This window comes from Heterodontus francisci, unplaced genomic scaffold (assembly GCF_036365525.1).
Source record: "Heterodontus francisci isolate sHetFra1 unplaced genomic scaffold, sHetFra1.hap1 HAP1_SCAFFOLD_158, whole genome shotgun sequence".
Classification (NCBI taxonomy): Eukaryota; Metazoa; Chordata; class Chondrichthyes; order Heterodontiformes; family Heterodontidae; genus Heterodontus; species Heterodontus francisci.
The window spans coordinates 2,498,202-2,570,290 of NW_027140332.1; positions in this window are offsets into that span (position 1 = coordinate 2,498,202).

Genomic DNA, 72,089 nt, shown 5'->3' on the forward strand with positions numbered 1-72,089 from the left:
GTCAAGGGGAGTTCGTGTCTAACTAAATTGATTGATTATTTTCCAGGCGGTGACTAGGGGTTTAAATGAGGGTAAAACAGTAGTCTATATGGACTTCAGTAAGGCTTTTGATGGGGTCCCGCATGGGAGAATTGTTAAGAAGGTAAGAGCCCATGGGATCCAGGGCGATTTGGCAAATTGGATCCAAAATTGGCTTAGCGGTGGGAGGCAGAGGGTGATGGTCAAGGGTTGTTTTTGCGAGTGGAAGCCTGTGACAAGTGGTGTACTGCAGGGATCGGTGCTGGGACTCTTGCTGTTTGTAGTGTACATTAATGATTTAGACGTGAATATAGGAGGACTGATCAGTAAGTTCGCAGCTGACACGAAAATTGGTGGTGTTGTAAATAGTGAGGAGGAAAGCCTTAGATTACAGGACGATATAGATGGGCTGGTAAGATGGGCAGAGGAGTGGCAAATGGAATGTAATCCTGAGAAGTGTGAGGTGATACATTTGGGGGGGCGAACAATACAAGGAAATATACAATGGATGGTAGGACCCTAGGAAGTACTGAAGGTCAGAGGGACCTAGGTGTACTTGTCCATTGGTCACTGAAGGCAGCAGCACAGGTAGACAATGCGGTCAGGAAGACGTATGGGACACCTTCCTTTATTAGCCGAGGTGTAGAATATAAGAGTAGGTAGGTTATGATGGAGCAGTATAAAACTCCAGTTAGGCTACAACTGGAGTACTGTGTATAGTTGTGGTTGCCGCACTATAGAAAGGAGGTGATTGCAAAGGAGAGGGTGCAGAATAGATTCACCAGGATGTTGCCTGGGCTGGAGCATTTCAGCTGTGAAGAGCGACAGAAAAGGCTAGGGTTGTTTTCCTTGGAGCAGAAAAGGATGAGGGGTGTCATTTTTGAGGTATACAACAGAATGAGGGGCATTGATAGGTTAGACATGAAGAATCTTTTTTCCCTCAGTGGACGGGTCAATAACCAGGGGGAATAGATTTAAGGTAAGAGGCAGGAGGTTTAGAAGGGATTTGAGGAAAATAATTTTCACCCAGAGGGTGGTTCGAATCTGGAACACACTGCCTTAAGAGATGGTCCGGGCAGCTACCCTCACAACATTTCATAAGTATTTAGATGAGCACATGAAACGCCATGGCATACAAGGCTACAGGCCAAGTGCTGGGAATTGGGATTAGAATAGTTCGGTGCTTGATGGCCAGCACAGACACAATGGGCTGAAGGTCCTGTTTCTGTGCTGTATATCTCTATAATTCTATGACTCTATTGAGGAGTAACAGTTCAAATACAGCACAACATCAGAAGAGACATTGTGTACATCCGACCTGTGGCAGGTGAGAATGGCTTTCAGTTATGGATCAAATGTTAGAAGCTATTATTAAAGACGTTATAGCAGGGCACGTAGAAAAAAATCAAGGTGATCAGGCAGAGTCAACATGGTTTTGTGAAAGGGAAATCATGTTTAACCAATATACTGGAGTTCTTTGAAGAAGTAACATGTACTGTGGATAAAGGGGAACTGGTGGATTTACTGTACTTAGATTTAGAGAAGGCATTTGATAACGTACCACATCAAACGTCATTGTGGTAAATAAAATCCCATCGTGTAGGGGGTAACATAATTGGCATGGATAGAGGATAGGCCAGCTAACAGGAAACAGAGTAGGCATAAATGGGTTATTTTCTGGTTCGCAAGCTGCGGCAAGTGGTGTGCCACCATGATCAGTGCTGGGGCCTCAACTTTTTACAATTGATACAAAAAACTTTGATGAATAGACCGAAGGTATGCTTCCGAAATTTGCTAATGACTCCAAGATTGGTAAGAAGGTAAGTTCTGAAGAGGACATAAGGAGGCTACAAAGGGATTAGGAAAGGTTAAATGAGTGGGCAAAGAACTGGCAAATGGAGTATAATGTGGGAAAAGATCAAACTGTCCATTTTGGTTGGAAGACTTGACTGTTACCTCGAGACTTAACTATTCTAACTCACTCCTGGCTGCTCTCCCATAACCTACTCTCTGTAAACCTGTGGTCATCCAAAACTCTGCTGCCACCTTCTAATTTACACTAAATTCTGTTCACCCAACATCCCTGTGCTCACTGATCTACATTGTCTCTTAGTCCAGTAACACTTCAATTTTAATATTCTCACTCGTATGATCAAATCCCTCATGTCCTCACCCCTCTGATTATCCCAATCCCCTGTCCATTTCCAATATTCCTGAAGCTTGTTCATCTTAAAGTCTTTTTCTAATTCCCTTTTAAAAGTGAGTTTCTTTCCCTCTGTCTCACTCCCTGACCACACATTTCATCTCTCCAGCTCCACTGGTGCTGTGGAAGTTCGGATCCATAAAATGGTGTGAGCTGCACTGCCGGTCACATCCAGCACATTGTACAGGACACCCAGGCTGTCCGGGGTGATAACGTGGGTGTAACATGTGTGCGTCTGTAGTGTGAGTAAGGGTCTGAATATGGTGTCAATCAGCCATTCCAGCAGCTTTGATGGACGTCTTTGAAACTTGGTCTGTGCATGTCCACTGACCGCCTGTGTCAGTCACTCTCAGCTGAACATACATTCAGCAGCACGAGGAACCCCCTCTAGTGTTATTTAAAAAGACCAGGTATCCATCTTACAGTTTTCTGGAGGTTGTGTTGTGAGCTGCTGCAGACATTCAGGGAGGACAGAGAATTTGTTGACCCAACAGTAGGGGCGTGGAACGCCCTGCCTGCAACAGTAGTCGACTCGCCAAATTTAAGGGCATTTAAGTGGTCATTGGATAGACCTATGGATGAAACTGGAATAGTGTAGGTCAGATGGTTTCACAGGTCGGCGCAACATCGAGGGCTAAAGGGCCTGTACTGCGCTGCAATGTTCTATGTTCTATGTTCTATGTTCTATAACTCTGGACAAGGTATAGGGACTGTAGTTACAGTGTCTCTGGGTCTGTAACATGACCAACAAATGGAGCAGAGGCTGCAGAGAGGGGATGCTCTGAAAGAATGGATGAGGAAGGGGCTCTGCCCTACCAACCCCGGGTTTTCCAAGAGCACTTTTCCTACCTACACCTAACCCAGGAGCAGTGTGTGAGGTGACTCTGATTCAATTAGGAGGTGGTCACAGAGCTGTGTCACCTCCTGTAACACGACCTAGAGCCTCACACCAGGGTGAGGACGGAGCTGTCAGTGGATGTTAAGGTCACAGTTTAATTGAACTTCTTTGTATCTGGATCTTTCGAGACAAGAGCAGGAGACGTATCCAACATCGAGTCACAGAGACTGATAGCGTCATTTAGGACATAGAAGGAGGCCATTCATCCCATCATATCCATGCTGGCTCTCCATGGAGCAATCCTGTCAGTCCCACTCCCCCACTCAATCCCTGTAGCAAATTCATTTCCTTCAGGTCTCCACCAGCTTTCATTTGAAATCAATGATTGTCTCTGCTTCTAACGCACTTGTGGGCAGTGAGTTCCAGATCATTAACACCCGCTGCATAAAGAAAAACATTCATCCTCATATTCCTCCTGCATCACTTGTCCAGAACCTTCAATCCGTGTCCCTAGTCTTTCTTCCATCAGTTAATGGGAACACTTTGTCATTGTCTAAATTATCTAAACCTGTCATAATCGTGTAACCTAACCTTGGAACTAAAATCCTCCATCCCTGGAACCATCCTGTTAAATCTCCTCAGCACCAAGGACCTTCATAATCTTTCTGAAGTGTGGTGACCAGAATTGGACACAGTAGTCCAGCTGAGACCTAACCAGAGATTTTTAAACATTCATCATAACTTCTCTGCTTTTGAACTCGATACCTCTCTTTATGAAATATAAGATTATATGTATTTTACTATCCAATCTCTCAATATGTCCTGCCACCTTCAACGATGGATATTCATACACCCACAGGTCTCTCTGTTCCTGCACACTGTTTAGAACATTGTTATTAAGCCTATATTGCCTTCCTATCCTTTCTGACAAAATGCATCACCTCACACTTGTCTCACACTTTCATCTGCCACTCGTCTGCTCATTCCAATCAGTATCTATGTCCTGTTGCAGGTGGTTCTGAACATACTCACTGTTTATCACAGCTCCATGTTTGGTATCAGAGGCGGATTTTGAAATTCTACTCTGTATTCCAAGATCCAAGTCATTTATACACAGCAAAATTAAACAGTGGCCCGAGCACTGGCCCTGGGGGAATACCCACTGTCTAACACCTTTCAGTCTGAAAAACTCCCATTTACTATGACACACTGTTTTCTCTATGTAAACCATTTTTTTATCCAATTGGACACTGACCCTCCCATTCCATTTGACTCAATGTTGGTAATTAACCTTTTCTGTGGCACTTTATCAAACACATTGTTCAAACCAATCTAGACAACATCCATCACATTCCCTTCATCAACCTTCTCTGTTACATCATCAAAAGTGCAATTAGATTAGTCAAGCATGACTTTCCTTTTGTAAATCTATGCTGGCTATCCTGAAGTAACTCAAACCTCTCAAATGCTTGTGGTTTTATCCCTGATATTGTTCTAAAACCTTTCCCACCACTGATGTTGGACTATCTGGCCTGTAGTTGTGAGGAATGTGTGCTGTCCATTGATGTATCCTCTAGGTGAGAGAGGCCATCTATGTTGGGTGAAGTTAATACACCTTTTTCTCCCTCAGCAGGGAGAAACAGGATAAGGGGACCCCTGGCTTTGTGAGGATAGCTGCATTCCTGTTTTTTGAGATGTCTCTACGGTGTCCCCATGTCAACGGGGAGAGGTACAGGAACTGGAAGAACTCTCACTCCATTAATGTACAGTTGGTGTGCGAGCATGCCCAGTACATCATGTTGGTGAATGTCCACCATCCTGGCAGCAGCCACCATCCCTTCATTCTGAAGCAGTCAGCCCGTCCCGACACATCGGGCCCCCATGCAGAACCAGAATGTGGCTCCTCGGAGACAAATGTAACCCCCCCTCTCCAGACACAGCTCATGTTTCTACTCCCCCAAACCTCCTCCCACCACCACCCAACCTCACACAATTAACATGTGTATAATGTGAACAATGAAGTCACCAGGAACATGGTGGAACAGACCATCAGTGTGATGAAGTAATGCATCCACTGTCCGAATCGCCAGAGGGAGCCCTCCAGTCCACACTGGAGCAGGTGTCCAAGTTCATGGTGTTCTGCTGCACCCTTCATATCATCACCATCATGAGGACACAGGCATGGGAACCAGGAATCCGGAGGCTACGTCAGGAGGAGGAGGAGGAGGCAGGGAGGATATTTCCTGGATGCCTTGGACCCAGAAAGACCGTCTGAGAGACCCTGCTAATATTCTGTTTCCCATAGGACAACATCCCTTTCCCACCATGGATCCCCCATTCTCCATCATTACACCAATCTGAGACGCCCCATCACATTGTCCCCTTGCTCACCATCCTACAATAAAAAACACCAACAAAATTATTTACTTTGACATCTTTATCCAACAGCACATCCAATTATACAAACAAAACTGAACTATGCACCCCTGTGTATTCCCTTAGTGCCTGTCTTGTGGGTTCCCTCGACTTGACTAGTGCTCCTACACAGTGTTTCTCCAATGACTGCAGCATGGCTGATGGAGGGCTGCTGACTTTCCCTGGGGGAGACTCCAGGTGGCCTTGCAGGACGTCCTCGAGCAGCTCTGGGCTTTGAGGACTGGGCGTCGGACTGCACCACCTCGACATGGGCAGCAGTAGCCTGGGATGTCTGATGGGTAACAGCAAGTACACTGGTGGAGTGGCAGTGAAGGGAGAACAAATACTGTCATCCTGAGAGAGGACAGCAGGTTCATGCTCCATGGAGACACTGTCAGTCCCACGGGGCGACAGTTCATCAATCCGAGTAATCTACTGGATCACAGATTGCTGGACTGCTGTGAGATCCTGCAAACCCCTTTGAACACTGAGATCCACAGCCATGTTGACAGCAGTCTGATCCTGCATGGCAGCAAGCATGGATCTCATGACATAAAAGCAAAATACTGCAGATGCTGGAAATCTGAAACAAAAACAAGAAATGCTGGATTCACTCAGCAGGTCTGGCAGCATCTGTGGAAAGAGAAGCAGAGTTGACGTTTCGGGTCAGTGACCCTTCTTCGGAAAAGTAGGACCCTTCCGAAGAAGGGTCACTGACCCGAAATGTTAACTGTGCTGCTCTTTCCACAGATGCTGCCAGACCTGCTGAGTGATTCCAGCATTTCTTGTTTTTGTTATGGATCTCATGACTTCAGTCTGAGCTTCCACTGCAGCACTGAGACGTCATATAACTCTGGACTCTTGAGCATCTCCGAGTTTAATTACTCTACCATTGATGGCCGTACCTTCGGCTGCCGAGGCCCTAAGCTCTGGAAGAGAAGAGCAGAACGTCTTTAAGGTAGGAATTCCTGGAATAGAAGTGACAGTGAATTAAATACTAAAATAAAAACAAAATACTGCGGTTGCTGGAAATCTGAAATGAGAACAGAAAGTGCCAGAAATACTCAGCAAGTCTGGCAGCATCTGTGCAGAGAGAAACAGAGTTAATGTTTCAGATCTGTGTCCCTTCATCAGAACTGGAAAACGTTAGAAATGTAACAGTCTGTCATTTAAACTCTCCCCTCTCCGTCCCATCACAATCCTTCCTTCTTGTTCCTCTTCCCCTTCCCCTCTTTCACTTGCTCAAAGACTGTTACATTTCTAACATTTACCGGTTCAATTGACAATTTCCTGTGATATGCTAATTTCATTGTATTTCTGGCTTTACTTATTCAAAACTCTCTTAAAGTTCCCCTACCCCCGCCCCGCCCCGCAACTCTTAGCGATGAACACACACACGTTTGATCGAGTGTAAACTCTCTCTGTCTCCTAATCCATTTGGACAGTGAGAATAAAAACTGATCATATTATTTGAATGGTGATGGATTTCAGAAGTTGCAGAGGGATATGTGTATCCTGCTGCATGAATTGTATAAGGTTAGTCTGCAGGTTCAGCAAGTAATTAGGAAAACTAATAAAATATTATCATTTATTGCGAGCGGAATAGAACACAAATGTAGGGTGTTTATATTTCAGTTATACAGGTCATTGATGAGACCTCATCTGGAGTACTGTGTACAGTATTGGTCTCCTTATTTAAGGTAGCATGCAAATGCGTTGGAAGCAATTCAGAGAAGATTTCCTAGACTAATACCTGGAATGGGCGGGTTGTCTTATGTTGAAAGGCTGGAGGGCTAGTCTTATATCAGCTGGGGTTTAGAAAAGTAAGAGGCGACAAGATTGAAGCATATAAGACGATTAGGAAAGTAAGAGGCGACAAGATTGAAGCATATAAGACTCTGAGTGTGGGCCAGAGCAAGAGAGGGAGACAGAGAAAGAAACAGGGAGAGAGAGAGAGAGTTCAGCTCATCTGCTGCTCAAACTCTCATCCATGCCTTTGTTGACTTGAGACTTGACTATTCTAACACACTCCCAGCTGGTCTCCCACATTAAAACTTTCTGTAACCTTGTAATCATCCAAAACTCTGCTGCCATCTTCTAATTTACACCAAATTCTGTTCACCTAACATCCCCGTGCTCACTGACCTACATTCTCTCTTGGTCCAGTAACACCTCAATTTTAATATTCTCACTCGTGTGATCAAATCCCTCCATGTCCTCAACCCTCTGATTATCCCAATCCCCTGTTCATTTCCAATATTCCTGAAACTTGTTCATCTGAAAGTTTTTTTCTAATTCCCTTTTTAAAGTGAGTTTCATTCCCTCTGCCTCTCCCTGACCACACATTTCATCTCTCCAGCTCCACTGATGCTGTGGAAGTTTGGATCCATACAATGGTGTGAGCTGCACTGCCGGTCACATCCAGCACATTGTGCAGGACACCCAGGCTGGCCGGGGTGATAGCGTGGGTGTAACATGTGTGTGTCTGCAGCGTGAGGAGGGGTCTGAATAAGATGTCAATCATCCATTCCCGCAGCTTTGATGCACGTCTGTGAAACATGGTCTGTGCATGTCCACTGACCGCCTGTGTTAGTCGCTCTCAGCTGAACATGCATTCAGCGGCACGAAGAACCCCCTGGTGTTATTTAAAATGACCAGGCATCCAAATTACAGGTTTAGGGCTTTTGACGTACTTCTGCTATTGTAAAGTTAGTGGAGGTGCTGTGGATGGTTTTCTGGAGGTTGTGTTGTGAGCTGCTGCAGACATTCAGGGAGGACAGAGTATTTGGTGACACAACTCTGGACGAGGTATGGGACTGTAGTTACAGTGTCTCTGTGTCTGTAACATGACCAACAAATGGAGCGGAGGCTGCAGAGAGGGGAAGCTCTGGAAAGAGAGAGGGGGAGGGGGCTCTGCCCTACCCACCCCTGGTTTTCCAAGGGCAAAAAGAGCAGTGGTCCTAATACCGAGCCTTGGGGAACACCACTGTATACTCCTATCGAGTCTGAACAACAACCTTTCACCACTTCTCTCTGTTTACTGTTCCTTAGTCAATGTTATATCCACACTGTCACTGTCCCTTTCATCCATAAGGTTCAGTTTTCCTAACCTGTCCATTGAATGACACTTGATCAAACACCTTTTGAAAGTCCATATATATAACTTCAATCACACCACCCTCATCAACCCTCTCCATTGTTTTATCAAATAACTCCATCAAGTTTACCTCAGCACTACCTCTCTCCACTCCTCCACTGTTGTTAAATTATCAGACTGCTTATCCGACATCCAGTGCTAGATGAGCAGAAATTTCCTCCTGTTAAATATTGGGAAGACTGAAGCAATTGTTTTCACTCCCCACTCCAACTCTGTTCCCTTGCTATTGATTCCATCCCTCTTCCTGGTGACAGTCTGAGATACAGACAGTATGTTTACATCCTTGGTGTCACATTTCACCCAAAATGATCTTTAACCTCATTTTCAGGAATTCATTGCAGCCGCCTATTTCCACCTCAGTAACATCACCCGACTTCACCCCTGTCTCAGCCCATCTGCTGCTGAAACCTCATTCATGCATTCGTCACCTCTAGATGTGATTATTCCAACTCACTCCTTGCTGATCTCCCACATTCTACTCTCTGTAAACTTGAGGTCATCCAAAACTCTGCTGCCCATGTCTTAGCTCACATCAAGTCCCGTTCATCTATCACTGACTGACATTGGCTCCCAGTCAAGCAATGTCTTGATTTTAAAATTCTTTTCCTTGTTTTCAGATCCCTCCATGGCCTCGCCCCCCGCCCCATATCTCTGTAATCTCCTCCACCTCCACAACCCACCGAGATATATGTACTCCTCTAATTCTGGCCTCTAGTGCACCCGGATTTTAATCACTGCACCACTGGCGACTAGGTCTTCAGCTGCCTAGGCCCAAAGTTCTGGAATATCCTCACTGCACTGTTTTTTTTTTTCATTCGTTCATGGGATGTGGGTGTCACTGACAAGGCCAGCATTTTTTGCCCATCCCTAATTGCCCTTGATGACTGAGTGGTTTGCTGGACCTTTCAGAATTCAGTTTGGAGTCAACCACATTGTTGTGGGTCTGGAGTCACATGGAGGCCAGACCGTATAAGGATGGCAGATTTCCATTGCTGAAGAACATCAGTAAGCCAGGCTGTTTTTTTTATGACGATCAATGATAGCATCATGGCACCATTGCTGAGAATAGTTTTCAAATGCAGATTTGTATTAATTAATTGAATTTTAGCACATATTGAATTTTAAATTGCACCAGTTACCACGGTGGGATTTGAACCCATGTCCTCCGAGAATCAGCCTGAGCCTCAGTATTACAATTTTGGTAATATTACCACTCCGCTACGGTCACCACCTTTCCGTCTCGCTTTCCTCCTTTCAGGTACTCCTTAAAACCTATCTCTTTGTTCAAGCTGTTGGCCATCTGATCTAATATCTCATGTTGTGTCTCAGTGTCATACTTTGCTTCGTAATGATCCTGAGAAGCACTTTGGGATGTTTTATAACATTAAAAGCACTATATAAATATAAGTCGTTGTTGAGGTTTGCCAGACATGCTTTTTCATCACCATATCCCTACTGCTGTCTATTTATTATTCCATGTTTTTCAAAGCAATGAATATATTTGTCCTGGGTTATGAAATTTCCCCATCAGTGACGTTAAACTGTCTGGTCAGTAAATACAGTGTTTACTCAATCGCTCCTTTTTTTCAAGTAGGGTGTAACATTTACAACCCTCCAGACCTCTGTCACAACTCGCATATCCAAGGAGGATTGAAAAATTCTGTTCAGTGCCTCCGCTATTCCCACCTTTCCTTCCCTCAGCATCTTTCATACATCCCATCCAGACCGGATAAATGTTCTACTTTATTGTGGTACAAACAGTCCTGGACTGAAAGGGGTTAACTGAAACTGTTTGTTTAGTGACTGGTATTAATGTCAGTCTCCACGGACCCTAATTGTTTCACTGGAGGGTTTCCAACTTCTATTAATATGGGAGTCATTTCAATGTATTATCACATAGTGTCAACAGGAGCATCAAACCCGGCAGTAAGAGGGACCAACAGCTCCAGGCAGAGGGAGAGGATAGATCAGAATCTGAGAAAAATAGATGGGAATGTTACAACAATGGGTCAGAATCTGAAAACAATCGATGGGAATGTTATAACAATGGACAGGAGATTAATCTGGCAATTTGACGCTCTTTCCACATATTATGACTGGTTCTCATTAGACTATCGGATCTTTTTAGCTCTTCAGGTTATTCAATATATTTACTATCCCATCCTCGCTATTATTGGTGTTCCTGGTAAGACTCTTTATCCAGCTATTAATTCTATGAACCGTGTTTAACTGAATTACTGCCCCTGTCATTTTCTCATCCCTCTTTGCTGTTGTTGTTAGTCCTGGTGAGTCTTTGATAAAGGCTGCAAACTCGACAAAGCATTGCTAATTTTGTTACTGGTCGTGCAATTTTCTCTCTAGGCGTTGCTTGTGTTTATGTTCCTGGTAAGACCTTGTATAGAGCTATCAGATTGTTGCTGTGCCTAATCTGCACTTACTCTTGAAGAATTCACAGAATCGGACTGGTGGAAGGTATATCAATGTTTATTCACACATTAAATCATCAGGTACAAGCACTCACTACTTGCATGTTATACTACCCCAAGACACGAGGTGATCAGTCTCAGAATGGCAGCTGCCTTTCTATTCTCTGAGTCCATGGCTCAAGGAATTTTCTTGAGTGTTCTCTCCTCGGGGTTCTCGTGCTGTCACCATTTTCAGCCATTGTCTACTGTGAGTCTCATCCGACCTCATGCCAATAGAAACTCCTTTATCTGGTTTGTGCAGGGACACTGTCTGGTAGAATCTCTCTCTTGTTTCAGCCTGCTTTTCTGTATGGTCTACAATTCCTTGACCATCTGTTTGCTGTGCTCCTTCTAACCAGCCCCTCTATGTTTCAAAACGTTGTGTATTGTTGTGTGACGAGCCTCATTGCTTCAATTACGTTCTTATGTGTTTTTACTGAGTCTACACAACCACCACACCACCCCCGTCCCCCTCTGATCATGCAGGGCTATGCCCAAGGGATCACACTCTCATGTCTCTTTGGTAGTACACTTCTGCAATTATAATTTCATTGTTAACACAAGATCATAAGCAGTGTAATGTTAAAGAAAGCACAATGTTAACATCGTTGTTAAATAAATAATCACTTGTGCGAGCATAACGCAGTCGCAATTTAACTTTTAGAATACATTTGTCATTCATTAATTCATTTTAAGTATCTACCAATAGTTATACAACTACCCTCGTGTTACATAATTAATTGTCAATATTTGAATGGAGCAACTTCGAATACTGATTGCCTTTAAGGTAACTGTCCAACCTGTGTTCATACATCCTCTCACATTCCTTAATCAATTTCTTAAGTTTCCAAATTAAGTATGTCACATCTATCACCATGACACCTGAAACGACTATCAGGACATGGGAGATATTTCTAAACCAGGGTGTATCTTCACGTTTGACCCCCAGTTCCATAAGTCCTCCCACCAGGTAGAATCATTTATCTCATCAATCTGAACTTGTATCATCTTCCACTGTTGTTCCAGATTGTAGTACACTACATCAATGGTTTCTCGTTGCTGCCTCTCTTGACCCAAACGTATGGGCAATGGCTGAATAGTATATTTATGTTCCCGAAGGTAATTTATCAAGTCGTCCTTAATACTTTCTGTAACAATTATCGTTTCTGTCTTTCTTTTATGTATGCCGACCAACTCCGTCTTCTCTACTCAAGTTGGTATTTGTGGGTTGACAAGCGACGTACTGTTGCTCACCAGACAAATCCGGTTATGTCCATACTGGTACTTCTTCATTGTGGTGGTTAAGCAATATCTCCCCTTTGCCTTATAGGCCACATGGGTTAACCTGATAATGCCTTCCTCGTTTCCATGGTGCAATTTACAGTGGTATTAAATCCAAATTTTGATTCTGCTGTTTTATATGTATGTATATATATATATAGGGTAAGGACATATGACCACCTGGTTTTCCAGACGACACTTAGACAAAGTTGTCCCAATTATCTCCTTTCCAATTTTCACAACATAGGTCAATATATCATAGTATTTTCTGTAATCCTCTCCTCGCTGCATCTACTATTCTCTGCAGTAATAGGACAGATGGAAAAGGTTTGCCATCTGCTGACACAAAACCTCTCGCTTCCCACAGAGGTAGGTACTCGGTCAAACAGTTACACACGTACATACTGTCAGAATTTATATCAACCAGTGGGGGAAACATGTGGTTGTGTCAGCACAAAGTGACTGCAGCTCGTTCGGCACACTGCACACTTAAACTCGCCAGTAACTGTAAGGCAATGTCTTTAATAGGTTTTCCATTATGATCCTGTATTTGTAATCCGCACTTTGCCTGCCTAATCCCATCCTCCACTGCAGATGAACCGTCAACAAAAATGTTGAGTGCTGGTTTGATTTCTGATTTCTTCCGTTGGACACTCCCGCCCCGCACTGATTTTGACACAAAATGTCCCTTGACGGCCTTTTCTGTCAAAACCTGACACTCATGGGGTTCAGCCTGGTAGATTAAATTGTATGCCAAGCATGTCAAAGTATTTTCCTTTTTTACTGAAATATATCTATCTTGCAAGAGCAAGGCCCACCGAGCAATGTGATTCTGACTAACATTACCGTCCTTCAGTCATCCATCCACTAACAACTGGAAGGGTGTGTGTTCAGTTAGGATAGTAAAGTGGCTGAGGCTGACAATATAACATTACCGTCCTTCAACCGTCCATCCAGTAACAACTGGAAGGGTGTGTGTTCAGTTAGGATAGTAAAGGGGCTGAGGCTGACAATATAACATTACCGTCCTTCAACCGTCCATCCAGTAACAACTGGAAGGGTGTGTGTTCAGTTAGGATAGTAACGGGGCTGAGGCTGACAATATAACATTACCGTCCTTCAGTCATCCATCCAGTAACAACTGGAAGGGTGTGTGTTCAGTTAGGATAGTAACAGGCTGAGGCTGACAATATAACATTACCGTCCTTCAACCGTCCATCCAGTAACAACTGGAAGGGTGTGTGTTCAGTTAGGATAGTAACGGGGCTGAAGCTGACAATATAACATTACCGTCCTTCAACCGTCCATCCACTAACAACTGGAAGGTTGTGTGTTCAGTTAGGATAGTAACGGGGCTGAGGCTGACAATATAACATTACCGTCCTTTAGCTTCCATCCACTAACAACTGGAAGGGTGTGTGTTCAGTTAGGATAGTAACGGGGCTGAGGCTGACAATATAACATTACCGTCCTTCAGCCGTCCATCCAGTCACAACTGGAAGGGTGTGTGTTCAGTTAGGATAGTAACGGGGCTGTGGCTGACAATATAACATTACCGTCCTTTAGCTTCCATCCAGTCACAACTGGAAGGGTGTGTGTTCAGTTAGGATAGTAACAGGGCTGAGGCTGACAATATAAGTAACATTTTGAATCACCCAGAAGACGGCCAGCAAATCTTTTTCACACATTGTAAAGGCCCTTTCTACTGATGTTAACAAGTGAGATGCGTATTCCACTCGGCAGAATCGGCCATGTTTCTTCTGAAGGAATACCGCTGATAAAGTGGTATCTGTGGTAGCGACATCGAGGGCAAAGGGTAGGGGTGGGTCCGGCACCTGCAACACCGGATCTATCGCCAACCACTGGTGGAATGTTGTCGGACCATCATGTAATCCCTGGGGGAGACACATCCAGGTGTACAGTTGTCCGGGAATGTAAACGCAAATTTATATTGACACTCTCGTGCCAGCGAGAGTCTGGATAAAACTCCATCTGCCATTTCTCTGCCCTAGTCTCCAACCGATCCATATCCTGCTGTATCCTTTGACAATCCTCATCAGAATCCGCAACTCCACCAAGCTTTTTGCTGTCCACAAACTTACTAATCAGAGCAGCTACATTTTCCTCCAAATCATTTATATGTACTACAAACAGCAAAGGTCCCAGCACTGATCCCTGCGGAACACCACTATTTACAGCCCTCCATTCAGAAAAGCGCCCTTCCACTGATACCCTCTGTCTTCGATGACCGAGCCAGTTCTGTATCCATCTTGCCAGCTCACCTCTGATCGCGTGTGACTTCACCTTTTGCACCAGTCTGCCATGAGGGACCTTGTCAAAGGCTTTAAAGAAGTCTGTATGGACAACATCCACTGCCCTTCCTTTATCAATCATCTTCGTCACTTCCTCAGAAATCTCAATCAAGTTCGTAAGACACGACCTCCCCTTCACAAAACCATGCTGCCTCTCGCTACTAATAAGTTAATTTGTTTCCAAATGGAAGTAAATCCTGCCCCGAAGAATCCTCTCTAATAATTTTCCTACCACTGACCAAAGGCTCACCGGCCTGTAATTTCCTGGATTATCCTTGCTATCCTTCTTTAACAAAGGAACAACATTTGCTATTCTCCAGTCCTCTGGGACATCACCTCTTGCCAATGAGGATGCAAAGATTTCTGTCAAGGCCCCAGCTATTTCTTCCCTTGCCTCCCTCAGTATTCTGCGTTAGATCCCATTAGGCCCTGGGGACTTATTTACCTTAATGCTTTGCAAGACGCCCGACACCTCCTCCTCTGTTCCCACAAACTTCAGAACTCTGTGGAGAATCAGAATGTAGCTCCTGGGAGACAATCACTACCCTGTCTATACATGGCTCAAGATTCACCCCCAAGGAATTCAAACCCCACCATCCATCGCCAACCAACCAGGATATTTCCAGAATATTTCCTGGATGCCTTCCACCCGGACAGGCTGCCGGCGATTGCCTGCTAAGATTCCGGTTGCCGTAGGACAACTTCACTTTCCCACCACGGATTCCCCATTCTCCACCATTGTCCCCATCTGAGATGCCCCATCACAGCATCCGCTTGGTCACCATCCTGCAATAAAAATCTGTTCATTAACATCTTTATCCAACAACACATCCAATTATGCAAACACAACGCAACTATTCACCCTTGTGGATTCCCTTAATGACTGTCTTGTGGGTTCCCTCGACTTTGCTAGGGATCCTACACAGTGTTTCCCCAGTGTCTGCAGCATGGCTGGTGGAAGGCTGCTGACTTTCACTGGGGAGACTGCATATGGCCTTGCAGGACGTCCTCGAGCAGCTCTGGGCTTTGAGGGCTCGGATTCGGACTGCAACACCTCGACATGGGCAGCAGCAGCCTGAGCTGCTGTTACCCATCAGCCAGCTTTTTTGTGACCTCTCCCTCCGGTGATCTGACACATGAACTATCCGTTCCCCCTGGCCTGGCTGCAGCTCACTCGTGCTCGGTGACTCACCACGTGCAGATTCCGACTCTATACCAACTTCTAAGGTACACAAAGCGAAAGTATTTGATCTGGTGACTATGAGTTTCAGACCAAGTGATGGAGCTTCAACATCAGTGTTGTGCTGCTTGTCTCTCTCTCTGTCACCTGGAGCTGCTGTTACTGGGAAGCTGGCATTTTTGGGTTATCATTGGAAAGTATAAAATCAGAAGGGGAGGGTTGTGGTGAGGGATTGGGAATGGGATGGAAAGCAGGAGGTCCATGGTCCCACCATCTGCAGCTTGTACATCTTCCCAGACAGTAGGATGAGGAGGAGGTGGGAGTTAAGAAGGAACGTCAGGCAGCAACATAACATCATCCTGAATGCTCTCGGTGATGCCGCATGCTCCGGGCTCTGTCACAGCCGGTCCTATGATGTGGAGAATCATCTCCTCCCTCAGTCTCAGGGGATCAAGTTATGCCTGGTCCCCACCGGATCACTGCTGCTCCCTGTGTTTATGAGCCACCTTGTCCTGTAAGATAGAGGACAGAATGTCACTAATTGTGTTGCACTGTGTTTGGGTGATGTGCCTGCCATAGCTGAATAGCTGGAGGCATGTGGAGGCAGGGAGAGGTGGATGTGAGGCTGGTATCAGTGGAAGGTGTGTGAGGGTGAGATGGAGTATGTGAATGTTAGGTGTGGGTCCTGAGTGTTAGGGACAGCTGATGGGTGAGTGATGGGGGTGTGGTTCATTGAGCAGTGTGAGAGGTTACTGGTGTTGAGGGCAGGAGATGTCATGTGGAGATGAATTCACTGACATTGACCACCCGTGTGAGTTCATTTAACTTCTTCTGGCTCTTCTGCCAGGTCCTCGGGGCCAGACTTCTTGCACTGACCTCCCTGGCCACCTGCTCCTATTCACTTCGAAGTGCATTTCTTGAGGGTCTGCACCCCACCCCATGGGAACATGGCTTGTCTACGCCTTTCACCCTCCATGACTAAGGCGTCCAGCACCACATCCGTGAACCGCAGAACCCTCTCTCTGTCCTAGTATTCCATTTACCTTGTCTCTAATTGCGGCATTTCACAGTCAGCAGCAGCCTCCTGTGATTCAGTGCAACCTCCCTTTAAGAGGAACAGACTGTCTTTAAGAGCTGTATCCTGGATGAAACACGAGCCAGCCTCACACAACCTTAGGCCCCAGCAGACAGACAGCACCGCGTGTCACCCTAGGCGGTACATAGAATTCGTAGAAATGAGAAGGCAGCAGGAAGTTTGTGTGTCACCTGCCTCAACATGAATAGGCAAGGGCAGATCACGAATTACAATCCCTACACCCGAAAAGCGAAGCAAACCCGATTTTCTCGCTATATCTATCTTCCTTTCCCACTTACGCATGTCCTCACTCGCTCTCTACACTCTCTGTCTATTTCTCATAGAATCAGAGATTGATGCAGTACAAAAGGAGGCTATTCTGCCCATTGTCTCAGTTCTGTCTCTTGGAATGAGCTACTTAATGAATTCCACCACCAACATCCACCCCCCCCCCCCCCCCTCAACTTTCCGCAGTCTCCTTTTTTTCCTATTGAAGTATTTGCTAAATTCCCTTTTGAAAGATATTATTTAATCTGCTTCCACCATGTTTTCAGGCAGTGAATCCCACATCCCAACAACTCGCTGTGTAAGAAAATTCTCCTCATTTCACCTCTGGCTCTTTGTCAATTACCTTCAATCTGTGTCTTCTTAATACTGAACTTCCTGACACTGGAAACAGTTTCACATTAATTACCCTATCAAAATCCTTAATGATTTTGAATTATATATTAAATCACCCCTTACCCTTCATTGCTCAAAGGAGAACAATCCCAGCTTTTCCAATCTCTCCACATAACTGAATTCCCAGATCCCTGGTACCATTCTAGTAAATCACCTCAGTCTCTTCACTAAGTCCTTGACATCCTTATCAAAGTGTGGTGATCAGAATTGGACATAATCCTCCAGCTGGGACCGAACCAATGATGTACAAACATCAGCATTTCCTCATGAGTTTTATCACTCTGTGCCTCTCTCTCTGACATCAAGGACACTACATGTTACCATCAAAGATCTGTGTGTGTACGCCGCAGGTCTCTCTAATCCTGCACCCGCTTTATAATGGTACCATTTATTTTATATTGTGTCTCCTCATACTTCCTACCCATGTCTCACTTCACACTTCACTGTGTTAAATTACATCTGCCATGTTCCTGCCCATTTTACCAGTCAGTCTCTGTCCTCCTGAAGTTTGTTACTATCCTTCTCACTGTTGATTAACATTTCTGAGTTTCCACCCATCACAAAACCTTGACATTATCCCCTCTGTACACAAGCCCATTGTATTAACATACTGCAACAGTGATCCCAACAGTGACCATCGGGATAATGAAAGCAAAATACTGAGGATGATGGAAAGCTGAAATAAGTACAAGTAATTCTGGAAATACACAGCAGGTCTGGGAGCATCTGTGGAGAGAGAAGTAGAGTTAATGTTTCAGGTCAGTGACCCTTCTTCAGAACAGGGGAACGCCATTGTGTACTTCCCTCCAGACTGAACAATAAATATTCTCCACTACTCTCTGCTTTCTGTTTCGCATCTCGATCAGATCTGCTTTTACATTTCCCTGCTTTAAGTTGAACCATCCCAGCTACATAACTGTAATCCCTCATCCCTGGAAAAATTCCAGTAAAACTCTTTTATCCCCTCTCCAATGGGCTCATGTCCTTCCTAAAATGTGGTTCCCTGTATTGGACACAATGCTCTAGGTGGAGCCGATCTAGTCTTTTCTATAGGTGTAACATAACATCCTGACTATTCGACTCTGTGTCTCTATTAATAAAACCTAGGAATCTATTTTCTTTGTTAACTGTTTGTTAACCTGTCCAGCTCACTTCAAAGATTGCACACAAACACCCCAGGTCTCTCTGTTATTCTCACCACCTTTAAAGTTGTGTTATCTCTCCTCATTCATCCACCTGCAGTTCGCTATCACCTTCTCAAAGGCTATTAGGGGTGGGTGATAACTGCTGGCCCAGCCAGCGACACCCACAACCCATGAATAAACAATATTATAAAATCTTTCCACAATGTATCACTTCACACATCTGCCAGGCCAATTAAATATTAGGAAAACTAAAGCCAGTGTTTTCAAACCCCACATCAAACATTTCTTAGCTACAGACTCCATCCCTCTCCTTGATAACTGTCTGAGACTAAAGCAAAGTGTTTACAACCTGGTGTCATAGTTGCTCCTGCGATGAGCTTCCTACCAAATATTCACGCTATCAATAAAACTGCCTATTTCCACCCCCTTAACATAGGACGACTTCATCCCTGTCTCAGTTCCTCTGCTGATGAAACACTCCCCCTTGCCTGTGTTACCTGTAGACTTGACTATTCCAACACACTCCTGGCTGGTCTCCCACATTCTACTCTCTGTAAACCTGAGGTGATGAAAAACACTGCTGCCCATGTCCTAACTCACACCAAGTCCTGTTCACCCATTGCTCCCTGAACTCACTGACCGACATTGGATCCTGGTCAGCAACACATCAATTTAAAAACTCTCAGCCTTCTTTTCAAATGCTTCAACAGAGTTGCTTGCTAGGCCCTCACAGAGTGCAGTTAAGAGTCAATAACATTGCTGTGAGTCTAGAGTCATATGTGGGCTAGACCAGGAAAGGACGGCAGATTTCTTTCCCTAAAGGACATTAGTGAATCAGATGGTGTTTAACAGAAAACGATGATACTTTCATGGCTCCATGAGTGAGACTAGCTTTCTATTCCAGATTTTAACACACTCCTGGCTTGTCTCACACATTCTACTCTCTGTAAACTTGAGGTCATCCAAACTCTGCTGCTCTTGTGTAAACTCACACCAAGTCCCGTTCCCCGATCACTGACATACATCGGCTGCCAGTTAAGCAATGTCTAGATTTTAAAATTCTCAACCGTGTTTGCAACTCCCTCGATGTCCTCACACCTCCTTATCTATGTAATATTCACCAGCCCCACAACCCTCCAAGACATCTGCACTCCTCCAATCCTGGTCTCTTGTGTATGCTTGATTTTCATCATTGCTCCACTGCCAGCCAGGTCTTCAGCTGCCGAGACCCAAAGCTCTGGAATTCCCTAACTATACCTCTTTTATTTTATTCGTGTGTGGGATATGTGCATCGCTGGCAAGGCCAGCATTTGTTCCCATCTCTAATTGCCCTTGACAAATGAGTGACTTGCTCGGACATTTCACAAGGCATTTAAGAGTTAACCACATTGTTGAGGGTCTGGAGTCACATGGAGGCCAGATCAGGTAAGGACAGCAGATTTCCTTCCCGAAAGGACATTAGTAAATCAGATCGGTTTTGACAACAATCGATGACAGATTCATGGCACCATGACTGAGACTAAATTTCATTTCCAGATTTTTATTAATGAATTGAAATTATTAATTGATTGAATTTTAATTCCCACCAACTGCCATGTGGGAATTGAACCCATGGCATTAGCCTGAACCTCTGGTTTTCTAGTTCAGTGACATTACCGCTATACCACTGTCACTGCCTCTCTGCCTCACTTTCCTCCCTTAAGACACTACTTAATACCTCCTGCTTTGACCAAGAAATGTAAGTTGTTGTTGTTGGGCTTTGCCAGATATGATTTGTCATTACCATATCCCTGCTGCCGTCCATTTATTGTCCCATGTTTTTTTCCAAGCAACGAATGTTTTTGTCCTGGGCTGTGAAGTCTAGAAATTTCCCACCAGCGAAGTTAGACTGACTGGTCAGTAATTACACTGTTTGCTCCATCTCTCCTTTTTTAAACCGAGTGTAACATTTACAACCCTCCCATCTCTGGCATCAAGCCCATATCCAAGGAGGATTGGAACATTCTGTCACTGCCTCTGCTATTTTCAACATTCCTTCTGTCAGCATCCCCCACACATCCCATTCAGACAGGGTAAATGGTCTACTTTATTGTGGCACAAGAAGAGTTGGACTGAAAGGGGTTAACTGAACCTGTTTGTTCAGTGATTGTAATTAATGTCAGTCACCATGGACCCTAATTGCGTCGCTGGAGGATTTCCCTCTTCTATTAATACAGGACTCCTTTCAATGTGTTATCCCATAGTGTCAACAACAGCATAATCCCGGCGCTATCAAGGATCAGCAGCCCCAGCGAGAGAGAGGATAGATCAGAATCTGAGAACAATAGATTGGAATGTTACAACAATGGGTCAGAATCTGAGAACAATAGATTGGAATGTTACAACAATGGGTCAGAATCTGAGAACAATAGATTGGAATGTTACAACAATGGGTCAGAATCTGAGAACAATAGATTGGAATGTGACAACAGTGGGTCAGAATCTGAGAACAATAGATTGGAATGTTACAACAATGGGTCAGAATCTGAGAACAATAGATTGGAATGTGACAACAGTGGGTCAGAATCTGAGAACAATAGATTGGAATGTTACAACAATGGGTCAGAATCTGAGAACAATAGATTGGAAAGTTACAACAATGGGTCAGAACATGAGAAAAGTAGCTTGGGATGTTACTACAATGGGAAGCCGGAGTTTCTCCTATTGGTTTGGCCTTGTTACTGCAGATTATTTTTGGATAACATTAGATGATCGGATCTATTATGCACTGAAGATGATTCAAACGATTTATTATCCCATCCTCGCTATTATTGGTGTCCCTGGTGAGTCTCTGTATCCAACGTTTAGAATTATAAGCATATTTTACAGATTTAATGTTCTTGTCATGTCAATCTTGGGAAGTCTGAAGCCATTGTCTTCAGTCACTGTCAGAAACTCCATTCCCTATCCACTGTCTGCATTCCTCTCGCTGCCCAATGTCTGGGGCTGAAACAGACTGTTTGCGACCTCTGCATCCAGTTGACACTGAGCTGAGTTCATCTCCATATTCTCTCCATCACCAACCCTGCCTATCACCACCACTGTAATATGTCCCGTCTCCACCTCTGCCTCAGCCCATCTACTGCATAAACCCTCATCTGTGCTTTGTTAAATCCACACTTGACTATTACAATTCTATCCTGGTCACCTTCCAATTCTATCCTGGTCACCCTCCCAGTTATTAACCTCCATAAACCACAGCCCATCCAGAAATCTGCTGCCTGTGTTCTAACTCACACCAAATCCCGATCACCCATCACCCCTGTGCTCACTGATCTACATTGTCTTCCGGTCTGGCAACACCTTAATTTTAATATTCCCATTCTTGTCTTTGAATCTCTCCATGGCCTCACCACTCCAATTAGCCCTATACCCCTCTCGATTTCACATATTCTTGTAAATCTTCTGCCTTTGAAACTTTTTTCAATTCCCTTTTGAAAGTGAATTTCTTTCCCCTCCTTAGCACCTCCGGCTGTGATTTTTACACTAAGGTGCCACTGGTGCCAATGTAACAAAAACCTGGATCTATAAAAACGATGTGAATGGAACCGCCAACCACTTCTCGTGTGGCCAGCACACTCCCCCATTCTGTGTAGGGATCTAGCCTGGGTGTACTGTCATTTGCTGTTAGTCTGAGGAGGGGTTTGGAGTAACGTCAATGTCCCTTTCTAGCAGCTAATATGTATATCTTTGAAACTTGGTCCGTGCATGTCCACTGATCACGTGTGTTAGTCACTCACAACTAAGCAGACATTCAGCAGCACCAGGAATCCCCTCTAGTATTTTTAAAAGGACCAGGCTTCCTGGTCCTGAATATTGAGGGATATTTGACATTCAAGAAGAATAGGATGCTCGGTAAATGTGGAGGGGTGGCACTGTTAATCAAGGATGGTGTTGGGGCATAAGTTCGAGATGACCTCGGTTCAGGAGATCAGAATGTCGAATCGATTTGGGTGGAGGTGAGGAATACCAGGAGAAAGAAGTCCCTAGCAGGAGTGGTCTACAGACCTCCTAACAGTAATCACAATGTAGGACATCGTATACAAGAAGAAATATTGTTTACTTGTGATAGACGTACGGCAATAATCATGGGTGATCTTAATCTACATATAAACTGGAAAAATCAGATTGGGAACAGTAGCCCGGATGAAGAGTTCATAGAATGCTTTCGAGGTAGTTTCTTGGAACAGCACGTTCTGGAAACAACCAGAGATAAGGTTATATTAGACTTCGTATAATGTAATGTGACAGGATTAATTAATGACCTCAGAGTAAAGGCACCTCTCGGTAGCAGCGACCACATTATGACTGAATTTTACATCCAGTTTCAAAGAGAGAAGAGTGGATCTATGATCAGTATTTTAAACTTGAATAAGGGAAACTATTTGGGCATGAAAGTTGAGCTCGCTGAAGTGAACTGGGTTACTAGTCTTGGAGATAGATCAATAGAGAAGCAGTGGCAGACATTTAAGGGGATATTTCAGGAATACTCCATAATAAGTATATTCCTACTATCAGGTGGAGGACCCACCAGCGGTTTAGTAAGAAATTACGGAAAACATCACACTTAACGAAAAGGCAGATAATTGTGCAAAGATGAGTGGCAGTTCAGATGATTGGTCGGAATATAAAGAACAGCAGACAATGGCTAACGGGTTAATCAGGAGAAAGACATTCGAGTATGATAGGAAGCTAGCTAGAAATGTAAAAATGGATTGCAAGAGTTTCTCCGTGTATTTAAAAAGGAGAAGAGTATTTAAAAAGAGCGTTGGTCCTCTGGACAGTGAGAATGTGGAGTTAATAGTAGATAAAAAGGGAACAGCGGATGCAATGAACAAATATTTTGTTTCTGTCTTCACTATCGAGGATACAAGAAACATTCCAGTAGGAGCTGTAAATCAGGAGGTGGAAGGAAGAGAGAAACTTGGTGAAAATACCAAGCTTTACTGAGCAAACGTATGGAGTTGTGGGCTGAAAAGTCCCCGGGTCCTGATGGGCTTCATCCTAGAGTCTTAAAAGAGGTGGCTAATGAGGTAGTAGTCGTGTTGTTGTTAATTTTTCAAAGTTCACTAATTTTGGAAAGGTTCCATCAGACTGGAATGTAATAAATATAACCCCTCTATTCAAGAAGAGGGGGATGCAGAAAGCAGGTAACTATAGGCCAGTTAGCTTGACAACTGTCGTGGGGAAGATGTTTGAATCGATCATTAAGGAGGCTTTCGCTGGGCACTTAGAAATACTCAAGGTAATCGCGAATAGACAGCATTGTTTTGTGAAAGGGAAGTCATCTTTAACCAATTTATTGGAGCTCTTTGAAGGAGTAACATGTGATATGGGTAAAGGGGAGCCCTTTGACATACTGCGCTTGGATTTCCAGAATGCATTAGACAATGTGCCACATAAAAGGTTATTGTGCAAAGTAGCAGCTCATGGTGTAGTGGGTAACATATTAGCTTGGATCAAAGTTTTATTGGCCAGTTGCCGAAAAGAGGGAGTATGCATGAATGGGTCCTTTTCAGATTGGCAGGATGTGACAAGTTGAGTCCATCATGGGTCTGTGCTGGGGCCTCAACATTTTACAATTTATATGAAAGACTTAGATGAGGGAAGCGATGGCATGTTAGCTAAATTTGCAGATGACTCAAAGATAGGTAGGAAAGTATGTTGTGAAAAGTACATAAGGAGGTTGTAGGCCAATATAGATAGGTTGAGTGAGTGGGGAAAAAAATCTGACAGATGGAGTATAATGTGGGAAAATGTGAAGTTGTTCACTTTGGCAGGAGGACTGCAAAATTCCGAGGTGCTGAGGGATCTAGGTTCTGTAGTGCATGAGTCACAAACAGTTCGTAGGTAGGTACAGCAAGTAACAGAGAAGGCTAATGGAATGCTCTCCTTTATTACAAGAGGAATTGAAAATAAAAGTCAGCATGTGATGCTTCAGTTATACAGGGCATTGGTGAGACCACATCTCGAATACTGTCTGTAGTTTTGGTCTCCTTATTTAATGGAGGACGTGAATGCTTTGGAGGCGGTTCAGATGTGGTTTACCAGATTGATACCAGGAATGAGCAGGTTGTGTTCTGAGTAAAGGTTGGACGGACGGTCTTGTTTTCACTGGAATTTAGAATAGTGAGGGGAGATTTGACTGAAGTTTAAAAGAACCTGAAAGGCCTTGACATGGTGAATGAGGAAAGGATGTTTCCTCTTGTGGGTGAGTCCAGTACTAGGGGGCACTGTTTCGAAATTAGGGGTCGCCGCTTTAGGACAGAGAGGAGGAGAACATTTTTCTCTAGAGGGTTGTGTGACTTTGGAATTCTCTGCCACAGAAGGTGGTGGAGACGGGGTCATTGAATATTTTTAAGGTGGAGATAGATAGATTCTTATCAAGCCAGGGAATGAAAGGTTATCAGGGTTAGATGGGAGTGTGGAATTCGAAACACAAACCGATCAGCTATGATCTGATTGAATGGCGGTGCAGACTCGAGGGGCCGAATGGCCTACGTCTGCTCCTAGTTCATATGCGTGTATCTTTTACTCAGCTTGCATGTGAGGTGCTTTTGACTTACTTCTGTTATTGTAAAGTTAGTGGAGGTGCTGTGGATGGTTTTCCGGAGGTTGCGTTGTGAGTTTCTGCAGACATTCATGGAGGACAGAGGATTTGCTAACCGAACTCTGGACGAGTTATGGGGACTGTAGTTACATGACCTACAAATGGAGCAGAGGCTAGAGAGGGGAAACTCTGTAAAGTGGGAAGAGGAGGGGGCTCTGCCCTACCCACCCCGGGTTCTCCAAGAGCAAACAGAGCAGTGGTCCTAATATCGAGCCCTGGGGAACACCACTGCATACTCACCTGGAGTCTGACCAACAACCTTTCACCATTTCTCTCTGTTTACTTTTCATTAGCCAATGTTATATCCACAATATCACTGTCCCTTTAATCCATAGGGTTCAGTTTTCCTAACCTGTCCATTGAATGTCACTTGATCAACCACCTTTTGAACATCCATATATATAACTTCAATCACACCACCCTCATCAGCCCTCTCCATTGTTTTATCAAAGAACTCCATCATGTTTACCTCACCACCACCTCTCTCCACTCCTCCACTGTTGTTAAATTATCAGACTGCTTATGCAACATCCAGTACTGGATGAGCAGAAATTTCCTCCAATAAAATATTGGGAAGACTGAAACCATTGGGCTGGACTCTGTTGGGCTCCTGATGTAGGTCTCCATGGAGCCACACATCGGGATTGCTGGGCCTGATCTTTCCAGCTGTGCAGAGGCTCGTGGCTCCCCGCCCCCTCACCCCACCCGCTCGGCAGCGGTACCCTCCTTTAAATATTTCAATAAACTTAATGTATATATTTCAGTCCAATTCCCTGTGATCTTACTGACAGCCCGGGATCTTCCATGCAGCGACTGACACTCACACACCTTCATAATAAAAGCAAAATACTGCAGATGCTGGAAATCTGAAATAAAATCCAGAAATGCTGGAACCACTCAGCAGGTCTGGCAGCATCTGTGGAAAGAGAGGCAGAGTTAACGTTTCGGGTCAGTGACCCTTCTTCTCACACACCGTCGCTTTCCCGTCCAGGGAAAGCCAACGGCACAGAGGTGGGGAAGGGGGGAAAGTAGGATTTTTAGAGTACTGATGGGGTGGGGGGTGTTGGCTGGTGCTTGTGGTGGGCGTGGTCAACTCTGCATTAATATTGTAGGGGAAGAAGGGGCAAACTCTACACTTTGGACAGTTGTTGGGTTGAGAGGGTACTCGGCAGTTTAAGTCTTTGGAGGGGATGGTGGGAAGGCAACTATACAATGTAAGTTTTTTGGGGGAAATGGGCAACATTTTATTTGCAGTGCACTGGCGGGGTGTGTGTACGGGGTTAAACTTTGCACTTTTTGTGGCAGGTCTGGTTGCCCTTTAAAAATGGCACCAGTGTCTGGACAGAGACAGCTGACAACACTACTGTTGTCGCTGAGGCCGTCCCTGTTACGTGATTGGGGGTGGAGTGGGCGGCCCGTTCACTGTATTAAAATGAGACGTCGCCTGCTACATCACAGTGGCACAGTGAACACAGACTGCACATATGGGCCACCAATGTTTCGCGCTCCGCTGGGGAGAATAAAATTCAGCCCCTTGTTTTTGCTTCCCGCTCCAATCTCCCTTCCCTAGCTAGCAATTCCTTCCTTCTTCCTAGTAACTGTCTGAGATTACTATAGTCTGTTCACAACCTTGGTGTCACATTGGACCACAAAATAGGCGTCTAACCTCACACTGGTGCCATCACCACAATCGCCTATTTCCATCTCTGTAACATCACCTGACTAAATCCCTGCCTCAGCTCATCTGCTGCTGAAACCCTCATTCAAGAAAAGAGGCGCTGCTGGATCTGGTACTTGGGAATGAGGTGGTCCAAGTGGATCAAATACCAGTAGGGAAGCACTTAAAGGACAGTGGTCATTACATCATAAGGTTTAGGCTGACTACATAAAAGGACAAAGGGTAAGAATAATTAACTGGGGGAAGGCCAACTTCAGCGGGGTAAGAATGCAGCTGGGGAAAATAAATTGGAGTCAACGATTGGCAGGAAAACAATAGATGAACAATGGGCTACCTTCAAAGAGGAGATAGTTTGGGCTCAGTCAAGGTATATTCCTTTGAAGGGGAAAGGTAGTGTAAACAAATCCAGAGCTCCCTGAATTACAAAAGAGGTGAGTGACGTAGAGATTAAGATGAAGAAGAAAAAGTGTGCTTATGACAGACGCCAGGTAGACAATCCTACTGAGAACCAGGCAAAGCGGAAGCATAAAAGCAAGTAAGAGAAGTAAAATAGAATATGAGAAGAGTCTGGCGGCTAGCATTAAATGGAGTTCCTAAATTTTCTATAGACGTATAAACAGGTAGCAAAAGGAGGAGTTGCACCAATTAGGGGCCACACAGAGGATTTGCACATGCATGCAGAGGGCATAGTTGAGGTATTAAATGAATACGTTGCATCTGTCTTTACCAAGTGTAACAAAAGTGATTCTTTTTTGGTAAAAAAAAATATTTCTAAAGGCATTTATGGTTCAGCTGAATAAATGTTAGACCGTTTTTTTTATTAAAAATTGAACCACCAAGAGGTCACTGAGAGGGAGCTGGACTGGCAACAGAGTTACTGGTTATCACAAGGCTTGGGTTGGAGATGAAGCCGAAACCCTGGTAGCGGGCAGAAAAGTGATACGTTCTCCTTTGATTAGACAAGCCCCGTTGTCGCAGAGAACACCTGGGATGGACAGAAAAACTGACAAGCTTTCTGGTTGTCGGTCAGTGTGTGTGTTTTACCTTCCGGAAGGAGACAACGTCAAGTCTGAAGAAAAAGTCAAGAAAGCAGAGAAGACCACAACCCAGCTCATTTTCCAGAAATTCCAGAACAGAACTTGTGAAGTCCACGGAGTTGAGTCATCTTGTTTCCTGTTTGAAGAAAGCCTGCTAAAAATAATTCTCAATGCCGCCTGAAGAGAACTGTTGTCTGGTAACCTGGATGTGTGTGCTCAGAAGTTAGACTGCATGCTGGTTTGGAACAACATAACTCATCTGCTGTTTCCTTCAAAATGGGCAACTAGTTAACCCAAATGCTTTTTGTTTGTCACAGAGCTCTGATCGAAAAATCTTTTTTTTTTAAGATCTTGTTTTCGGTTAACCAGTGTATATGTCTGTGTTTGAGTTTTAAGGGACTAAGGTAAAAAAAAAAAGTAACTTTAAAATTTGGTTCAGGTTGAAAGGGACTTTGAAGTTTGATTAAGGTGGGAAAGGGAAGTTAAAAATTAATTGTTGGATTTTTAAAAATTTGATCTGTGTGATATTGTTTTACTTCATTTCTAGTTGAGACTTTTTTATTCGATCCTGGGATGGAGGCATCACTGGCTAGGCCAGCATTTATTACCCATCTCTCCATAACCCTTGAGAAGGTGGTGGTGAACTGCCTTCTTGAATCGCTGCAGTCCATGGGAGGTAGGTTCACTCACAATTGTGTTAGGAATGGACTTCCAGGATTTTGACCCAGCGACAGTGAAGGAATGGCGATATAGTTCCAAGTCAGAATGGTGTCTGACTTGGAGGGGCACTTGCAGGTGGTGATGTTCCCATGCATTTGCTCCCCTTGTCCTAGATGGTAGAGGTCGCGGGTTTGGAAGGTGCTGTCTAAGGTGCCTTGGTGCATTGCTGCAGTGCATCTTGTAGACGGTACACACTGCTGCCACTGTGCGTCGGTGGTGGAGGGAGTCAATGTTTGTGGATGGTGTGCCAATCAAATAGGCTGCTTTGTCCTGGATGATGTCGAGCTTCTTGAGTGTTGTTGGAGCTGCAGCCATCCAGGCGAGTGCAGAGTATTCCATCACACTCTTGACTTGTGCCTTATAGATGGTGGATAGGCTTTGGGGAGTCAGGAGGTGAGTTACTCGCTGCAGGATTCCTGGTCTTGCACCTGCTTCATTTATGATAAACTGTTAATTGTTTAGTTCAGTAAAGTGTGTTCTATTGTGATGAGAATAGTGTATCTGATGGACTGTTTCAGCAAGTGGGAAAATGAGAAAAAAATGCTGTGACCTGTGGAGAAGCTGGACTGAGTTAACAGTGCACACCTCTCGCCTCGGGTCATAACACAAGGAAGAAGGTACAACACTGGCAATGGCGAAAGAGCAGGTAATTAAGAAACAAGAAGGGTTTAAAATTGATAAAGTGGACATATTAGATAGGCTGTCTAGAGGTAAAGTGAATAAAGCACCAGGGCCAATGAGGTGCATCCAAGGATTATGAGGGAAGTGAGGGTGGAAATCGCAGAGGCACTGGCCATAAATTCTCAATCTTCCTTAGACTAGGGGTGATGCCGGAGGACTGGAGAATTGCAAATATTACATCCTTGTTCAAAAATGGGTTTAAAGATAATCCCAAGAACTCCAGGCCAGTCAATTTAACTGCAGTGGTGGGGAAACTTCTAGTAATAATAATTCGGGACAAATTAATAGTCACATGGACAAATTCGGGTTAAGTAAGGAAAACAGCATGGATTCCTGAAGGGCAAATACTATTTAACTAACAGCCTGGAGATTTTGAGAAGGTAACAGAGAGGGTTGATGAGGGCAATGCTATTGATGTGGTGTATTGTATTTACAAAAGACATTTGATACTGTGCCACATAACAGACTTGTGAGAAAACTTATAGTTCATGAATGAAAAGGGACGGTAACAACATGGATACGGCTTTGGCTGAGTGGCAGGAAAGAAAGAATTGTAGTTTGTGGATGTTTTTGGGGGGCTGGAGGAAAGGATGGAGGTCCCCAGGGGTCAGTGTTGGCACCCTTGATTTTCCTGATATATATTGCAAGAGCGACGTCTCAATTCATTCCATCTTCGCTGCCGCTGGAGAATCCTTGGCATCAGGTGGCAGGACCATATCACCAACGTGGAAGTCCTCGAGGCGCCCAATATCCCCAGCATATACACCCTACTGAGTCAGCAGCGCTTGAAATGGCTTGGCCATGTGAGCCACATGGAAGATGGTAGGATCCCCAATGACGCATTGTACAGCGAGCTTGTCACTGGTATCAGACCCACCGGCCATCAGTGTCGCTGCTTTAAAGACATCTGCAAACGCGAAATGAAGTCCTGTGACAATGACCACAAGTTGTGGGAGTCAATTGCCAGTGATCTCTAGTGCTAGCAGATAGCCATAATGGCGAGTCTGAAGAATGGCAAGTCGAAGAGACTTAACATTTGGCAGGAAAAAAGACAGAAGCACAAGGAGAGAGCCAACCGTGAAATAGCCTCGACATCCAATTTTATCTGCAGCGCCTGTGGAAGAGCCAATTCACTCTAGCATTGGCCTTTATAGCCACTCCAGGTGCGGCTCCACAAACCACTGACCACCTCCAGGCGCTTATACATTTTCTCTCGAGACAAGGAGGCCAAAGAAGGTAACTGACCAAGACCATGGTGTTCAGGGCACAAATTCAGAGTTTGCAGATGATACGAAACGTGGAAGCATTGTGAACTGTGAGGAGGATGGTGTTGAATTTCAAAAGTACTTAGACAACTTGGTGGAAAGGGCAGGCAGGTGGCAGATGAATTTCAATGCAGAGAAATATGAAGTGATTCATTTTGGTAGGAAGAATATTGAGGTAATGTAAAATAAAGGGCAAAGCATTATAAAGGAGCAGAGAGACCGAGGTGTATATGTGCATAAGTCATTGATGTTGGCAGGACAGGTTGAGAGAGCATTTAATATAGCATACAGTATCCTGGGCTTTATTAACAGGGACATTCAGTACAAGAGCAAGGAAGTTATGTTGAACTTATATAAAACACTGATTCAGCCTCAGCTGAAGTATTCTGTCCAATTCTGGGCACCACACTTTAGGAAGATTGTGAGGGCATTGGAGAGAGTACAGAAAAGATCCATGAGAATGCTTCCAGGCATGAGGAATTTCAGTTATGAAGATAGACAGGAGAAGTTAGGATCATTTTCCTTGGAGAAGAGAAGGCTGAGAGGTGAGTTGATTTGATAGAGTTGTTCAAAACCATGAGGGGTCTGGACAGAGGAGATAGAGAGAAACTGTTTCCACTCGTGAAAAGAATCGAGAACGAGAGGGCACAGATTGAAATTAATGGGTAAGAGAGGCAGAAGTGACATGAGGCAATATTTTCTGACGCAAGGAATGGCTAAGGACTGGAATGTACTGCCTGAGAATGTGATGGAGACAGGTTCAATTGAAGCATTCAAAATGCAATTAGACTGTTATCTGAAAAGGAAGAATGTGCAGGGTTATGGGGAGAAGGCGGAGAATGGCACGAGGTTAATTGCTCTTTTGGAGAGCCGATGTGTACATGATAGACTGAATAGCCTCCTTCTGTGCTGTAATAATTATGTGATTCCCTGATTCATGCCTTTGTTACCTCTGTGCATAACTATTCCAACACACTCCTGGCTGATCTCCCACATTCTACACTCTGTAAACTTGAGGTCATCCAAAACTCTGCTGCCCATGTCCTAGCTCACACCAAGTTTTCTTCCTCTATCACTGACCGACATGGCTCCCAGTCAAGCAATGTCTTGATTTTAAAATTCTCATCCTCGTTTTCAATACCTCCATAGAACAAAGAACAAAGATAATTACAGCACAGGAACAGGCCCTTCGGCCCTCCAAGCCTGCGCCGATCCAGATCCTCTCTCTAAACATGTCGCCTATTTTCTAAGGTTCTGTATCTCTTCACTTCCTGCCCATTCATGTATCTGTCTAGATACATCTTAAAAGACCCTATTGTGACCGCGTCTAACACCTCCGCTGGCAACGCATTCCAGGCACCCACCACCCTCTGCGTAAAGAACTTTCCACGCATATCCCCCCTAAACATTTCCCCTCTCACTTTGAACTCGTGAACCCTAGTAATTGAATCCCCCACTCTGGGAAAAAGCTTCTTGCTATCCACCCTGTCTCTCCCTCGCATGATTCTGTACACCTCAATCAGGTCCCCCCTCAACCTCCGTCTTTCTAATGAAAATAATCCTAATCTACTCAACCTCTCTTCATAGCCAGCGCCCTCCATACCAGGCAACATCCTGGTGAACCTCCTCTGCACCCTCTCCAAAGCATCTACATCCTTTTGGTAATGTGGCGACCAGAACTGCACGCAGTATTCCAAATGTGGCCGAACCAAAGTCTTATACAACTGTAACATGACCTGCCAACCCTTGTACTCAATACCCCGTCCGATGAAGAAAAGCATGCCATATGCCTTCTTGACCACTCTATTGACCTGCGTTGCCACCTTCAGGGAACAATGGACCTGAACACCCAAATCTCGCTGTACATCAATTTTCCCCAGGACTTTTCCATTTACTGTATAGTTCACTCTTGAATTGGATCTTCCAAAATGCATCACCTCGCATTAGCCCTGATTGAACTCCATCTGCCATTTCTCTGCCCAACTCTCCAATCTATTTACATTCTGCTGTATTCTCTGACAGTCCCCTTCACTATCTGCTACTCCTCCAATCTTAGTGTCGTCTGCAAACTTGCTAATCAGACCACCTATACTTTCCTCCAAATCATTTATGTATATCACAAACAACAGTGGTCCCAGCACGGATCCCTGTGGAACACCACTGGTCACACGTCGCCATTTTGAGAAACTCCCTTCCACTGCTCCTCTGTCTCCTGTTGCCCAGCCAGTTCTTTATCCATCTAGCTAGTACACCCTGGACCCCATGCGCCTTCACTTGCTCCATCAGCCTACCATGGGGAACCTTATCAAACGCCTTACTGAAGTCCATGTATACGACATCTACAGCCCTTCCCTCATCAATCAACTTTGTCACTTCCTCAAAGAATTCTATTAAGTTGGTAAGACATGACCTTCCCTGCACAAAACCATGTTGCCTATCACTGATAAGCCCATTTTCTTCCAAATGGAATAGATCCTATCCTTCAGTATCTTCTCCAGCAGCTTCCCTACCACTGACGTCAGGCTCACCGGTCTATAATTACCTGGATTATCCCTGCTACCCTTCTTAAACAAGGGGACAACATTAGCAATTCCCCAGTCCTCCGGGACCTCACCAGTGTTTAAGGATGCTGCAAAGATATCTGTTAAGGCCCCAGCTATTTCCTCTCTCGCTTCCCTCAGTAACCTGGGATAGATCCCATCCGGACCTGGGGACTTGTCCACCTTAATGCCTTTTAGAATACCCAACACTTCCTCCCTCCTTATGCCGACTTGACCTAGATTAATCAAACATCTGTCCCTAACCTGAACATCCGTCATGTCCCTCTCCTCGGTGAATACCGATGCAAAGTACTCGTTTAGAATCTCACCCATTTTCTCTGACTCCACGCATAACATTCCTCCTTTGTCCTTGAGTTCTCTAGTTACCCTCTTGCTCCTTATATATGCTCCCTATCTCTGTAATATCCTCCAGCTCCACAAAACGCCAAGTTATCTGTGCATCTCTAATTCTGGCCTCTTGTGCAGCCCTGATTTTCATCACTCCACCACTATTATCTGCACCTTTAGCTAATGAGGCTCCAAGTTCGAGAATACCCTCCCTTCACCTCTCCGCTTCTCCACCTCGCTTTCATCCTTTAACACGCCCGTTAAAACCTACTTCTTTGACCAAGCTTTAAACTAGTATCTCATTTTTGGGAAGCACCTTGGGACGTTTCATTATGTTAAAGGCGCTATATAAATATAAATTGTTGTTGAAGTTTGCCAAACATGATTTGTTATTACCAGACCCCGACTGCTTCTTGTTTGTTATCGTATGTTTTTCAAAGAAACGAATATATTTCTCCTGGGTTGTGACCCCATGAAATTTCCCCAGTAGTGATGCATGTCTGACTGCTCAGTAATTACAGGGTTTACTCTATCTCTCCTTTTCTAAACAGGGTGTAACAATTACAGTGCTCCAGTCCTCTGTCATCGCTCCCATATCCAAGGAGGATTGAAAGATTCTGGCCAGTGCCTCTACTATTTTCACCATTCCTTCCCTCAGTAACCCTCACGCATCCTGTCCAGAGTAAATTTTCTGCTTTATTGTGGTATGCAAAGTGTCGGAATGAAAGAGGTTAACGGAATCTATTTGCTCAGTGACTGTAATTAATGTCAGTCTCTATGCAACCTAATTATTTCACTGGAGGTGCTCCATCTTCTAATAGTAAGGGACTGTTTTCAATGTGTTTTCACATAGTGTGAGTGGGAGCATCATCCCTGACACTAATAGGGACCAGCGTCTCCAGAGAGAGGGGGAGGATAGATCAGAATCCGAGGACAATAGATTGGAATCTGACAATAATGGGTCAGAATCTGAGAACAATAGATTGTAATGAAACAAAAATGGGCAGGGGGTTATCCTGGGATCTTGACACTCTTTCTGCATATTATGATCGGCTACCATTAGCATCTAGCATCAATTACGCAGTGAACATTATTCAATACATTTACTATCTCATCCTCGCTATCGTTGGTGTTCCTGGTAAGTCTCTATATCCAGCTCTTCATTCTATAAACTATGTTAAACTGCATTACTGTACTTCTCATTTACTCTGCCCTTGCTGATTTTGGTATCCCTCCAGCTATTATCTTTATATAACCATTGCTATCCACATTATGGTTTGTGTAATTTAATCTCTCATCTTTGCTTCTGTTGTTGCCCCGGTAAGAGTCTAGTTCCAGCCATGAGATATGTAAACCTTGCTTCACTGAAATACTGATTTGGAATTTATTTATTTTTTTGAAGACTGAAGCTAGTGTCATTGGTCTCCATAAGAAACTTCATACCCTATTTGTGAACCACTTACCTTTCACTGGCCAGTGTCTGAGACTGAACAAGACAGTCTACAACCTCTGTAGTATTTTAAACCTGAGCTGATTTCATCTCCATATTCTCTCCATCAACAAACATGCCTACTACCACCTCTGCAATAACTGCCATCTCCACCTCGGCCTCAGCCCATCTGCTGCATAAACTCTCATCTGTGCCTTTGTTAAATCTACACGTGACTATTCCAGTTCTATCATGGTCACCTTCCCAGTTATAAACCTCCATCAACCACATCCCAGCCTGCGGCGCTTTCTCAGTGAACATCAACGTTAGCTCGAGGAACAACACCTCATTGTCCGATTAGGCATTCTACAGACTTCCAGACTGAACATTGAGTTCAATAATTTCAGATCAAGACTGGCTCTTTTAATTATTTTGCTTTATCATTTTTTTTGCCATGTCCTGGCCTTAAACTGGATTTTTTTATGTTGCTGCTTTTGGCTTGGGCTGTTCATTATTTTGTCATTTAACACCTTCGCTGCACTAACACTTTGTCTTTCACCACACCACAAGCACACTCTCTTTGCCTTTGCCCCATGACCTCCTTGTCAGTTAATCTCTATGACCCTCTGTCCTTTCAACACCTCTTTTTTCTCTTTTGCCCCACCCTTGCTTTATTTCCTTAAAACCTGACCTTTCTAACCTTTGCCAATTCTGATGAAAGGTCACAGGCCTGAAGCGTTAACTCTGCTTCACTCTCCACAGATGCTTCCAGACCTGCTGAGTCTTTCCAGCACTTTTTGTTTTCATTTAAGACTTGTAGTGGAGTTCCCCAGGGATCAATGTTGGGATCGTTTCTCTTCCTGACAAATATTAATGACATGGACCTTGGTGCACAGGGCACAATTTCAAAGTTTGCAGATGATGCAAAACTTGGAAGCATTGTGAACTGTGAGGAGGATAGTGTAGAAATTCAAACGGACATAGACAAGTTGGTGAAATGGACAGACAGGTGGCAGATGAAGTTCAATGTGGAGAAATGTGATGTGATTAATTTCGATAGGAAGAACATGGAGAGGCAATATAGAATAAATTGTACAACTCTAAAGGGTGTGCAGGAGCAGAGGGACCTGGGTGTATATATGCATGGGTCATTGAAGTTGGCAGGAGAGGTTGAGAGCACTTAATAAACCAGACAGTATCCTGCGCTTTATTCACAGCAGCATGGAATGCAAAAGCAAAGAGGTTATTTTGAACTTGTATGAGACACTAGTTTGGCCTCAGTGGCAGTATTACGTCTAGTTCTGGGCACCACACTTTAGGTAACGTAAAGACATTGGGGAGTGTACATAAACATTCACAAGAATGGTTCCAGAGATGAAGAATATCAGTTATGAAGAGAGACTGGAGAACTGGGAACATTTTCCTTAGAGAAGAGAAGGCTGAGAGGAGATTAGAAAAAAAGGTATTCACAATTATGAGGTGTCTGGACAGAGTGGATAGGGAAAAAACTGTCCCCACTCCTGAAAGGTTCTAAAACGAGAGGGCAAAGAATAAAAGTAATTGGTAAAAGAAGCAGAAGTAACATGAAGAAAACTTTTTCACACAGCGAGTGCTTAAGGTCTGGAATGCACTGCCTGAGAGTGTGGTGGAGGCAGATTCAATCGAGGCATTCAGGAGGAAATTGGATAGCTGTCTGAAAAGGAAAATTGTACAGAGTTACAGGGAGAAGACAGGGAAGCGGTACTAGATAAATTGCTCTTTTGGACAGCCAGTGCAGACACGATGGACAGAATGGCCGCCTGTAACAATTCTGTGATTCTGTGACAGTTGACCACAAAATGAGCTTCCACTGTTATATTCGTGCCATCACTATCACCACCTATTTCCACTTCAATAACATCGCCTGATTTCACCCCATCTTAACTCATCCGCTGCTGAAGCTCTCAGTCATGCTTTCATTACCTGTAGACTGGACTATTCGAACTCATTCTCCCACATTCTACGATCTGTAAACTTGAGGTCATCTAAAACTCTGCTGCCTGTGCCTTAACTCACAGCAAGTCTAATTCCCCAATCACTGACCGACATCAGCTCACAGTCAAGCAATGTCTTGATTTTAAAATTCTCATTCTTGTTTTCCAATCCCTCCATTGCCTCACCCCTCACTAACTTTGTAATCCCCTCCAGCCCCACAAACCTCTGAGATATCTCTGCTCCTCTAATTCTGGCCTCTTGTGCATCCCTGATTTTAATTACTCCACCATTGTGGCCACACCTTCAGTTGCCTCGGCCCAAAGCTCTGGAATACACGCCCGACACAGCTCCATCTCTCCATCTCTCCACCTCGCTTTTATCCTTTAAGACACTCCTTTAAAACTTGCCTCTTTGACCAAACATTTGGTCACCTAACCTAATATCTCCCTTGGTGGTTCAGTGTTATACTTTGTTTCATAATGCTGCTGTGAAGTACCTTGGGATAAGTTCTTGCTGAACTTTGCCAGACATGAATTGTCATTAGCATATCCATGTGGCTTGAAATTTATTATGCTATGCTTTTCCAAGCAAATAATATTTCTGTCCTGGGTTGTGAAATGTCACCACCACTGACGTCAGATTGACTGGACAGTACAGGGTTTACCACATCCCTCCTTTTTGTAAACTAGGTGTATAATTTGCAGCCCTCCAGTGCTCTGTCATCACTCCTATATCAAGAGAGAATTGATAGATTCTGTGCAGTGCTTCTTCCATTTGCACCATTCCTTCTCTCACCAACCCTCAGAATTCCCATCCAGACCGGGTAAATGTTCTAGTTTATTGTGATACAAAAAGTGTTGGATTGAAAGGGGTTAACTGAACCTGTTTGTTCAGTGACTGCAATTAATGTCAGGCTCCATGGACCTTAATTGTGTCACAGGAAGATTTCCCTCTTCTATTAATAAGGAGCTCCGTTCAATGTGTTATCACATAGTGCCAGTGGGAGTATCATATCACTCCCGGCACTAATAGGGATCAGCGGCTCTGGAGAGAGGGAGAGGAAAGATCAGAATCAGAGTACAATAGATTGGAATGTTACAACAATGAACAGGAGTTTCATCTGGGAGTTTAACTTTCTTTCTGCAGATTATGATCAGTTCTCATTAAACAGTCGGATCTATTACTCACTGAGGAATATTCAATACATTTACTACCCCTTCCTGGCTATTATTGGTGTCCCTAGTAAGTGTCTGTATCTAGCTATTAATTCTATAAACCATGTTTAACTGCATTACCATTCTTGTCATTTCCTCTGCCCTCCTTGCTGCTGTTGTTATTCCTGGCAAATTTCAGTCTCCAGATATTAGCTCAATAAACCATTGCTATGTGCATTAGAGTGCTTGTAATTTACTCTCCCATCTTTGCTGTCTCTGGTAAGTCTCTATTTCCCGCTATGAGATCTGTAAAATTTGTTTCACTGAAATAATGTTCTTGCTATTTAAATTTGGGAAGAGTGCAGTTGTCATTGGTCTCTATAAGAAATTCCATCCACTATCCATGAACCATGATCTCCTCATTGCCAAATATCTGAGGCTGAACCAGACAGTTTGCAACCTCTGTCTTCTATTTAAATCTGAGCTGAGTTCATCTCCATATTCTCACCAACCTGCCTACTATCACCTCTGTACTAACACACATCTCCACCTCTGCCTCAGCCTATCTGCTGCAGAAACATTCATCTGTGCCTTTGTTAAATATACACTTGACTATTCCAATTCTATCCTGGTCACACTCCCATTTATAAACCTCTATACACCACAGCCCATCCAGAACTCTGCTACCTGTATTCTAACTCACACCAATCCCAATCACCCATCACCCTTGTGCTCACTGATTTACATTGACTCCCAGTCTGGCAGCACCTTAATTTTATTATTCTCATTCATGTGTTTGAATCCCTCCATGGCCTCACCCCTCCAGTTAGTCCCATTCCCCTGACTGTTCCCATATTCCTTTTGGCCTTATAGTATTTTCTTCAATTAGCTTTAAAAATAAACTTCACCCCCTCTTTATTCTACCACTGACCACGATTTTCAGCTCCACAGCGCCACACCGCCCAACGTCATGGACGCTTGGATCCATAAAATGGTATGAGCTGAGCTGCCGGTCACTTGCAGTGCTCCATGCTGGACAGGGATTTAGTGCTGGACAGGGATTTAGCCCGGGTTTATCAAGCATGTGCTGGTAGTGTGAGGAAGGGTCTGAATATGGTGCCACTCAGCCATTGCAGCAGCTTTGATATATGTCTTTGAAACTTGGCCTGTGCATGTCCACTGACCACCTGTGTTAGTCATTCTCAGCTGAACATATATTCAGCAGCACGAGGAGCCCCTCTAGTGTTATTTAAAAGGACCAGACATCCAACTTACAGGTGAGGGGCTTTTGACTTACTTTTGCTATTGTAAATTTAGTGGAGGTGCTGTGGATGGTTTTCTGGAGGTTGTGTTGTGAGCTGCTGCAGACATTCAGGGAGGACAGAGGATTTGGTGACCCAACTCTGGACGAGGTATGGGGACTGTAGTTGCAGTATCTCTGGGTCTGTAACATGACCAACAAATGGAGCAGAGGATGTTGAGAGGGGGCGCTCTCTAAAGAGGGAGGAGGAAGGGGCTTTACCCTACCCACCCTGGGTTTTCCAAGAGCACTTTCTCTACCTTACCTGCCCCAGGCGCAGTGTGTGAGGTGACTCTGATTCAAAAAGGAGTTAGTCACAGAGCTGTGTCACCTCCTGCAACACATGGAGCCTCACACCAGAGTGATGACGGAGCTGTCAGTGGACGTTAAGATCACAGTTTCATTGAAACTCTATGTATTTGGATATTTCCAGGCAGGAGCAGGAGACATATCCAGTATAGATTAGTAGAGATTGATGGAGTCACAGCGTCATTTACGACACATAAGGAGGCCATTCGCCCATCATTTCCGGTTCTATGTGGAACAATCCAGTCAGTCTCAATCCCCTGCTCAATCCCCATAGCTCTGCAAGTGAATTTCCTTCAGGTTCCACCCAGTTTCCTTTTGAAGTCATTGATTGTCTCGGCTTCCACCACTCTCATGGGCAGTGAGTTCCAGATCGTTACCATCCACTGTGTTAAAAAGTTCTTCCTCATATTCCACCTGCATCTCTTATCCAAAATGTTCCATCTGTGACCCCTAGTCCGTGTTTCATCACGGGAACAGCTTTTCCTTCAATATCTTATCTAAGCTTATAATAATCGTGTACACCTCTATCAAATCTATCTCAATCCCCATTGCTCCAGGGACAACAAATCCAGCTTCTCCAAACTGACCTTGTAACTAAACCCCCTATCCCTGAAACCATTCTGGTAAATCTCCACTGCACTCTCTCAAGGACCTTTACATCCTTCCTAAAGTGTGGTGATTAGAACTGGACAGAGCTCTCCAGTTCGAGTCTAACCAAAGCATTACAAAGTTTCAGCGTAGCATCTATAACAGCATACCTGGCACAAAAGAAAAACAACGGGAAAGGTAGCCAAATTATGGCTTGCAAGGGAAATTAGAGATAACATTAGATCCAAGGAAGAGGCACACAAATTCTCCAGGGAAAAAAAATACAACAGACCTGAGGATTGGGAGCAGTTTTGAATTCAGCAAAGGAGGACATAGGGATTGATTAAGAAGCAGCAAATAGAGTAAGAGAGTAAGCTTGTGGGGGCATAAAAACTGACTGTAAAAGTTTCTATAGGTATGTGAAGAGAAAACAATTGGTGAAGACAAATGTAGGTCCCTTACACTCAGAAACAGGGGAATTTATTATGCGGAACAAAGAAATGGCTGACCATCTAAGTGCATACTTTGATTCTGTCTTCACAAAGGAGGACACAAATATCATACCAGCAATGTTGGGGAACACAGGGTTTAGTGAGAGATAGGAAGTTAAATACATCAGTATTAGTAGAGAAATGGTGTTGGGCCTGATAATCTTAATCCAAGAATAATTCAGGAAGTGACCCTAGAAATAGTGGATGCACTGCTGGACATCTTCCTAGATTCCATGGACTCTGGAACAGTTCCTACAGATTGGACGGTAGCTCATGTAACTCCACTATTTAAAAAGGGATATATAGAGAAAACAGGGAATTATAGACCAATGAGCCTGACGTCGAAAGTGGGGAAAATCCTGGAGCCATTATCAGAGATTTTATAGCAGAGCACTTGGAGAACAGTGGTAGAATTGGACAAAGTCATCATGAATTTACGAAAATGAAATCATGCTTGTCAAATCTACTGGAATTCTTCGATGATGTAACTAGTAGAGTTGATGAGGGGGAGCCAGTGGATATGGTTTATTTGGACATTCAGAAGGCTTTTGACAAAGTACCATATAAGAGATTAGAGTGTAAAATTAAAGCAGATGGGATTGGGGGTAGTTTATTGTGATGGATAGAAAATTGGTTGCCAGACAGGAAACAAAGAGTGGGAACAAACGGGTCTTTTTCTGAATGGCAGAACGTGAACAGTGGGTACCACAGGGATCGGTGCTAGGACTCCAGCTACGCACAATATATATTAATGATTTAGATGAGGGATTTAAATGTAATATCTCGACATTTTCAGATGACATAAAATTGGGTGGGAGGGTGAGTTGTCAGGAGGATGCATAGAGGCTTCAGTGTGATTTGGGCAAGTTGAGTGAGTGGGCAAATGCATGGAAGATGCAGTATAATTGTGGGCAAATGTGAGGTTATCCACTTTGGTAGCAAAATCAGGAAGGCAGATTATTATCAGAACTGGTATAAACTGAGAGAAGGGAATTATTGATGTTCTAGTACACGAGTTGCTGAAGGTAAACATGCGGGTGCAACAGGCGGTAAAAAGGCAAATGGTACGCTGGCCTTTATAACGAGAGGATTCGTGTACAGGAGCAGGGATGTCTTGCTGCAATTATACAGAGCCTTGGTGAGGTCACATCTGGAATATTGTGTTCAGTTCTGGTCTCCATATATGAGGAAGAAGGTTCTTGCAATAGAAGGAGTGCAGCGAAGGTTTACCAGAATCATTCCTGGAATGGCGGGACTGATGTATGAGGAGAAATTGAGTCGGTTAGGATTATATTCGCTGGAGTTCAGAAGAGTGAGGGAGGGATCTCATAGAAACCTGTAGAATTTTAATCAGTCTGGACAGACTAGATGCAGGAAGGATGTTCCCGATGTTGGGGTGTCCAGAACCAGGGGTAACAGTCTAAGGATAAGGGGTAAACCTTTCAGGACTGAGATGAGGAGAAACGTCTTCACCGGGAGAGTGGTGAGCCTGTGGAATTCGCTACCACAGGGAGCAGTCGAGGCCAAAACATTGTATGTTTTTAAGAAGGAGTTAGATAGAGCTCTTGGTTCTAAAGGGATCAAAGGATATGACGGGAAAAGATTACTGAGTTAGATGATCAGCGATGATCATAACAAATGCCGCAGCAGGCTCGAAGGACCGAATGGCCTACTTCTGCTCCTATTTTCTATGTTTCTATGTTTCCCTGCTTTTGTATCCTTGCCTCCAAGATCTGATGTGTTTTGCTAAACACTCTCCTAATATGTCCTGCCACCTGCAATGATAAATGCATATGGATCCAAGATCCGTCTGCTCCTGCACAATGTTCAGAACTGTGTCATTAAGTCTATATTGCCTTCCTATTCCTTCTGGCAAAAGGCATCACCTCACACTCCTCTGTACTAAATTCCACCTGCCATTTCTCTGTTAATTCTGCTGGATTGTCGATATCCTGTTGCAGGCAGTTTGTGTCATCCTCAGTGTTTGCCACGCGTCCAAGTTTGGTGTCATTGGCAAGCCTTGAAATTCTGCTCTGTATTCCAAGATCCAAGTCATTTATATATAGCAAAAAAAAAGTGGTTCCAGCACTGACCCTTGTGGAACATCACTGCCTACCATCCTCCAGTCTGAAAAACTACCATTTAACACGACTCACCCTTTTCTTTCCATCAATCAATATTTGATCCAATTGGATGCTAATCCATGTCATTCAATTTTGTTATCCAACATTTTAGAACATAGAACATAGAACAGTACAGCACAGTACAGGCCCTTCGGCCCACGATGTAGTGCCGAACCTTTAACCTACTCTACGATCAAACTACCTACACACCCTTCATTCTACTATCATCCATGTACCTATCCAAGAGTCACTTAAATGTCCCTAATGTATCTGCTTCTACTACCGCCGCTGGCAGTGCGTTCCACGCACCCACCACTCTCTGTGTAAAGAACCTACCTCTGACATCTCCCCGAAACCTTCCTCCAATCATCTTAAAATTATGCCCCCTGGTGATAGCCCTTTCTGCCCTGGGAAAATGTCTCTGGCTATCCAATCTATCTATGCCTCTCATCATCTTGTACCCCTCTGTCAAGTTACCTCTCATCCTTCTTCGTTCCAATGAGAAAAGACCGAGCACCCTCAACCTTTCTTCGTAAGACATGCCCTCCAGTCCAGCCAGCATCCTGGTAAATCTCCTCTGCACCCTCTCTAAAGCTTCCACATCCTTTTGTGTGGTACTTCATCAAACGCTTTCTTAAAATCCACGTAGACCATCCACCACATTCTTTTCATCAACCTGCTCTGTTACTTCATCAAAATAAATTCAATTAGTTCAGGAAAGCATGATCTGCTTTTTAAAAATCCGTGTGGACAACCCTTAATTAACTCAAACATCTCCTAGTGTGTGTTGATTTTTTTCCCGCTGATTTAGTTTCTAAAACCTTCCTCACCACTGATGTTAAACTAACTGACCAGTAGTTACGAGGCCTGTGTGTTGTCCATTCCCATTGATAATTCTGGGAGGTGAGGGTGACCATCTATGTCATCGTTTTTTCGCTCAGCAGGGAGAAGCAGAATGAGAGATCCCGTGGCTTTGTCAGGATAGCGGGAATCCTGATGGTGGAGGTGTCTCTGCGGGGGCCCCATGTCAATGGGGAGAAGTACAGGAACTGAAAGAACTCTCACTCCATTAATGTACAGTTGGTGTGTGAGCATGCCCAGTACATCATGTTGGTGAATGTTGACTACCCTGTCAGCAGCCACCATACCTTCATTCTGAAGCAGTCAGCCATTCTCAACACTTAGGGCTTCCATACAGAACCAGAATGTGGCTCCTCGGAGGCAAAGAAAAAAACCGTCTAGACACAGCTCATGTTTCTACATCCCCAAACTACCTACCACCGCCAGACAACCTCCCACAATTAACATGTGTATAATGTGAGCAATGGAGTCACCAGGAACATGGTGGGACAGACCATCGGTGTGATGAAGCAATGCTTTCAATGTCTGAACCGCACGGGGAGAGCCCTTCAGTACACACTGGAGCAGGTGTCCAAGTTCATGGTGTTCTGCTGCACCCTTCATATCATCACCATCATGAGGACACAGGCATTGGCACCAGGAATCCGGAGGACACCTCAGGAGGAGGAGGAGGACGCAGGGAGGATATTTCCTGGACGCCTTCGAACTAGACAAGCTGTCGGAGAGTCCCTGCTAAGATTTTGTTTCCCATAGGACAACTTCCCTTTCCCACCATGGATCACCCATTCTCCACCATTTCACCCATCTGAGATGCCCCATCACAGTGTTCCCTTGGTCACCATCCTGTAACAAAAACCACCAACATAAACCTTTTCAGTAACATCTTTATCCAACAACACATCCAATTATACAAAAGGAAAATGGAAATATTCACTCTTGTATATTCCCTTAGTCTCTGTCTTGTGCGTTCCCTCGATTTGCCTCGTGCTCCCCAGTGTTTCCCTAGTGACTGCAGCATGGCTGGTGGAAGACTGCTGACTTTCATTCGGGGAGACTGCAGATGACCTTTCAGGACGTCCTCGAGCAGCTCTGGGCCTTGAGTGCTTCGATTCAAACTGTACCACCTCGACATAGGCAGCAGCCCAGTAATGTTCTGATCTGAGTCCTGTGTATTATAACACGTTTGCGACCTCGCTGTCTGAGAGCTGCCACATGCACAATCCTTTCCCCCTGCCCTGGCTGCAGTTCGTGCGTTTTCCGTGAATCAGCATGTGCAGATTCCGACTCTATACCAGCCTCTAAGGCACACACAGTGGAGGTATTTGAGCTGGAGGCTGTGAGTATCAGACTAAGTGATGGGGCTTCACCATCAGTCCTGTGCTGATGCTCTCTCTCTGTCTCCTGGAGCTGCTGTGACTGGGAAGCTGGCAGTCTTGGGGTACCATTGGGAAGTGTAAAATCAGAAGGGTCGTATTGGGATGAGAGATTGTGGGTGGGTTGGAAAGCAGGAGGTCCATGATCCCACCATCTCCAGCTTGTACATCATCCCAGACAGCAGGATGCGGGGGGAGGTGGGAGTTAAGAAGGGGCATAAGACAGGAACATAGCATCATCCTGAATGCTCTTGGTGATGCCGGAGGCCACGGGCTCTGTTACAGCCGGTCCCATGATGTGAAGAATCATCTCCTCCCTCAGGCTCAGGGGATGAAGGTATGCCTGGTCACTCGCCGGTTCACTTGCTGCTCCCTGTGATTATGGGTCACCTTGTCCTGCAAGAAAGAAGGCAGAATATTAATGATTGTTTTACACTGTGTTTTGATGATGTGCCTGCCATAGCTGAATAGCTGTAGGTAATTGGAGGCAGTGAGAGGTGGGTGTGAGGCTGCTATCAGTACAAGGTGTGTGAGGGTAAGGTGGAGTATGTGAATGTTAGGTGTGAGTCCTGAGTGTTAGGGACTGCTGATGGGTGAGTGATGGGGGTGTGGTGTATTGAGCAGTGTGAGAGGTTGGTGATGTTGGGGGTAGGAGATGTCATTTGGAGATTAATTCAATGACATTGACCACCCGTATGAGCTCATTAAACTTCTTCTGGCTCTGCTGCCAGATTCTCGTGGCGAGAATTCTTGCATTGACCTCCCTGGCCACCTTCCCGGATTCGCTTCCGAGGACGTTCCTTGGGAGTCTCCACCCCACCACACGGAAACAGAGCCTCTCTCCTCCTGTCACCCTTCGTAACTAAGACATCCATCCCCACATCCGTGAACCGCAGAACCCTCTGTTGCAGTGTGCTATTTACCTTGTCTCCAATTGCAGAATTTACAGTGAGCAGCAGCAGCCTCCAGTGAATCAGTGCATCACCTCTTTAAGAGGGACAGACTGCGTTTAAAAGCTGAACCTGGCTGAAACATGTGTCAACCTCACACACCTTTAGGGCCCTGTTAAGCATCCAGACAGACAGCAGCGCGGGTTACCCGGGGTGGCACGTAGAATTCATGGAAATGAGGAGGCAGCAGGAAGTGTGTTTGTCACCTGCCTCAACAGGAACGGGCACGGGCAGATCATAATCCCTCTGCCCAAAAACACGACGTACTCTATTTCTATTTGCTGTTCTCTCTTTCACACTTTCTCACACTCTGTCTTTCTCTCTCTCTTCACTCACTTTCTCTTGCTCATAAAATAAGAGATTGATGCAGCACAGAAGAAGGCTATTCGGCCCTTTGTGTCAGTGCTGTCTCTTCGAAAGAGCCATATAATTCGTTCTTCTTTCCTCCTCTTTCCCCAGACTCCTGTTTTTCTTTTCCTTTTCAAGTATTTGCTAAATTGCCTTTTGAATGATATTATTGAATCTGCTTCCACCATGTTTTCAGCCAGTGAATTCCAGATCCCAACAACTCGCTGTGGAAGAAAATTCTCCACATTTCACCTCTGGTTTTTTGTCAATTACCTTCAGTCTGTGTCTTCTTAATACTGAACTTTAGATTTTTGGATTTAGATATACAGCACTCGAACAGGCCCTTCGGCCCACCGAGTCTGTGCCGACCATTAACCACCCATTTATACTAATCCTACACTAATCCCATATTCCTACCACATCCTCACCTGTCCCTATATTCCCCTACCACCTACCTATACTAGGGGCAATTTATAATGGCCAGTTTACCTATCAACCTGCACGACTTTTGGCTGAGGGAGGAAACCCACAAACTCCACACAGGCAATACCCATAATATGAGGCTGCAATGCTTACCACTGCACCACTGTGCCACCCCTGTTTCTGACACTGGAAACAGTTTCACATTGATTACCTTATCAAAACCCTTCATAATTTTGAATTTAATATCAAATCTCCCCTTACCTATCACTGCTCTAATGAGAACAATCCCAGCTTTTCGAATCTATCCACGTAACTGTATTCCCAGATCCCTGGTACCATTCTAGTAATTCACCTCTGTATCTTCACTAAGTCCTTGACATCCTTACCAATGTGTGGTGATCAGAATTGGACACAATTCTCCATCTGGGACCTAACCAATGATGTATAAATATCAGCATTTCCTCCTGAGTTTTATTACTCTGTGTCTCTCTCTCTAACACCAAGGACACTGCATGCTACTAACTAAGATCTGTGTGTTTACACCCTAGGTCTCTCTAATCATGCACTCACTCTATAATGGTATCATTTATTTTATATTTTTTTCTTCTCATACTTCCTACCCAAATGTCTCACTTCACATTTCAATGTGTTAAATTCCATCTGCCATGTTCCTGCCCATTTCATCAGTCAGTCTCTGTCCTCCTGAAGTCTGTTACTATCCTTCTCACTGTTTATTAACATTTCTGAGTTTCCTTCCATCTGAAAACTTGAACATTACCCACTCTGTACACAAGCCCACTGCATTAGCATGCAACACCAGGGATCCCAACAGTCACCCTGGGGAACCCCACTGTGTACTTCGCTCCAGCCGAAAAGCAGCCATTATTCCCTACTCTCTGATACCTGTCACCTAACTAATTTCTTGCATGCTGGGATTGAAAAAGAAAAAAAAGGACTTCCATTTATGTAGCGCCTTTCATGACTACTGCATGTTCCAAAGCGATTTACAATCAACGTATAATTATAATGCCTACTCACTCTTGTACTGTCGGAAAAAGGGCAGCCAATTTTCGCACAGCAAGATCCCACAAGCAGCAATGTGATAATGACCAGATCTGTTTTTATGATGTTGCTTGATGGATAAATATTGTCCAGGCCACAGGGAATAAATCCCCTGATCTGCTTCTAAATAATCCCACAGGATCATTAGCATCCACCTGAGAGGGCAGATGGGGCCTTGGTTTAACGTTTCATTCGAAAGACTGCTCATCTGATAGCGCAATACTCCCTCAGTACTGTCGCTGCACTGTCAGCCTTGATTCTTGTGAAAAAGTCATTTCATGACACTTGATCCTGGAAGCTTGTGACTGAAAGTGGAGAGAGCTACAAACTGTGCCTCGGCTGACTTTGGCCCTTTAATCTCATGTGTTTCTAATTGGGTCACACGGCTGTTATATAGTACTTTATCAAACACCTTTTTAAACGATAGGAAAATTGTAAAAGTACAGGCAGGAAAAGTCATAGAAACATATAATAGCATTGCATGGAAGGGGGTCATTTGGTCTATGAAGTCTATGCTGGCTCTTTCGATGAGTTTCCAGTGAGTTCCACACCCTGGATCTTTCCCAGATCCTTGAACTTTTCCCCTTAATATCTAACCAAATCACTTTTTGAACCTACTTTTGAATCTGTATCCTTCAGCCTATCATACAATAATTTGCAAATCCGAAACAAAAATTGCATTACAATAATCCCCATGTCAACTCTGCTTCTTTTTTCTAATCACCATAAATCTATGTCCTCTGGTTAATGGCCCCTCATACATTAGAAACATTATATAATTTACATAAACCCTTCATGATGTTAAATATCCCTATCTGATCACCTTGTAAATGTCCCTGCTCCAAGGAAAACAATCGCAGCTACATAACTGTAATCCCTCATCCCTGGAAAAGTTCCAGTAAAACTCTTCTGTCCCCTCTCCAAGGTTTCATGTCCTTCCTAAAGTGTGGTTTCCAGTATTGGACACAATACTCCAGATGGAGCCGGACTAGTCTTTTCTATAGGGTTAACACAATATCCTGGCCAGTCTACTCTGTGTCTCTATTAATCAAGCCGAGTAATCTATTTGCTTTGTGAACTGTTTGTTAACCTGTCCAGCTACTTTCAAAGATTGCATACAAACACCTCAGGTCTCTCTGTTACTCTCAATAGCTTTAAAGTTGTGCCATTCAGCTTGTATTATCCCTGGTCATTCATCCGGAAGAAAATGGGCTTATCAGTGATAGGCAACATGGTTTTGTGCAGGGAAGGTCATGTCTTACCAACTTAATAGAATTCTTTGAGGAAGTGACAAAGTTGATGGATGAGGGAAGGGCTGTAGATGTCATATACATGGACTTCAGTAAGGCGTTTGATAAGGTTCCCCATGGTAGGCTGATGGAGAAAGTGAAGTCGCATGGTGCCCAGGGTGTACTAGCTAGATGGATAAAGAACTGGCTGGGCAACAGGAGACAGAGAGTAGCAGTGGAAGGGAGTTTCTCAAAATGGAGACGTGTGACCAGTGGTGTTCCACAGGGATCCGTGCTGGGACCACTGTTGTTTGTGATATACATTAATGATTTGGAGGAAAGTATAGGTGGTCTGATTAGCAAGTTTGCAGACGACACTAAGATTGGTGGAGTAGCAGATAGTGAAGGGGACTGTCAGAGAATACAGCAGAATATAGATAGACTGGTGAGTTGGGCAGATAAATGGCAGATGGAGTTCAATCAGGGCAAATGCGAGGTGATGCATTTTGGAAGATCCAATTCAAGAGTGAACTATACAGTAAATGGAAAAGTCCTGGGGAAAATTGATGTACAGAGAGATTTGGGTGTTCAGGTCCACTGTTCCCTGAAGGTGGCAACGCAGGTCAATAGAGTGGTCAAGAAGGCATACGGCATGCTTTCCTTCATCGGACGGGGTATTGAGTACAAGAGTTGGCAGGTCATGTTACAGTTGTATAGGACTTTGGTTCGGCCACATTTGGAATTCTGCGTGCAGTTCTGGTCGCCACATTACCAAAAGGATGTGGATGCTTTGGAGAGGGTGCAGAGGAGGTTCACCAGGATGTTGCCTGGTATGGAGGGCGCTGGCTATGAAGAGAGGTTGAGTAGATTAGGATTATTTTCATTAGAAAGACGGAGGTTGAGGGGGGACCTGATTGAGGTGTACAAAATCATGAGAGGGAGAGACAGGGTGGATAGCAAGAAGCTTTTTCCCAGAGTGGGGGATTCAATTACAAGGGGACACGAGTTCAAAGTGAGAGGGGAAAGTTTAGGGGGGATATGCGTGGAAAGTTCTTCATGCAGAGGGTGGTGGGTGCCTGGAACGCATTGCCAGTGGAGGTGGTAGACTCGGGCACGATAGCGTCTTTTCAGATGTATCTAGACAGATACATGAATGGGCAGGAAGTAAAGAGATACAGACCCTTAGAAAATAGGCGACAGGTTTAGATAGAGGATTTGGATCGGCGTAGGCTTGGAGGGCCGAAGGGCCTGTTCCTGTGCTGTAATTTTCTTTGTTCTTTGTTCTTTGCATGCAGCTCACCATCACCTTCTCAAGGGCAATTATGGATGGGCAATAAATGCTGCCCTAGTCAACGACACCCACATCCCATGAACGGATAATATATATCAAATCTTCTGACAATGTATCTCCTCACACATCTGCCATGCCAATTAAATATTAGGAAGACTGCTGCCGTTGTTTTCAAACCCCACGTCAAAAGTTTCCTAGCTACAGACTGGATCTCTCTCCTTGGCAACTGTCTGAAACTAAAGCAAACTGTTCACAACCTGGTTTCATAGTTGACGCTGCGACGAGCTTCCTGCTAAATATTACTAAAACAGCCTACTTACACTTCCGTATCATCACCCAACTTTGCCCCTCTCTCAGCTCTTCTGCTGATGAAACAGTCCCCCTTGCCTGTGTTACCTGTAGACTCGACTAGTCCAACACACTCCTGGCTGGTCTCCCACATTCTACTCTCCATAACCCTGAGGTGATCCAATGCACTGCTGCCCATGTCCTAACTCACACCAAGTCCTGTTCACCCATTACCCCCTGTACTCACTGACCTACATTGGCTCCTGGTCAGCAACACCTCAATTTTAAAACTCTCAGTCTTCTTTTCAAATCCTTCATTATCTCACTCTTCCTTATCTGTGTAATCTCCTCCAGCCCGACAACCCTCCGAGATATCTGCACTCATCTATTTCTGGCCTCTTGAGCATCTCCGAGTTTAATTGCTCTACCATTGGTGGTCCTGCCTTCAGCTGCCGAGGCCCTACGCTCTGGAAGAGTAGAGCAGAACTTCCAGGGAGGAATTCCTGGAAGATAAATGTCAGTGAATTAAACACTAAAATAAAAGCAAAATATTGCGGATGCTGAACACTGGAAATACTCAGCAGGTCTGGCAGCATCTGTGCAGAGAGAAACAGAGTTAATGTTTCAGATCTGTGACCCTTCATCAGAACTGGTAAACGTTAGAAATGTAACAGTCTTTGAGCAAGTGAAAGAGGGGAAGGGGGAAGAAGAACAAGAAGGAAGGACTGTGATGGGACAGAGAGGGGATAGATTAAATTACAGACTGTTACATTCCTAACGTTTACCAGTTCTGATGAAGGGTCAGAGACCGGAAACATTAACTCTGTTTCTCTCTACACAGATGCTGCCAGACCTGCTGAGTATTTCCAGCACTTTCTGGTCTCATCCCTAAGCTTTTGAATTCTCTCCCCAAACCCTAAATGCAATAAGCTGCACTGAGTCCAGTTTTAGGGAGTCCTGCTTGGACAGAGTACTTAATGCAGTAAAGTTATCGAGAGATTGAATTTTAAGTGATCTAAGAGTCGATCTCTTTCCAACAATTTGTTAATTTTACATTTAGCATTTCACTTAATTTTAAGCTGAATTTGTACTTTATTTCACAATCTGTTTGTGAGAATTGGACAGTTAATTGATGCTGATGGAAAAGGAAGGTCAGTGTCAGCTTGGATATAAAACTGACTTAATGACAGAAAACAGTGAGTTGCGGTAAACAGTTGTTATTCAAACTGGAGAAAAAAAGACAGTTGTGTTCCCCAAGGGTTAGTGCTAGGAACACTGTTTTATTCTGATATGTATAAATGATTTGGATAATGGCTTACAGAGAAACATTTCAAAATTTGCAGGTGATACCAAACTTGGAGGCGGGGCAGGCATTGAGGTTGGTACCAATCGATGTAAGAGGACAGAGATAGGCTAGCAGAATGGGCAGACGAGAGGCAAATGGAATTTAATACAGACAAGTGTCAAGTGATGCATTTTATCAGAAGTAACAGGGAGAGGCAATATACACTTAATGCTAAAGTTCGAAAGAGTGTGCAGAGACAAAGGGACATGGGGTTCATGCACATAGATCCCTGAAGGTGGCAGGATATATTGAGAGAGTCGTCAGTAAAGCATATGGGATCTTGGGCTTCATAGATAGAGGTGGTGAGTTCAGAAGAAGGAAAGTTATGCTGTAACTTTATGAAGCTCTGGTTAGGCCCCAAGTGGAGTACTGCATCCAGTTCTGTTCACCACACTTTAGGAAGGATGTGAGGGTCATTGACAGGGTGTAGAGGAGGGTTACTTTAATGGTTCCAGAGATGGAGGATTTTCAGTACAATATAGTCTGTAAAAGCTGGGATTGTCTTCCTTGGAGTAAAGGAGATTGAGGGGAGATTTGATACATGTATACAAGATGATGACCTGTTTGGATAAGGTAGACAGGAAAAGATGTTCCCATTAGCTTATGGTACAATGACTAGAGTTAAGATTGAGGCAAGAGTTAAGGGGGATGTGATGAACAACATTTTTACACAACGAGTGGTAATGGCCTGGAAATCATTGCCTCCGAGGGTGGTGGAAGCAGAGAAGGTGAATTATTTCAAAAGGATATTGGATGAACACTTGATGTAAATAAACTTGCAGGAATATGGAGTCAGAGCTGGGGAATGAGACTGGCTGGATTTATCTACAAAGAGCTGGCATGGACTCGATGAGCAGAATGGCCTAATTCTGTGCTGAAATGACTATGACTCTACGACTCTCTGACAGGGGAATACTATTACTACTTTTAGTTTAGTTTAGAGATACAGCACTGAAACAGGCCCTTCGGCCCACCGAGTCTGTGCGGACCATCAACCACCCGTTTATACTAATCCTACACTAATTCCATATTCCTACCACATCCCCACCTGTCCCTATGTTTCCTTACCACCTACCTATACTACGGGCAATTGCTAATGGCCAATTTACCGATCAACCTGCAAGTCTTTGGCATGTGGGTAGAAACCGGAGCACCCGGAGGAAACCCACGCAAACACAGGGAGAACTGGCAAACTCCACACAGGCAGTACCTAGAATTGAACCCGGGTCACTGGAGCTGTGAGGCTGCGGTGCCAACCACTGCACCACTGTGCCGCCCTATACTGGGAAAGTTTATAATGGACTGGGCAGTATCACCCTGGAGAACCCCGTGATGTAAGTGAAATGTTTGATGCCCCAGAACGTGGTTAACAAATGTCCTTCACAAACAGAATAAATCAGTTCAGTCCCACTGACAATTCTGGAGTTATTCACAATGGGGAGTAATTTCTCCTCGTTTTCTCTACATAGGACAGCAGTCAGGCTTTTCACTGTGTCCACCACCTCCATGTTGAAAGTCTTGTCAGGGTTAGGTGAGATAAGACACGTTGCCTGGGCGACAGATTTCTTCAATTGTGTTACTGCTTCTATGCTCTCTTCAGTCCAACCAGGTTAAATCTGGTCATCATCACCATTAGTTAGTTCATAAAGAGGAGTCACAGTCTCTGCAAATCGAGGGATGAGGGTCCACTGATACCCTGCCAGCCTGAGGATAGGACACAGGGTAGTCTTTGAGGTGGACAGGCGTAGATACTGGATGAGAGTCCACTGATACCCCAGCAGCCTGAGGATAGGACACAGGGCAGGTCTTTGAGGTGGACAGGGGTAGACACTGGATGAGGGTCCACTGATACCCCACCAGCCTGAGGATAGGACACAGGGCAGGACTTTGAGGTGAACAGGGGTAGACACTGGATGAGGGTCCACTGATACCCCACCAGCCTGAGGATATGACACAGGGCAGGACTTTGAGGTGGACAGGGGTAGATACTGGATGAGGGTCCACTGATACCCCACCAGCCTGAGGATAGGACACAGGGCAGGACTTTGAGGTGAACAGGGGTAGACACTGGATGAGGGTCCATTGATACCCCACCAGCCTGAGGATATGACACAGGGCAGGACTTTGAGGTGGACAGGGGTAGATACTGGATGAGGGTCCACTGATACCCCACCAGCCTGAGGATAGGACACAGGGTAGGACTTTGAGGTGAACAGGGGTAGATACTGGATGAGGGTCCACTGATACCCCACCAACCTGAGGATAGGACACAGGGCAGGACTTTGAGGTGGACAGGGGTAGACACTGGATGAGGGTCCACTGATACCCCAGCAGCCTGAGGATAGGACACAGGGCAGGACTTTGAGGTGGACAGGGGTAGACACTGGATGAGGGTCCACTGATACCCCACCAGCCTGAGGATAGGACACAGGGCAGGACTTTGAGGTGAACAGGGGTAGACACTGGATGGTCTCGGCCTGACGCTGGTGTGGGCTGATGCAGGATGATCTGATCTGGGCACGTAGAAAGGTGACACGGTCTTGCACCAGCTGGGCCTTACGTGGATGTTCTTTTAGTCCAGCTCCCAAAGTCACTGCAGTAGTTCCTGTAAAAGGGTTAAATGTGTGGACACGGTGATGAGAAGATCATCGACATATTGCAGCGAGCAGGAAGACTGTGAAAAGCTCAGAAGGGACCCGGCTACACGTTTGTTGAAAATAGTGGGGTTATTGTGGAACCCCTTGTGACAGACATGTCCAGGAGTACCTCTGGTCCTCAGAAGTGAATGTGAATTTAATTTGTTTCTCTAGTTTTACTGGGATACTCCAATAAACATTAGAGATATCCAGGGTAGAGAAGACAGCCCTGCCACTGAGAATCCGGGAGAGTAGGGTGGGTGTCTATCAGACAACCGGGTTCACGCAGGGTTGACTGAATTGAGTTTGTCGTGGTCAATAGTCAGTCACCAGCTGCCATCCGGCTTTCCAACCAGTCAAATCGGGCAGTTAGAAGGGAACATGGCTTCGTGAACTACACCCTGGTATAACAATGACCTGATAGTGTCTGGAATGCATGATATAATCTCAGCTCGGTAAGAATACTGCTTCATGGATCATGCAATGGTAAGTTAATTTCTTCGGGTCTGCTCATGTTTGCACAGTTATCTTTATGGGTTGTGGATACACTCGACACGGACTCGAGAATCGCCTGTACCTCAGGGTGATCAGAGCTGTCTGGTTCCCACTCCTCTGATATTTTAATCATGAATATTGAGGGTGCACTGGACACCAGAGTAGGGGCATGTTTTAATGTTCTACAATATACAAATATAGAGATAATCAATTACTGCTGATAACCTTTGAGCACATTACTGCCCAGTAGTCTCTGTCCATTATACAGGATCATATAAAAGGGAGGTAGGACTTTGACATGAGCTGTGTTCCCTCTCCTACACCACTGTAAGATCTGATCCAGGGTCACAGATTAACCAAAAGGAGATCGAAGGGTCACAAGCAGTTTATTGAGGAGTAACAGTTCAAATACAGCACAAAATCAGAATAGACATAGTGGACATACGGCCTGTGGCAGGTGAGAAAGGCTTTCTGGCTATGGATCAAATGTAAGAAGCTATTATGAAAGACGTTATAGCAGGACACACAGAATAATTCAAGGTGATCAGGCAGAGTCAACATGCTTTTGTGAAACGGAAACCATGTTCAACCAATTTATTGAAGTTCTTTGAAGAAGTAACAGGTGCTGTGGATAAAGGGGAACTGGTGGATGTACTATCCTTAGATTTCCAGAAGGGATTTCATGATGTGCCACATCAAAGTTCATTGCGGAATATAAAAGCTCATGGTGTAGGGGGCAACCTATTGGCTTGGATAGAAGATTGGCTAGCTAACAGGAAACAGAGAGTAGGCTTAAATGGATCATTTTCTGTTTGGCAAGATGTAACGAGTGGTGTGCACAGAGATCAGTGCGGGTGCCTTAGCTCTTTACAATTTATATAAATCACTTGGATGAAGGGGCCAAAGGTATGTTTGCTAAATTTGCTGATGACAGAAACGTCGGTCGGACAGTATGTAGTGAAGCGGACACAAGTGAACCACAAAGGGATAGATAGACTGAGTACAGTATTGTACTGTGTACAGTATTGATCTCCTCATTTAAGGACAGGTGGAAATGCATTCGAAGCAGTTCAGAGATGGTTTACTAGACTAATGCCTGGAATGGGGGTGTTCTCTAATGAGGAAAGGCTGCACAGGCTAGGCTTATGTCAACTGGAGTTTAGAAGAGTAAGAGGCGACTTGATTGAAACTTATAAGATTCTGAGTGTGGGACAGAGCAAATGAGGCCGACAGAGAGAGAAAGAACGAGAGAGAGAGAGCTCAATTCATCTGCTGCTAAAAACCTCATCCATGCCTTTTTTATCTCGAGACTTGACTATTCTAACACACTCCTGGCTGGTCTCCCACATCCCACTCTCTGTAACCTGTGGTCATCCAAAACTCTGCTGCCATCTTCTAATTTGCACCAAATCCTGTTCACCCAATATCCCCGTGCTCACTGACCTACATTGGCTCTTGGTTCAGTAACACCTCAATTTTAATATTCTCACTCATGTGCTCAAATCCCTCCATGTCCTCACCCCTCTGATTATCCCAATCCCCTGTTCATTTCCAATGTTCCTGAAACTTGTTCCTCTTAAAAATCTTTTTTCCAATTCCCGCTTAAAAGTGACTTTCTTTCCCTCTGTCACTCTTCATATAACATAGAACATAGAGCATAGAACAGTACAGCACAGTACAGGCCCTTCGGCCCACGATGTTGTGCCGAACCTTTAACCTACTCTAAGATCAAACTAACTACCTACCCTTCATTCTCCTATCATCCATGTACCTATCCAAGAGTCGCTTAAATGTCCCTAATGTATCTGCTTCTACTACCACCACTGGCAGCGCATTCCACGCACCCACCACTCTCTGTGTAAAGAACCTACCTCTGACATCTCCCTGAAACCTTCCTCCAGTCACCTTAAAATTATGCCCACTGGTGATAGCCCTTTCCACCCTGGGAAAAAGTCTCTGGCTATCCACTCTATCTATGCCTCTCATTATCTTGTACCCCTCTATCAAGTCACCTCTCATCCTTCTTCGCTCCAATGAGAAAAGCCCTAGCTCCCTCAACCTTTCTCCAGTCCAGGCAGCATCCTGGTAAATCTCCTCTTCACCCTCTCTAAAGCTTCCACATCCTTCCTATAATGAGGCGACCAGAACTGAACACAATATTCCAAGTGTGGTCGAACCAGGGCCTTATAGAGCTGCAGCATAACCTCATGGCTCTTAAACTCAATCCCCCTGTTAATGAAAGCCAACACACCATTCGCCTTCTTAACAACCCTTTCAACTTGGGTGGCAACTTTGAGCGATCTATGGACGTGGACCCCAAGATCCCTCTGTTCCTCCACACTACCAAAAACCCTGTCTTTAAGCCTGTATTCTGCATTCAAATTCGACCTCCCAAAATGAATCACTTCACACTTTTCCAGGTTGAACTCCATCTGCCACTTCTCAGCCCAGCTCTGCATCCTGTCAATTTCCAGTTGCAACCTACAACAGCCTTCCACACTATCCACAACTCCAGCAACCTTCGTGTCATCGGCAAACTTGTTAACCCAGCCTTCCACTTCCTCATCCAAGTCATTTATAAAAATCACAAAGAGCAGAGGTCCCTGAACAGATCCCTGCAGAACACCACTGGTCACCGAGCTCCATGCTGAATACTTTCCATCTACTAACACCCTCTGTCTTCAATGGGCCAGACAATTTTGTATCCAGACAGCCACAGTGTGGTCTTCCTGACCACACATTTCATCTCTCCTGCTCCACTCATGCTTTGGAAGCTTGGATCCATAAAATGGTGTGAGCTGCACTGCCAGTCACATCCAGCACATTGTACAGGACACCCAGGCTGGCCGGGGTGCTGGTGTCGGTGTAACGTGTGTGTGTCTGTAGTGTGAGGAGGGGTCTGAATATGATGTCGATCAGCCATTTCAGCAACTTTGATGTACGTCTTTGAAACTTGGTCCTTGCATGTCGACTGACCGCCTGTATTAGTCACTCTCAGCTGAACATACATTCAGCAGCACGAGGAACCCCCTCTAGTGTTATTTAAAAGGACCAGGCGTCCAACTTACAGGTGAGGGGCTTTTGACTTTCTTCTGTTATTATAAAGTTAGTGGAGGTGCTGTGGATGGTTTTCTGGAGGTTGTGCTGTGAGCTGCTGCAGACATTCAGGGAGGAGAGAGGACTTGGTGACCCAACTCTGTACGATGAATGGGGACTGTAGTTACAGTGTCTCTGGGTCTGTAACATGATCAACAAATGGAGCAGAGGCTGCAGAGAGAGGGAAAGCTCTGGAAAAAAAGAGGAGGAAAGGTCTCTGCCCTACCCACCCTGGGTTTCCAAGAGCAAAAAGAGAAGTGGTCCTAATATTGAGCCCAGGGGAACACCACTGTATACTCCCATTGAGTCTGAACAACAACCTTTCACCACTTCTCTCTGTTTACTGTTCCTTAGCCAATGTTATATCCACACTGTCACTGTCCCTTTAATCCATAGGGTTCAGTTTTCCTAACCTGTCTATTGAATGTCATTTGATCGAACATCTTTTGAAAGTCCATATTTATAACTTCAATCACACCACCCTCATCAACCCTCTCCATTGTTTTATCAAAGAACTCCATCAAGTTCACCTCAGCACTACCTCTCTCCACTCCTCTACTGTTGTTAAATTATCAGACTGCTTATCCGACACCCAGTACTGGATGAGCAGAAATTTCCTCCAATTAAATATTGGGAAGACTGAAGCCATTGTTTTAACTCCCCACTCCAAATCTGTTCCCTTGCTATTGATTCCATCCCTCTTCCTGGTGACAGTCTGAGATTCAGACAATATGTTTACAACCTTGGTGTCACATTTGACCACAAAATGAGCTTTAACCTCATTTTCAAGGTATCATTACAACCGCCTATTTCCACCTCAGTAACATCGCCTGACTTCACCCCTGTCTCAGCCCATCTGCTGCTGAAACCTCATTCATGCCTTCGTCACCTCTCGATGTGACTATTCCAACTCACTCCTGGCTGATCTCCCACATCTACTCTCTGTAAGCTTGAGGTCATCCAAAACTCTGCTGCCCATGTCTTAGCTCACACCAAGTCCCGTTTATATGACACTGACCGACATTGGCTCCCAGTCAAGCAATATCTTGATTTTAAAATTCTCATCCTTGTTGTCATATCTCTCAATGGCCTCGCCCCTCCCTATCTCTGTAATCTCCTCCAGCTCCAGAACCCATCGAGACATCTGTGCTCCTCTAATTCTGGTCTCTTTTACATCCGTTATTTTAATCACTGCACCACTGGCGACCGTGCCTTCAGCTGCCGGGGCCCAAGCTGCAGTATCCTCCCTACACATCTCCGCCTCTGCACCTCTCCATCTCACTTTCCTCCTTTAAGACATTCCTTGAAACCCTCCTCTTTGGCTAAGCTGTTGGTCCTTTGACCTAATATCTCCTGTTGTATCTCAGTTCGCACTTTGCTTCATAATGCTCCTGTGAAGCACCTTGGGATGTTTTATAACATTAAAGGCAATATCTAAATATAAATTGTTGTTTTTGTTGTTGTTTGCCAGACATCAATAGTCTTTAGCATATCCAGGTTGCTATCCATTTACTATCCAATGTTTTTCCAAGCAACAAGTATTTTTCTCTTGGGTTGTCACGTCTACAAATGTCCCCAGTCGTGACACTAGTCTGACTGGTCAGTAATTACAGCATTTATCGCATATCTCCTTTTTTAAACAGGATGTAAGATTTACAATCCTCCAATCCTCTGTCATCACACCCATATCCAAGGAGGATTGGAAGATTCTGGCCAGTGCCTCTGCTATTTCCACTATTCCTTCCCTCAGAAACCCCTATACAGCCATTCAGACTGGGTAAGAGTTCCAGTTTATTATGGTTCAAAAAGGTGTTGGATAGAAAGGTGTTAACTGAAACTGTTTGTTCAGTGACTGTAATTAATGTCAGTCTCCATGGACCGAATTGTGTCACAGGAGGGTTTCCCTCTTCTATTAATATGGGACTCCTTTCGATGTGTTATCCCATACTGTCAGCGGGAGCATCACGCCCGGCACTCACAGGGATCAGCGGCTCCAGAGAGAGGGAGAGGATATATCAGAATCTGAGAACAATGGGTCAGAATCTGAGAACAATGGGTCAGAATCTGAGAACAATGGGTCAGAATCTGAGAACAATAGATTGGAATGTTACAACAATGAGCAAGAGTTTATCCTCAGAACTTCACGATCTTTCTACACATTATGATCGGTTCTCATTAGACTTTCGCATCTACCTCGCACTTCGGATTGCTCAATACATTTATTATCCCATCCTCGGTCTTGTTGGTGTCCCTGGTTAGTATCTGTTTCCTGGTATTTATTCCTTAAACCATGTTTAACTGTATTATATTCCTGTAATTTACTCTACCCTCCTTGCTGCTGTTGTTAATCCCGGTGAATATCTCCAGTAATTACCTTGATTAACCATGTTTAACTGCATTACTGCTCCTGTAATTTTCTCTGCCCTCCTTTCTGCTGTTGTTATTTCTGCTGAATCTCTATCTCCAGAAATCAGCTGTATAAACCACTGTGAACGGTATTTCAGTTCTTGTAATTTACTCTCCCCTCTTTGCTGCTGATACTGTCTCTATTTCCAGCTAGGAGATCTGTAAACCCTGTTTACTGAAATACTGTTCTGGAATGTAAATTGTGGGAAGAGAGAAGACAGTGTCATTGGTCCATTGGTCTCCATCACAAACTCCATCCCCTATCTGTGAACCACATACCCGATCCTGAGGCTGAACCAGACAGTTTACAACCTCTGTGTTCTATTTTTACCTTACTTGAGTTCATCTCCAAATTCTCTCCATCACCAACCCTGTCTACTACCACCTGAGTAATATCACCCGTCTCCACTTCTGCCTCAGCCCATCTGCTGCATAAACCCTCATATGTGCCTTTGTTAAATCCACACTTGACGATTCTGAATCTCTCCTGGTCACCCTCCCAGTTATAAACCTCCATAAACCACAGCCCATCCAGAACTCTGCTGCCTGTATCCTAACTCACACCAAATCCCGATCACCCATCACCCCTGTGCTCACTGATCTACATTGGCTCCCGGTTTGGCAGCACCTTAATTTTAATATTCTCATTCTTGAGTCTGAATCACTCCATGGCCTCACCACTCCATTAGTCCCATTCCCCTGTGCATTTCCCATATTTCTGCAAATAATATGCCTTCAATCTTTTCTCAATTCTCTTTTTAAAGTGAATTTCTTTCTCTCTGTATCTGTTCCTAGCCACGATTTTCAACTCTGCAGACCCACTAGTGCTGAGGGCACAGAAGATGGGACCCATAGAATGATGCGAACCACACAGCCGGCCACTTCTAGTGTGGTCAGCACAGTGTCCCATGGTGGGCAGTACACTTGTGTGGTCAGAACAGTGCCCAATGGTGGACAGAGCTCTAGTATGGTCAGCACAATGCCCCATGCCGGACAGGGCTCTAGTATGGTCAGCACAGTGCCCCATGCTGGACAGGGCTCTAGTATGGTCAGCACAATGCCCCATGCTGGACAGGGCTCTAATATGATCAGCACAGTGCCCCATGCTGGACACGGCTCTAGTATGATCAGCACAGTGCCTCATGCTGGACACGGCTCTAGTATGGTCAGCACAATGCCCCATGCTGGACAGGGCTCTCGTATGGTCAGCACAATGCCCCATGCTGGACAGAGCTCTAGTATGGTCAGCACAGTGCCTCATGCTGGACAGGGCTCTAGAGTGGTCAGCATAGTGCCCCATGCTGGACAGGGCTCTAGTATGGTCAGCACAATGCCCCATGCTGGACAGGGCTCTAGTATGGTCAGCAAAGTGCCCCATGCTGGACAGGGCTCTAGAGTGGTCAGAATAGTGCCCCATGCTGGACAGGGCTCTAGTGTGGTTAGCACAATGCCCCATGCTGGATACGGCTCTCGTATGGTCAGCACAATGCCCCATGCTGGACAGGGCTCTAGTATGGTCAGCACAGTGCCTCATGCTGGACAGGGCTCTAGTATGGTCAGCACAATGCCCCATGCTGGACAGGGCTCTAGTATGGTCAGCACAATGCCCCATGCTGGACAGGGCTCTAGTATGGTCAGCACAGTGCCCCATGCTGGACAGGGCTCTAGTATGGTCAGCACAGTGCCCCATGCTGGACAGTGCTCCAGTATGGTCAGCACAGTGCCTCATGCTGGACAGGGCTCTAGTATGGTCAGCACAATGCCCCATGCTGGACAGGGCTCTAGTGTGGTCAGCACAGTGCCCCATGCTGGACAGGGCTCTAGTATGGTCAGCACAATGCCCCATGCTGGACAGTGCTCTAGTATGGTCAGCACAGTGCCCCATGCTGGACAGGGCGCTAGTGTGGTCAGCACAATGCCCCATGCTGGACAGGGCTCTGGTATGGTCAGCACAATGCCCCATGCTGGACAGGGCTCTAGTATGATCAGCACAGTGCCTCATGCTGGTCAGGGCTCTAGTGTGGTCAGCACAGTGCCCAATGCCGGACAAGGCTCTAGTATGGTCAGCACAATGCCCCATGCTGGACAGGTTTCTAGTATGGTCAGCACAATGCCCCATGCTGGACAGGGCTCTAGAGTGGTCAGCACAATGCCCCATGCTGGACAGAGCTCTAGTATGGTCAGCACAATGCCCCATGCTGGACAGGGCTCTAGTATTCTCAGCACAATGCCCCATGCTGGACAGGGCTCTAGAGTGGTCAGCACAGTGCCCCATGCTGGACAGGACTGTAGTATGGTCAGCACAGTGCCCCATGCTGCACAGGGCTCCAGTATGGTCAGCACAGTGCCTCATGCTGGACAGGGCTCTTGTGTGGTCAGCACAGTGCCCCATTCTGGACAGGACTCCAGTGTGGTCAGCACAATGCCCCATTCTGGACAGGGCTCTAGTATGGTCAGCACAATGCCCCATGCTGGACAGGGCTCTAGTATGGTCAGCACAGTGCCCCATGCTGGACAGGGCTCTAGTATGGTTAGCACAATGCCCCATGCTGGACAGGGCTCTAGTATGGTCAGCACAATGCCCCATGCTGGACAGGGCTCTAGTATTACCAGCACAATGCCCCATGCTGGACAGGGCTCTAGTATGGTCAGCACAGTGCCCCATGCTGGACAGGGCTCTAGTGTGGTCAGCACAGTGCCCCATGCTGGACAGGGCTCTAGTATGGTCAGCACAGTGCCCCATGCTGGACAGGGCTCTAGTGTTGTCAGCACAATGCCCCATGCTGGACAGGGCTCTAGTATGGTCAGCACAGTGCCCCATGCTGGACAGGGCTCTAGTATGGTCAGCACAGTGCCCCATGCTGGACAGGGCTCTAGTATGGTCAGCACAGTGCCCCATGCTGGACAGGGCTCTAGTGTGGTCAGCCCAGTGCCTCATGCTGGACAGGGCTCTAGTATTATCAGCACAGAGCCCCATGCTGGACAGGGCTCTAGTATGGTCAGCACAGTGCCCCATGCTGGACAGGGCTCTTGTGTGGTCAGCACAGTGCCTCATGCTGGACAGGGCTCTAGTATGGTCAGCCCAGTGCCTCATGCTGGACAGGGCTCTAGTGTGGTTAGCACAATGCCCCATGCTGGACAGGGCTCTAGAGTGGTCAGCACAATGCACCATGCTGGACAGGGCTCTTGTGTGGTCAGCCCAGTGCCTCATGCTGGACAGGGCTCTAGTATGGTCAGCCCAGTGCCTCATGCTGGACAGGGCTCTAGTGTGGTGAGCACAATGCCCCATGCTGGACAGGGCTCTAGAGTGGTCAGCCCAGTGCCCCATGCTGGACAGGGCTCTAGTATTATCAGCACAATGCCCCATGCTGGACAGGGCTCTAGTGTGGTCAGCACAATGCCCCATGCTGCACAGGGCTCTAGTGTGGTCAGCACAATGCCCCATGCTGGACAGAGCTCTAGTGTGGTCAGCACAATGCCCCATGCTGCACAGGGCTCTAGTGTGGTCAGCACAATGCCCCATGCTGGACAGAGCTCTAGTATGGTCAGCACAGTGCCTCATGCTGGACAGGGCTCTAGTTTGGTCAGCACAGTGCCCCATGCTGGACAGGGCTCTAGTGTGGTCAGCACTGTCCCCCATGCAGTACAGGGCTCTATTATGGTCAGCCCAGTGCCTCATGCTGGACAGGGCTCTAGTGTGGTCAGCACAGTGCCCCATGCTGGACATGGCTCTAGAGTGGTCAGCACAGTGCCCCATGCTGGACAGGGCTCTTGAGTGGTCAGCCCAGTGCCTCATGCTTGACAGGGCTCCAGCGAGTCATACTATGTTTGTGATACTCATGTGAGGATATTTTTGAATGTGACTTCAATGTCCCAACCAGACAGCTTTGAGTACGTCTTTGAAATCAGGTCTCGGCATGACCACTGACTGCTTGTGTTAGTCACTGTCAGCTGAATATACATTTAGCATCACAATGAATCCCCTCTAGTGTTATTTAAAAGGACCAGGCATCCGACCTACAGGTGAGGGGCTTTTGACTTACTTCTGCTATTGTAAAGTCAGTGCAGGTGTTGTGGATGGGTTTCTGGAGGTTGCGTTGTGAGCTGCTGCAGACATTCAGGGAGGACAGAGGATTTGGTGACTCAACTCTGTACGAGGTATGGGGACTGTAGTTACAGTGTCTCTGGATCTGTAACATGACCCACAAATGGAGCAGAGACTGCAGAGAACGGAAGCTCTGTAAAGATGTAGGAGGGACTCTTCCCTACCCACCCCGGGTTTTCCAAGAGCTCTTTTCCTACCTACAATTAACCCAAGAGCAGTGTGTGAGGTGACTCTGATTCAATAAGGAGGTGGTCGCAGAGCTGTGTCACCTCCTGTAACACGACCTGTAGACTCACTCCAGGGTGAAGACGGAGCTGTCAGTTTCATTGAAAGTCTATATATCTGGATCTTTCCAGGCAGGAGCAGTAGACACATACAGCATAGACTCGTAGAAATCAATGGAGTCGTAGAGTCATGCACAACACAAAAGGAGGCCATCTCTCGCTGGAGTAATCCAGTCAGTGCCACTCCCAGCTCATTCCTCATATACCTGTAAGTTAATTTCATTCAGTTTCCTTTTGAAATCATTGATTGTCTCGGCTTCCACAACCCCCATGGGCAGTGAGTTCCAGCTCATTAACATCCACTGTGTAAAAAAGTTCTTCCTCATATTCCCCTACATCTCTTACCCAAAAGCTTCCATCTGTGTCCCCTGGTCCGTGTTTCATCAGTTAATGGGAACAGTTTTTCCTTGTCTATCTTATCTTAGCCTATCATAATCTTGTACACCTCTATCAAATCTCTCTCAAACTCCTTTACTCCAGGGAGAACAACTCCATCTTCTCCAAACTCACTTTGTAACTAAACCCCCATCCCTGGAACCATTCTGGTAAATCTCCTCCGCACACTCTCAGGGACCTTCACATCCTTCCGAGTGTGGTGACCAGAACTGGACATAGTTCTCTCGTTGGGGCCTAACCAAATCTTTATAAAGTTTCAGCATAACTTCCCTGCTTTTGTATCTTTGCCTCTAATGATGAAGCCCAAGATCTGATATGTTTTGCCAAACATTCTCCGAATATGTCCTGCCACCTTCACAGATCAATGCATTTAGAGCCACAAGTCCCTCTGTTCCTGCACAATCTTTAGAACTGTGTCATTAAGTCTATATTGCCTTCCTATTCCTTCTGACAAAATGCATCAGCTCACACTCCTCTGTATTAAATTCCACCTGCCACTTCTCTGTCCATTCTGCTAGCCTATCTATATCCTGTTGCAGACAGTTTGTAACATCCTCACAGTTTACCACTCCTCCAAGATTGGTATCATCAGAAAACTGTGAAATTCTACTCTGTATTCCAAGAACCATGTCACTTATATATAAAGCAAAAGAAAAACTGTGGTCCTAACACTGACCCTTGGGGAAAATCACTGTCTACCATCCTCCAGTCTGAAAAACAACCATTTAACACATTTCTCTTTTTGCTGTCCTTTGCACAATTTTTGATTCAATTGGATGCTATTCCATGAGCTTCAATTTTGTTAACCAAACATTTGTTTGGTTCTCCATCAAATACTTTCATAAATTCCATGTAGACAACATCCACCACATTCCCTTCATCAACCATCTCTGATCATCGAAATAAATTCAATTCGCTTAGTCAAGCATAATCTGCCTTTTAGAAATCCGTGCTGACACTCCTTAATTAACTCAAACCTCTCCAAGTGTGTGTTGTCCTTTTTCCCTGATTATTGTTTCTAAAACCTTCCTCACAACTGATTTTAAACTAACTGACCAGTAGTTACTAGGCCTGTGTATTGTCCATTTATAATTCTGGGAGGTGAGGGTGGCCATCTTTGTCATCATATTCCCCCTCAGCAGGGAGAAGCACGATGAGAGATCCCGTGGCTTTGTCAGGATAGCGGGAATCCTGATGGTGTCCGTGGCTCTGAGAGGCCCCCATGTCAACGGGGAGAGGTACAGGAACTGAAAGAACTCTCACTCCATTAATGTACAGTTGGTGTCTGAGCATGCCCAGTCCATCATGTTGGTGAATGTCCTCTATCCTGGCAGCAGCCACCATACCTTCATTCAGCAGTCAGCCGGTCCCAACACTGCGGGTCTCCATGCAGACCCAGAATGCGAATCCTCGGAGACAAAGAAAACCCCCCCTAGACACAGCTCGTGTTTCTACACCCCCAAACCACTTCCCACCGCCAACCAACCTCACACAATTAACATGTGTATAACGTGAGCAATGGAGTCACCAGGAACATGGTGGAACAGGCCATCGGTGTGATGAAGCAATGCTTCCGACGTCTGAACCGCTCGGGGGGAGCCCTCCAGTACACACTGGAGCAGGTGTCCAAGTTCATGCTGTTCTGATGCACCTTTCATATCATCACCATCATGAGGACACAGACATTGGCACCAGGAATCCGCAGGCTACCTCAGGAGGAGGCGGAGGCAGGGAGGATACTTCCTGGAAGCCTTCGACCCGGACAGGCTGTCGGACATTCCCTGCTAAGATTCCCTTTCCCACCACGGATCCCCCATTCTCCACCATTACACCCATCTGAGACGACCCAGCACATTGTTATTACAGCACAACAGGAACTATTCAGTCTGACGTTTCTGCATCGCCTCTCCGAATGAGCAATTCCTAATCCCATTCCCTGTCTTCTTCCATCAACGCTGCACATTCTTCCTTCTCATACACCAGTTTATTCAGCTTTAGCATGTTTTTGATGTGGTCACCCAACAGCTGAAAATTATGCAGGGAGAGAGGGAATGGGTGATCCCCAGACAGTCCAAAAGAATCAGGCAGGTAGTGCTGCAAACCCTTGAGTGCATCTCACTCTCCAACAGGTATTCAGTTCAGAATAGTGAGGAAAGTGATGCTTCACCTGGGGAGTGCAGCCAGAGCCAAGTCCGTGTCAACACGGGTGGCTGAGCTGCAGAGCGGGGTCGAGGGATGACTGGAAGAGCCTTAGTGTTCAATAGTCAGGGGAACAGGCAGGCGTTTATGTGGCCACAGACGTGAATCGAGGATGGTGTCATGCTTGTCTGGTTCCAGGGACAAGGATGTCACTGAGCGACTGCAGAGCATCTTGAAGGAGAAGGGGAACAGCCAGCTGTCATGGTCCACATCGGAACCAGCGACAAAGGTAGAAAGAGGAATGTCGTCCTGCAGTCAGAATTTATGGAGCGAGGGAAGAAATAGGCAAGCAGGACCTCAAAGTGTTAGATTAGATTAGATTAGAAATACAGCACTGAAACAGGCAACTTCTGGATTACTCCCAGTGCCATGCACAACTGAGTATAGAAATAGAAAACTAAGACAGATGAATGTGTGGCTGGGAAGATGGTGCAGGAGGGAGAGCTTCAGATTCCTGGGACATTGGGACCAGCTTTGGATTAGATGGGACCTGTGCAGGCCGGACTGGTTGCACCTGATCGGAGCCGGGACTGGGTTACTTGCAGAACGTTTTGCTAGTGCTGTCGGGGAGGGTTTAAACTAGTTTTGCAGGGGGATGGGGACCTGAGTGAAGAATCAGTAGGGACAAAACCTGAAACGAAAATAGAAGGCAGAAAATTAATGGACGAGTCCAGGAGACAGAGGAAAAGAGGGTTAGAATTCCTTTTTAAAAGAGGTTGGCAGTGCTCAATGGTATCTATTTCAATGCAAGGAGTATAGCAAATAAAGTAGATGAGCTGAGGGCACAGATAGACAGGTAGCAGTATGATATCATAGCTATTACAGAAACATGGCTTAAGGAGGGACAGGAATGGCAGCTCAACGTTCCTGGTTACAGGGTTTTCAGACACGATAGGGAGGGGGATAAGAACGGAGGGGAAGTGGCAATTTCGGTCAAGGAATCTATTGCAGCTGTGAGGAGGGATGATATGTTGGAAGGTTCATCAAATGAAACCATATGGATTGAGCTAAGGAACCAGAAAGGGACAATCACACTGTTGGGAATGTAATCCCGACAGCCAAATAATTAGAGGGAGATAGAAGATCGGATATGTAGGCAAGACTCTGAGAAGTGCAAGAACCATCGGGCAGTAATAGTAGGGGATTTTCATTACCCCAATATTAACTGGGATAATTTTAGTATGAAAAGAATTGAGGGAGCAGAAATCTTGAGGTGCATTCAGGAGAACGTTTTTGACCAGGATGTAACAAGTCCAACAAGAGAGGGTGCGGTTTTAGACATTGTTTCAGGAAATGAAGATAGGCATGTGGAGGAGTGACAGTGGGGGAGCATTTTGGTGGGAGTGATCATAATTCAGTAGTTTTAACTTAATTATGGGACAGGACAAGAGATATATCAGCAGTTAGAGTTCTCAATGGGGCAAGGCCGATATTACTAAACTGAGGAGTGAAAGTTGTACCCCAGGCTGTTCAACTGAGGAAACAGCTGTTTGAAGGTAATTCAGTCTCAGAGCAGTGGGAGGCATTCAAAGGGGAGATTCCAGAGGTTCAAGATAAACATGTTCCCACAAAGAAAAAGGGTGAGGCGGCCAAATCTCGAGTACCATGGATGTCAAGGAGCCGACAGGGTAGGATAACGCAGAAAAGCAAAGCTTATGTCCGACACTGAGAACTCAATACTGCAGAAAGCCGAGAGGAGTATAGAAAGTGGAGGGGTCAAATCAAAAAGGAAATTAGGAAAGGAAAGAGAGGGCATGAAAGAATATTGGCGAGCAAAATCAAGGTGAACCGAAAGATGTTTTCTCAATACATTAAGAGTAAGAGGATAACTAAGGGGAGAGTAGGACCCATAATAGATCAGAAAGGTAACCTTTGTATAAGGGTGGAAGATATTGGACTGGTTCTTATTCAGCACTTTGCGTATGTCTTCAGAAAAGAGGGGGGATTTAGATATTGTCGTTAAGGAGGAAAAGTGTGAATTATTGGATATAATAAACATAGGGAGAGAGGACGTATTAATGGGATTAGCATCCTTGAAAGTTGATAAATCACCACAGCCGGATGAAATGTACCCCAGGCTGTTCAAAGAAGCAAGAGAGGAAATAGCAGAGGGTCTGCCCACCATCATTTCCCAATCTCACTAGATACAGTTGTGGTGCTGGATTATTGGAGAATTGCTAACATTGTACCTCTGTTTCAAAAGGGAGAGAAGGATAGTCTGAATAATTACAGGCCAGTCAGTATAACATCAGTGGTGGGCAAATTATTGGAATCTATTCTGAGAGACGGGATAAACTGTCATTTAGAGAGGCACAGGTTTATCAAGGATAGTCAGCATGGATTTGTTAAGTGACTCTCTTGTTTAACCAAATTGATTGAATTTTTTGAAGATGTTACAGGGAATATAGATGAGGGTAGTGCAGTTGATGTGGTCTACATGGATATTAGCAAGGCTTCTGACAAGCTCCCACCTGAAAGATTGGTTCAAAAAATAAAATCCCATGGCGTCCAGAGAAATGCAGAAAAGCGGATAGAAAATTGGCTCAGTGGCAGGAAACAAAGGGTAATTTATTGACAAGTATTTTTGCGACTGGAGGACTGTTTCCAGTGTCATTCCACAGGGCTCAGTAATGGGTCCCCTGCTTTTTGTGGTCTATATTAAAGACTTAGATGTAAATGTAGTGGGTATGATCAAGACTTTTGCAGACAACACAAAGATTGGCCATGCGGTGGATAGCGAGAAGGATAGCTGTTGGCTGCAGGAAGATATTGACGGTCTGGTCAGATGGGCAGAAAAATGGGAATCGACCTGGATAAGCGTGAGGTGATGCTGTTGGGGAGCTCACACAAGCAAAGGAATACACGATTACTAGGACAATACTGAGAAGTGTAGAGGAAGTAAGGGACTTTGGAGCGAATGCCCACAGATCCCTGAAGATAGCAGGACAGGTCAATAAGGCAGTTAAGAAGGCATATGGAATCATTTCCCTTTTTAGCCGAGGTATAGAATGAAAGATCTGGGAGGTTATGCTGGAACTGTCTTAATCATTGGTTAGGCCACAACTTGAATACTGTGTGCAGTTCTGGTAACAGAAAGGATGTAATTGCACTAGAGAGGGTTCACAGGAGATTTACGAGGATGTTGCCAGGACTGGAAAAATGCAGCTAAGAGGAAGTATTGGATCGGCTGGGGTTGTTCTCCATGGAACAGAGAAGGCTGAGGGGCGATCTGATTGAAATGAACAAAATTTTGCGGGGCCTGGATAGAGTGGAGGTGAAGAGTCTATTCACATTAGCAGAAAGATCAGTGACTAGGGGACATAGATTTAAAGTGATTGGTAGAAATATCAGAAGGGAGTTGAGGAAAAACATATTCACCCAGAAATACAAAATTGCCTCAGTGACAGGAAGCAAAGGGTAATTGTTGACGGGTATTGACTGGAGGACTTTCCCGTGGTTTTCCACGGGGCTCGGTACTGGGTCCCCTGCTTTTAGTGAGGGTCTGTAACTCACTTCATGAAAGGATGGTTGAGGCAGAAACCCTCCACTCATTCAAAAAGAGCCTGGATGTGCACCTCAAATGTCATAATCTGCAGGGCTAGGGATCAAATGCTGGATTAGAATAGGTGGATAATTTTTCAGCTGGCACAGACACGATGGGCCAAGTGGCCTCTTTCTGTGCCTTAAACTTTCTACGATTCTATGATTCTATCACACGAAACACGCAATCCTCGCTAACACTCACAATTACGTCAACAAACTATCAAGATTATCAGAAATGATTTTCCATGAAGCTATCCGTGCTACTCGCCATTTATTAAGACATGATTTTACAAGCAAGAAATATTTTTGTGCTGGGTTATGGCCTCAACAATTTTCCAAGAATCAGCATTGGACTGATAGTTACAGGGCTTATCCAACCTCTCCTTTTTTAAACAGGGTGTAACATTTACAGCCCTCCAGTTCTCTGGCATCTTTTTTTATTCATTCATGGGATGTGGACATCGCTGGATAAGCCAGCATTTATTGTCCATCCCTAATTGCCCTTGAGAAGGTGGTGGTGAGCTGCCTTCATGAACCACTGCAGTCCACATGGGGTAGGTACACCCACAGTTCTGTTCGGAAGGAGTTCCAGTATTTTGACCCAGTGACAGTGAAGGAACAGTGATATAGTTCCAAGTCAGGATGATGTCTGGCTTCGAGGGAAACTTGCAGGTGCTGGTGTTTCCATACATCTGCTGCCCTT